This window comes from Arachis ipaensis, chromosome B1 (assembly GCF_059453495.1).
Source record: "Arachis ipaensis isolate K30076 ecotype BB chromosome B1, ASM5945349v1, whole genome shotgun sequence".
In the NCBI taxonomy this organism is placed as follows: Eukaryota; Viridiplantae; Streptophyta; class Magnoliopsida; order Fabales; family Fabaceae; genus Arachis; species Arachis ipaensis.
In genome coordinates, this window is record NC_142436.1 from 138,932,271 (window position 1) to 139,004,359 (window position 72,089).

At 32.6% G+C, this 72,089-nt stretch overlaps 1 protein-coding gene, 3 long non-coding RNA genes and 1 pseudogene across 5 annotated transcripts; 1 reads left to right on the forward strand and 4 right to left on the reverse strand.

Annotated features, from left to right (window-relative positions):
* Positions 1-12,393: 12,393 nt before the first annotated feature.
* LOC107636883 (nuclear transcription factor Y subunit B-6-like) lies at positions 12,394-14,885 on the reverse strand. The gene is made up of 2 exons (XM_016340357.3): positions 14,743-14,885; positions 12,394-13,216 (listed from the first exon to the last, which is right to left on the reverse strand). Exons 1-2 carry the CDS (start codon positions 14,795-14,797, stop codon positions 12,591-12,593), a joined length of 681 nt encoding a protein of 226 aa, XP_016195843.1. The 5' UTR covers positions 14,798-14,885; the 3' UTR covers positions 12,394-12,590.
* An 11,371-nt stretch (positions 14,886-26,256) lies between these two features.
* Positions 26,257-27,812, reverse strand: LOC107619800 (uncharacterized). Its single transcript, XR_001615804.3, has 3 exons — positions 27,460-27,812; positions 27,314-27,367; positions 26,257-27,236 (listed from the first exon to the last, which is right to left on the reverse strand). It is a non-coding gene; the product is annotated as an uncharacterized LOC107619800 (long non-coding RNA).
* A 5-nt stretch (positions 27,813-27,817) lies between these two features.
* On the reverse strand, positions 27,818-31,565 carry LOC148578582 (uncharacterized; annotated as a pseudogene).
* Positions 31,566-31,745: 180 nt separating this feature from the next.
* LOC107619793 (uncharacterized) lies at positions 31,746-34,704 on the reverse strand. Of its 2 annotated transcripts, XR_015899812.1 has the most exons (4): positions 34,554-34,704; positions 34,413-34,461; positions 34,160-34,316; positions 31,746-32,017 (listed from the first exon to the last, which is right to left on the reverse strand). It is a non-coding gene; the product is annotated as an uncharacterized LOC107619793 (long non-coding RNA). The 2 variants fall into 2 exon arrangements; XR_015899810.1 differs by having other exon boundaries at positions 34,160-34,461.
* Positions 34,705-57,076: 22,372 nt separating this feature from the next.
* On the forward strand, positions 57,077-60,205 carry LOC107636874 (uncharacterized). The gene is made up of 2 exons (XR_001619364.3): positions 57,077-57,811; positions 57,947-60,205. It is a non-coding gene; the product is annotated as an uncharacterized LOC107636874 (long non-coding RNA).
* Positions 60,206-72,089: the final 11,884 nt, after the last annotated feature.

Sequence of the window (72,089 nt, forward strand, 5' to 3'; positions counted from 1 at the left end):
TTGATTGTTAATTATGAGCCAAATTTAATTTTCATGAATCAATTTTAAATTTGAGTTAGTTCAACTCAACTCAGAACACTTCAAATTTAACTGACAAATACAAATACAACTTTGGTTGTAACTCAAAACCATTCAGAAGTTACCTCTGGATCAGTTTTGTTACGGTGGGTAACCAGAGATTGGTGGGCCGGATGGCGTTGGTTGGCCCAAACGTGTGAGGGAGGTGACTATCGAGTGAACCTGAAACTCGGTGTTCCTCCGTCCGACTTGTACGTGTGAAAGAATGGGGTGGTACCTGCAAAGACACTCCGATGCCTAAGTTAGCAAGAGTGTGAGCAAGTTTAGAATGTATTGGACTTAGTGATACCTGAGGGAAGTCAGGGTATTTATAGTGGTGAACCAATAACCACCGCTGAAGTAGTGCCACCTTTTTAGGCGGATAACCGTTCCCATATCTTAGGGAGGTTAAGATATGGCTCTATGAAGTGGTTAGAGAGTTTCTAGGGGCAGTTACTCATTCGAATGAGTGTTATCTGCCAGCTAACCCTCGTATCCGACTTCTTTGGAGCAGGTCGTGTTTAGCACCGACTTCTGGGACGAAGGCTGGTACGGGAGGAGGGCCAACCCTTTGGGTTGGGCTTCTTTGCTTAGATCTTGGGCCCTATTTATTGGGCCAGGGTATGAACAGTGCCCCTACTCGAGCCCAATTTCTTTTTAAGAGTTGGGTTCGAGTATTCAACTCGGGGTTTTGGCCGATTTGCAGGAGGACCGACGTGATGGTTTAGGAACCGACGTGATCTTTCTTGACCTTTCGGTTCTGACAGTTACGTCTAATCAAGCGTCGTGTCCGTTAGGGGTGTGTGTAGAGATTTAATGGCCTTGGTAACGGTGCATCTTTATTAATGACTGCCCCCATTTTACCAGTATGCCCCTAACGTTTTTATAAATACTTTCCCTCTCTTTCGTTGTTTCGTTTCTGCAATCTTTCAAATTTTCCTTGCATTTGTTCGTGCTGTATTGTTGCGTTTCGAAGGTTCTTACTTCCTCCTGTCTTGATTTCAGACTCAAAGGTTAGTTTTTTCCCTTCTGTGACATGTTTTCTATTTGCGTGCCTTTATCTTGTAGGTAGATTTGGTTTGTAGGCTTTAGTTCCGTGCCCCTTCCCTTAGAGACCGTGTGTTGATTTTTCTTTTCTTTTGTAGGTTTCTTGTCACCCCCTTTTTTAAGAAAAGAAAATGGCTTCCGTAGATGCTCTCTCCCAGTGGGTAGACGTTACGGTTCTAGGGGAGGAGCCCTCCGTTGACACTGAATTTATCACCCACCTTCGTACTCACTATAGAATTTGTACTTCTGAAGAAGATGAGCCCAAGTACGAGTTGGTAGTCCCGGGTCCAGAAGACCGGGTTTGTTTCGGGAGGGCTGACGAGACGGCCCCTCATTTCTTTTTTATGTATGAGAGTATGGTCACTCGTTTGGGCGTTTTCCTCCCTTTTTCAGAGTTTGAAATGTCTGTATTGCGTCATTGCCGAGTGGCTCCCACCCAGCTTCACCCCAACTCTTGGGGTTTTCTAAAAATTTATCAATTTATCAGCCAGGCTCTAGAGTTTCCGACTTCTCTAAGGATTTTCTTTTACCTTTTCCATATGACCAAACCCTTCAGTGGGCTAAATAATAAGCAACAGTGGGTGTCCTTTCGAGCCATTCAAGGTCGGAGGCTTTTTACCCTTTTTGACGAGTCCTTTCACGACTTCAAGAACTATTTTTTCAAAGTGCAAGCTGTAGAGGGTCACCACCCCTTTTTCCTGGATGAGCATTCCTCTCCCCGATTTCCTTTATATTGGCTGGAGGCCTCCCCCTGCGAGAAATATGGTCTAGATGACCTAAATGAGGTCGAGGTAGCCATTGTGGGGTTCCTCCGAGAAGTGTGGGGGAGGGCCCCATACTTGGATACTAAAAAATTTCTCCAGGGGTCGCCGGCCTTTGTCCAGCCACAATTAGGTAGCTTTTTGCACTTCTTGCTTATTTCCGACTTGCGATTTCTTTTTCCGACTTTATCTGATTTTAGCTATCATTTTGTTTTTGTAGAGATGGCAAAGAAAAATGCTCAAGAGTCTTACCAGAGGGTTCAGGAAGCCAAGGCAAAGTCTCGAGCCAGGTCTGGAGGTGTTAGAATGGTTGTCTCTCCCCCTCCTCCTCCTCGGAACGTCGGGACTTCCTCTCAACCTATTGTAATTTCTTCCTCTGCTTCTTCTCTGCCGCCCCCTCCCGTCCGACCTACTCCTGAACCAGAGCCAAAGAAGCGCAAGACCTTAGAGTCTGGCGCTACTGGTGAGGCGGACGCTCTTGCGTTCGTCCGAAAGAACATCTATCCTCATGCTCGTATGAGTATGGATGATGTCTCTGTTCGGCACTACCTCACTACTGTGGTTGAGGAGAGTCTCAAGACGGCGGGGGTTTGTGGCAAACTCTTGGATATATTTGAGAAGACTCCCATCAGCTCTTTAGGGACGACCTCGAGGGTCGAGGAGCTGGAGGGTAGGCTTCGTATATATCAGGAGCATGAGAAGGAGTTGGAGGGGAAAGTCGCCAAACTGACGGAGGAGAGGGACAGCCTCAGAGAGAAGGGGAAGAAGTTGCAAGCCCAGTGCAACATGGAGATGGATTTGAGGAAAGCAGCGCAAGCCAGCTACAACAGTTTGTTTGCTGATCTTGTGTCTGTAAAGAATGACTTGCTGAACGCTCGGAAGGCCTATACCGAGTTGGAGGACTCTATTGCGGATGGTGCTGACGAGGCTTGGAGGATTTTCAAGGAACAGGTCGGAGTTATTGCTCCTGACTTGGACCTTTCTCCTTTGGACCCTGATAAGATTGTAGTTGATGGTGCCATCGTGGATCCTCCTGTCCCCGTGGTGGAGTCTGAGTCTGATTTAAAGACTCGGGGTCAGAGGATCATAGAGTCCCCTCCTCGTTCCAAGGATGCTCCGAGTTCCTCTACCGCTCCTCTGACTTCCTCTTCGACTCCTGCTTCTGGTGTTCCCCCTGACTCTGCTGGTGGTGATCCTCTTGAGAAGTGATTTTGGCTATTGGGGCCCGGCCTGTGGGCCCCTCTTTTTTAAACTCTTTATTTATTTTGGTAGCGTTTGAACAATTTTTTGGCCTTTTAGGGCCGTAAACAAAACACTTTATGATACCCCTTTTTTATAAGGGTTATTGTAAGTTAAAAAAAATAAGTACCCCTTTTTTTTGGATAAAGGTTTTGAGTTACCTTATGTGCGCATGCTTTTTCTGTTCGTGGTTCTTTTGACTCCTTGATCTTTTCTAGGAAAAAAAACCTTTTCTTTGGGGCTTGCCTGCTTTTCTGAATTTTCTTAAGGCAGCCTTGCTATTCTTTCATAGTTTTTCCTTATCTCTTTTTGTTATTCCTAGTACTCAATTTTGTTTTATTGAGTTTTTCGTCACTTAGGCTACTTTTGCGATTCATTTTAGCTTTACTCGGCTTCGTTTTCCGACCTATGAGTTGGATTGCTTCCGAGTTTATCATGATCGACTTCTATAGCCTCTTTACGCCGACTTGTACCTCGTCGTTTTATCCTGACGACCATCTAGGTCGGTTCATGGGATTTTCACGTTTTGTCGAGCTTAAATCGGCGCGTTTCGTAGAAGGAAAAATAAAAAAAGGGAATTTAAAAGAGATATTTAAAATGAAAAAGATCTTTACTAATTGAGGAGGTACCTTATTGCTACTAAGGGCTTTTGATAATTTATTTCCCTTAGCCCCTACTATGATGCCTCGTTAAAAACCCTTCTCCAGAAAAAACCCTTTGATTCTGGGAAAAAATCATGAAGCTGGGAAAAGAGTACATCAGGGAGTAGAGTTCGCTTCTTAGCTGTAGTACCTTTTCATATTACAAGCATGCCATGACCTTGGTAACTCGGTGCCGCCTAAGTCGGTCACCTTATAATAGCCCTTTCCTAAGACCTCCTCGATCTTGTATGGTCCTTTCCAATTAGCAGCGAGCTTTCCCTCCCCAGATTTGTTGACTCCAATGTCGTTTCTGATTAAGACTAAGTCGTCAGGGGTGAAATTCCTTCGAATGACTTTTTTGTTGTATCTTGTAGTCATCCTTTGTTTTAGCGCTGCTTCTCTTATTTGAGCTTCTTCTCGGACTTCAGGGAGCAGGTCGAGCTCTTCTTTGTGCCCCTGTATATTCCTGATCTCGTCGTGGAAAATCACTCTTGGGCTTCGCTCATTGATCTCTATTGGGATCATTGCTTCTACGCCATAGACTAGTCGGAAGGGCGTTTCTCCAGTGGCGGATTGGGGTGTTGTTCTGTAAGCCCATAGTACTTGTTGGAGCTCTTCAGCCCAAGCTCCTTTTGCATCTTGTAATCTTTTCTTCAGTCCTGCCAGTATGACTTTGTTGGCCGCTTCGGCTTGCCCGTTGGCTTGTGGGTGTTCCACCGAGGTGAACTGGTGTTTTATTTTCATACTGGCTACCAGGCTTCTAAAGGTGGAGTCAGTGAACTGGGTCCCATTATCTGTAGTGATGGAGTAAGGTATCCCATACCTTGTGATGATATTTTTGTAGAGGAACCTTCGACTTCTTTGTGCAGTGATGGTGGCCAGTGGTTCTGCTTCTATCCACTTTGTGAAGTAATCTATTCCCACTATTAGGTATTTAACTTGTCCTGGCGCCTGGGGAAAAGGACCTAACAGATCCATTCCCCATTTTGCAAAGGGCCATGGAGAAGTGATACTAATGAGCTCTTCTGGGGGAGCCACGTGGAAATTTGCATGCATTTGACATGGCTGGCACTTTTTCACAAATTCTGTGGCATCTTTCTGCAAGGTTGACCAGTAGAATCCTGCTCGGATCACTTTCCTGGCCAATGACCTGGCTCCGAGATGATTCCCGCAGATTCCACTGTGTACCTCCTCCAACACCTCGGTGGTTTTTGAGGTCGGCACACACTTTAGCAATGGTGTTGATATCCCCCTTCTATAGAGAACATTTTTCACCAAGGTATAGTGTTGTGCTTCCCTTCGGATTTTTTGGGCTTCTTTTTCCTCCTTAGGGAGGATGTCGAATTTTAGGTATTCGACTAAGGGGTTCATCCATCCGAGGTTCAATCCGACCACTTCAAGGACTTCTAGTGTGTCTTCCATTTTTACCACTGAAGGTTCCTGGAGAGTCTCTTGAATCAGGCTTTTGTTATTTCCTCCTGGCTTGGTGCTTGCTAGCTTGGATAGGGCGTCTGCTCTGCTGTTTAGATCCCGAGTTATGTGCTTCACCTCGGTTTCTGCAAAGCGCCCCAAGAGTTCCGAGGCTTTCTCCAAGTACCTTTTCATAGTTGGGTCTTTTGCCTGGTACTCCCCACTTATTTGAGAGGTCACCACTTGGGAGTCGCTGTATACCATCACTTTCGTAGCACCGACTTCTTCAGCCAGCTTCAATCCTGCGATCAAGGCTTCGTATTCTGCCTGATTATTTGAAGCTGGGAATTCGAACTTGAGGGAAACTTCTATCTGGGTTCCCCTTTCATCTACCAATATTATGCCTGCGCCGCTTCCTGTTTTATTGGAGGATCCATCCACATAGAGTTCCCAAGTAGTCGGTTTGTCCTCTTGATCCCCTGCATATTCGGCAACGAAGTCGGCGAGGCACTGGGCTTTAATCGCCGTCCGAGTTTCATACTTTAAGTCGAACTCGGAGAGCTCTATTGCCCATTGTACCATTCTTCCTGCAATATCCGTTTTTTGGAGAATTTGCTTCATGGGTTGATTCGTGCGGACTCTTATTGTGTGAGCCTGAAAGTAAGGCCGTAGCCTTCGAGAGGCTATTACTAAGGAGTAGGCGAACTTTTCTAATTTGTGGTACCTTAGCTCAGGGCCCTGTAGAACTTTACTGATGAAGTAGATTGGGTGTTGCCTGACCTCCTCTTCTCTTATCAAGGCTGCTGAGACAGCCCTGTCTGCCACGGAGAGGTATATGATGAGGTCTTTTCCGGGTATAGGTCGGGTCAAGATAGGAGGCTGGCTCAAAAACTTTTTGAACTCCTGGAACGCCTCCTCGCATTCGGGAGTCCACTCAAACTGGTGCCCCTTTCTCAGTAGGGAGAACAGCGGAAGGGATCTTAGTGCTGATCCTGCCAAAAATCTGGAGAGAGCTGCTAGTCGGCCATTCAGCTGTTGGACCTCTCTCAAACAAGTCGGGCTTTTCATCTCTAGGATAGCTCTACACTTGTCGGGATTGGCTTCAATCCCTCTTTGTGTTAGCATGAATCCTAGAAATTTTCCTGCCTCCACTGCGAAGGCGCACTTTGCAGGATTTAGTCTCATCCCGTGCAACCTTATGGTGTCGAAGACTTGTGAGAGGTCAGACAAGAGGTCGACTTCCTTCTTGGTCTTTACCAACATATCGTCGACGTATACTTCCATTAAGTTTCCTAAGTGAGGGGAAAACACCTTGTTCATCAGCCTCTGATATGTGGCCCCTGCATTTTTCAATCCAAATGGCATGACCACGTAGCAAAAGTTAGCTCTGGGCGTGATGAATGATGTTTTTTCCTGGTCTGGTTCGTACATCGGGATTTGGTTATATCCCGAGTAGGCGTCCATAAACGACAAGTATTGATAACCCGAGCTAGAGTCTACTAGGGCATCAATGCTTGGTAGTGGATAAGGGTCCTTGGGACATGCCTTATTTAAGTCGGTGTAGTCGACGCACATTCTCCATTTGCCATTTTGTTTTTTGACTAGCACTACATTGGCTAGCCATGTTGGGTATTTGACTTCTTTGATGAAGCCGGCTTCTAGGAGCGCCTGCACTTGTTCTTCTACTACTAGGGCTCGTTCTGGGCCGAGCTTGCGTCTTCTCTGTTGCACAGGTCGGGACCCTGAGTAGACCGAGAGCTTGTGAGACATGAGCTTGGGGTCTATCCCAGGCATGTCGGAGGCCTTCCAGGCGAAGAGATCGGAGTTATCTTTTAGGAGCTTAGTCAATCCTTGTCTTAAGGTTTCCCTTAGGTTGGCTCCTATGTGAGTATTTTTTCCTTCCTCTTCGCCGACCTGAATCTCCTCGGTTTTTCCCCCGGGCTGGGGTCGCAACTCTTCTTTAATCCTTGCTCCACCGAGCTCTATTGTGTGAACCTCTTTGCCTTTTCCTCTCAGGTTTAGGCTTTCGTTGTAGCATTTTCTTGCTAGCTTCTGATCTCCCTTCACCGTTGCTATCCCTGCTGGGGTCGGGAATTTCATGCAAAGGTGGGGTGTCGATACCACCGCTCCGAGTCGATTAAGGGTAGCTCTGCCGATTAGAGCATTATAGGCCGACCCCACGTCGATGACTATGAAGTCTATACTCAGAGTCTTTGATTTCTCCCCCTTTCCAAAGGTGGTGTGGAGGGGCAAAAATCCTAGTGGTTTTATTGGCGTGTCACCTAGTCCGTACAAGGTGTCGGGGTAGGCTCTCAACTCTTTCTCCTCTAAACCTAGCTTGTCGAAGGCGGGCTTGAATAGGATGTCCGCCGAGCTTCCTTGGTCTACTAGTGTTCTGTGTAGATGGGCATTTGCCAGGATCATGGTGATTACCACTGGGTCGTCGTGCCCAGGGATTATTCCTCGCCCATCTTCCTTTGTGAATGAAATGGTGGGGAGGTCGGAGGACCCCTCTTCAATCTGGTACACTCTCTTGAGGTGTCTCTTACGAGAGGATTTCGTGAGTCCCCCTCCTGCAAACCCTCCTGAGATCATATGGATATGTCTTTCCGGAGTTTGCGGTGGTGGGTCTCTTTTGTCCATATCATCTCGCTTTCTTTTTCCATGACTGTCCGACCTTTCTATGAGATATCTGTCAAGCCGACCTTCTCTGGCCAGTTTTTCTATCACATTTTTAAGGTCGTAACAGTCGTTTGTAGAGTGCCCATATATCTTATGGTACTCACAGTAATCCCCGCGACTTCCCCCTTTTTTATTCTTAATAGGTCTGGGGGGAGGCAGCTTTTCGGTGTTACAAATTTCTCTGTATACATCCACTACAGGGACTTTCAATGGAGTATAAGAGTGATATTTTCTTGGCCTATCAAGGCCGAGCTCTTCCTTCTTCTTCGCTTCCCTCTCCCTCTCTTTCGTTGAGGGAGGGTGCCCGAGTCGCAAACTTGGGTCTCTTAGCCTAGCGTTTTCTTCCATATTGATGTATTTTTCGGCTCTTTCCTGTACATCATTTAAAGAGGCGGGGTGTCTTTTTGATATGGACTGTGAGAAGGGACCTTCTCTAAGACCATTGACTAGCCCCATGATGACTGCTTCGGTGGGCAGGTCTTGAATCTCCAAACATGCTTTGTTGAACCTTTCCATATAGGCCCGTAAGGACTCTCCGACCTCCTGTTTTATTCCCAGGAGACTTGGTGCATGCTTTACTTTATCCTTCTGGATGGAGAACCTCATCAAGAACTTTCTTGAGAGGTCTTCAAAACTGGTAATTGACCTCGGAGGGAGGCTGTCGAACCACTTCATCGCTGCTTTTGACAAGGTTGTCGGAAAAGCTTTACATCGCGTAGCGTCAGAAGCGTCGGTCAGATACATCCGACTTTTAAAGTTGCTCAGATGATGCTTTGGATCGGTGGTTCCATCGTAGAGGTCCATATCGGGGATTCTAAAGTTTCTCGGAACTTTTGCCCTCATTATGTCCTCGCTAAACGGATCTTTCTCTCCTAAGGGAGAATCTTCTCTATCGCCGTGGGAATTCCGACTTTTGAGGGAGGATTCTAATTTTAAGAGTTTTCTTTCTAACTCTTTTCGTCGCTCCATCTCCTCTTTTAGGTTCTTTTCAGCTTCCCTTTGTCGTTCCCGCTCCTGTTCTAGCTGCTCGAGGCGGCTATGGATTAATCCCATAAGCTCACTAGTGTGGGAGGGTCCTTCTTTTTCTGATTCGCGCCCCTCCGAGGAGTTCACCTTCGGATTTTTGATTCCGGAGGTGCCTTCCCTATGTTGATCATTAGCTTCCTGGTGGAGGTTCTGATCTGCTTCATTGTTTCCGGTGTTCAAATTCTCTTGATCAGAATCTGTCTCCACATGACCTTCTTCAGGGGATCTTTCCGCCATCACTGGTTGATCTCTCGGGTCCCCGGCAACGGTGCCAATGTTACGGTGGGTAACCAGAGATTGGTGGGCCGGATGGCGTTGGTTGGCCCAAACGTGTGAGGGAGGTGACTATCGAGTGAACCTGAAACTCGGTGTTCCTCCGTCCGACTTGTACGTGTGAAAGAATGGGGGTGGTACCTGCAAAGACACTCCGATGCCTAAGTTAGCAAGAGTGTGAGCAAGTTTAGAATGTATTGGACTTAGTGATACCTGAGGGAAGTCAGGGTATTTATAGTGGTGAACCAATAACCACCGCTGAAGTAGTGCCACCTTTTTAGGCGGATAACCGTTCCCATATCTTAGGGAGGTTAAGATATGGCTCTATGAAGTGGTTAGAGAGTTTCTAGGGGCAGTTACTTATTCGAATGAGTGTTATCTGCCAGCTAACCCTCGTATCCGACTTCTTTGGAGCAGGTCGTGTTTAGCACCGACTTCTGGGACGAAGGCTGGTACGGGAGGAGGGCCAACCCTTTGGGTTGGGCTTCTTTGCTTAGATCTTGGGCCCTATTTATTGGGCCAGGGTATGAACAAGTTTATTATTGATTCTTCATCAAGAGAGTTACATACCTAGCACGCAATTTATTTAATAACAGCTAAGAAGATATGTTTTCTTAAATTCTACTGTATATGGTGTACTCTAGGGAAGATCAGGTCAAAGTCAAACTAAATAAAAGGAAGTCAAGAAATTTAATGCAGGACTTATATCCAAGTAGCCGGGGGTGTTTCTACTTTCTTTCAATAATTTTTTTATTACAAGAATTGGTCATTTATTTTGTTATTTAACTTTTTCATAAATTATACACCAAAAAACTACTATTTTTAACTTTTGACTTATAAAAAGTTACATTAATGTGTTTGGTACAATATTTTAGATACACTTTTAACTTTTTAAAAAGTTATTTAAGAGCTTTTGAAAAAGTTATAAAATGTGATTTCTCCTATTTTCAAAAGCTATTTTATTACTCTTATTTAATGCACAACTTTAAAACAAGGACTTTTATAATAATTATCCAAACTCAAAATAACTTATTTAAAAGTTATTATTAATAAAAGTCCTTATATTTTAAACTCATTTTTCAAAAGAACTTATTTAAAAAGTTTATCTTCTCTAGTAAAGATTCAATTTAATCAGTATACATTATGAAAATGTTGATGATAAAAAGAAAAAAAAAGAAAACGCATGTATGCGGTCATCGCTTCTTTTCTGTGGTTTTTTAGCTCAAAAATTTTGATTAAAGAACACAAAACTCTATTGGCATAATATATAAATTTTGATATATAGTATATAAATTTTTATATATAGTACACAATTTTTTATATATAATATATAAATTTAAATTTTTATTATAAATATATTTTATTAATTAAATGAGTTAATTCTAATCTTTAAAAAAAAGTTTACTATTGTGTATTAAATTTTTTTATATTATATATATTTTATTAATTGTATATCAATATTTTAAATTTATAATCCTTTAAAAATTTTTATATTGCACTAGCCACTATGAATGAATCCAAAAAAAAACCAAATAGTGACCTTAGCCGGCCAAAATTTTGATATATATATATATATATATATATATATATATAAAATAAAAAATATTTAATAATTTTATATGTAATTATTTTTAATAATGTAATGGATTTAAGTTTCAATTATTTCTTTCATTAATATTTTTACTTAACCAATTTTGTATCATAAATTTTATACCTTTTTAAATTAATTTCTATATCGGTACTTATCTCTATGAATATTTTTATAATGATTTATAAAATTTTTTTTTAATAATCATATGGTCTATTTTAGATATTTTTTTCTTGTAAAAAATACTATTTTTTTTTAATTTTTATTATTGAAAAGAAAATTTTTTTCCTGGCTTTTTCATAATAATTTATTTTGATTATAATTTTATTTTGAGAGTTGTATTTTGCATTCTATAAGAATACCAGTATTTTGAAATAATTAATAATGTATAATTTATTTTTAAGTTTGTGAAACTTTTAAAAGAACTAATCTTAATTAAAAAGATATATAATAACTTCTTAATTAAATATACTATAAAAATATTGGTATCTTGTAATTTTATAGAGTATTATTGATATTGTTAGGTTTCTTTTATGTAATTTTCATATAAAAAATAAAATTACTGAATTTTTTTATATATATTGATAAAACTTTTAAAAAGGAGCAATTCAGTAATTATATAACATGCATAAATTACTTTTATGTAAAAAAAAAATAACAAAAAAAATTGAAAATTTTGTGTAAAATTCAACCCCCATATATCAATTTTTTTATTGGTTGGATTAATATTTCAAGCATATGATCATTTCAAAAGATTGTGTTGAACATTAAAATTTTTGTGTTGCAAAATATGTTGTACTGTAATTTAAAATTTTTTATTATAATTTTTTAAATTTATATAAAAGAAAATGATGACAAATGAAAAAAAAAATAAAAATAAAAAATAAAAAAAACACACACAAAAAAAGGTGAAGAAGGAGGAAGTGAAAGTTATTGAAAAAAAAAAAAGAGATTGAGGAGGAAGACCATGATAACAACAACATTGTTTAAGAAGGATGTGTAAAAGAAGAAGATCGTGTTCAACAAAATTTTTATTGGATGTTTCCAAAATAATAAAGTACTTAGCACATTTCAACAAAAATCAAAAGTATAATAGTTTTTTAAGAAAAATGATCATTGCACTTTTTTTCGATATACTTGTTTGATGCATTTTTATGATATGAAAGACCATTTTTTCTCTTTAATTAATTATTTTTAATATTAAAAATAAAAAAATCTTAAAAAATGCATATATCAATTTTTTATTAGATTAGATTCACATTTTAAAACAATGTAAAAAAATCCATCTGTGCATGTTTTATTTTAGTACTAAAGCACGTACATGGCATAAAAATACTAGGAGATAAATATGATGTATTGTAAGTCGTTATTTTAGAAATTTACAAAATATCAAAAATTATAATTAAATTTATGAAAAAAAAAGTGTATTATACATTTTTATTTTATCTCTTCTCTATACATAAATTATTAATTTTTTCTGATTGGAGAGTTAAAAGTTAAAACCAAATAATTCTGAATTTTTGTTGTGTACTGTAGGAATTATTGATTCCTCCTTGTCAAGGTCAAAAAGTTTTGGAAAACCACAAATTCAGCTTCATAGTAAAGTGAGAACAGAAGATAAATAAGATAGAATAGAATCATTTAACGAATAAGAAAGTTAAGATTCACGTTTTTCTCAAACACACAAACTACAAAATCAAATTAAAACCACTGATCAAAGAGTTCAGATTCACATTTCTCACACACACAAACAAGAAAATTAAATTAAACCACCAGTCCTAGTTAAATTAAGCAACTAGATTATTATATGATAATAAAACCTTAATTATTAGTAGCCACCCGTGCTATTATTATTGCATGATAGTATCATTTGTATTGAGTATTTGGTTCAGCATAAGCGAGTGAAGGAGGTTGAAGAGACGAGCCAGCATTGGATGCATCTCTAATGTAATTCCCCATGGGTGTACCATAGTAGCCACTGGGACGAGGATGATGATGGTGATGTCCAATGTGAAACTGTGGAACAAAAGCAGAAGTAGCAGCAACACCAAGAGTTCCATAGTCAACAGTCCTCTTTCCAAGTGGCTCTCCTCTCATGGAGGTACGGTCACCTTCAAGCTCACGGTACCTATGAAGGTACATCGTCAGAGGCTCAATGTAATCGTCAAAGCCAAGCTTACTCATTGCCCAAAGAACGTCCTCCGCTGTGATGGTCTTCCGTTGCTCCCTCTGACACCGCTCGTTGGCTTCTCCGGTGATAAAGCTGATGTACTCCGATACGCACTCTTGTATTGTTTCTTTTGCGTCGTCGGAGATTTTAGCGTGCGGTGGCAGGATCTTGCGCATTATCCTAATCACATTTGCTATTGGCATGAACCGATCTTGCTCCCTCACAGTGCATTCGTTATCATCTGTATGAGTATTATTATTGCTTCCTGTGTTGTTGTTTTCTACTGCTCTCATGTTCATCTCTGACACAGATAGCTTCAACCCTGTGTATGAATATACATATATCAAACTAACTGTGATTCGTGCATATAACTTTGCTACCAAGTTAATTGAAAAAAAAAAGTACAAATGTATAGAGAGGAAATTAAATAGCATTCTTGGATGTGGCGCCCAAATTTATATGGTCAAAGAAGCTACACATTGGGGAGGGGAGTTACTTAAAACATGTTTGCTTGTGAGTGGTTATTGGGGGCTGCACATGCAGAAACTTTTTGTCTTTCGAGATGGAGATGAAAATAAAGTATACAGTCATACGTGTAAAGGGAACAAGTTGTAGAAGAAAACGGTTACCATTAATTAGTAACTTTTGTTTCGTGTGATTCAGATGAAAAATAAAATAAAATAAATTAGTATTTGTTAAATTTTGTACTTTATGCAATATGAATGTATATCATTATAGTTGATATTTCAAAGAAAATTGGTGTGTTTATTTAGTTTGTTATTAATGGATAATTTAAATAAATATAGAAATATCATATTAATGATCAAAATTTTTATAATTAATTATAGATACATTATTTTTTGAGTACTCTTTTATAATAATAATAATAATAATAATAATAATAATAATAATAAAGTGAAAACTCAGGTGAAGTCGAGTTCACGTAACTAACTCTAAATATCACCTTCACGTGAAGTCGACACTAACTCTAAATATCACCTTCACGTGAAGTCGACAGTACCTGAATTTCTACCTAATATAATAATAATGTATAAGAGAATACTATATCTATATTTATCTAAACTATCTATTTAATACTAGTGCATGCAATAATAATAATGGACCACGAATATTAGTATGAAGATCGAGTAGCAGTATGTGTGTCTTTCTAAGTAAGAATGCTTGGATGGGAAATGAGAGAAGGAAGAAGACAAGATAAGATAATGAAAATGAGCAAAAGTTGGCAGAGAAAATTAAAGAAGGGAGATGTGTTTGTGATGTTAATTATTTGGAAGAATGCATGTATGCCACCTGTAACTCTCCAGTCAGCACCACCCCTGCATGCACCATCTAGGCATGCTTGCCACTTGTACATTCCAATCTAGAAACATATCAATCGTATATAAACATAAAATAAATGCATCATTATAGTGTCACCATTATTACTGTCCTATATTACTAGTGTTTCAAATGCCTGTTAATTCATTCTAACAATGAATAAATATTTTATTGTTAAGAAGGGGAAAAAATTAAATATAAACCTTATTCCATGTAACTTAAACAACGACGATAAAACAGGAAGTAGTGTCATTACCCATCGATTAGACCCGTTACCATGGTGGGGATGGATAGAGAAACCAACGAGAAAAATGAGAGATGGATCAGAAAAATGAAAATGACTGGCTAAAGAAAATTCGATAACCTTACATGCATGTGGCAAAATAATAGAACAAGTAGTTACAGACATATATGTATACTATTCCTGCATGCCAAATGAAAACCAAAAAACAGAGAACATATAACATTAAATAATAGAATATATGTAGCTATACATGTGTATATATATACCAGAGGTAGTGGTAGGAAGGTTGTGATAACCGTGAAAGCCTCCTCCAGTTTCCATGTGTGAAGAAAGATGCAGTGAGAGAGAGCAGGTAAGTAGCTGCTAATCTAGTTAGCAGTGATGATGAAATGAAGTGAAGTTTGGGCAATGAAGTAGTTGGCAAGTGGCAAGATATATAGTGAACAAAGGGGCGATGCAACCGAGGAAACAGCCAATAACCAGTCATTACACTCTTTTGACCCTAATGCACCCACACTTGTACGTTTTTTTTTTTCACAAGTATTCCAAATTATTTTACCGTATGTCTATCCAATGTTATTATTTTAAGCTCCTACTTAATCAAAAATCATTTATATTTATATTTATATTTATATTCATCAGAATTTATGTATATAAATCAATTAAATTTATTTATTAAAAATAATTTTATTTTTATACTGATTAATTATTTAACAAAATTGCTAAAATTTATTAATCCCAACATTTATTGCCAAGATAATATTTTATCATTATTGTGGAAGAAAAAAATCATAACTAAATATTTATCTTTTTTTTATATAATTAGTGATTTTAAGAATAATTTCAAACACTTGTTTTATATATAACTATTTACAGAGTCATTAATAGTAATGATACAAAATGTTTTTTGATAACTAATATATATTAAAATATTCCAATAAAATATAATTATATTTAGAGACTTTAAAATTATTAACTTTAATTTTTTGTAGTTACATTCTTATTATTTTTTTTAACGGGTTTAATTCTAATTAGTGTCTATTTTTTTATTTTTGTAAATTAGACAGATCACTTGAGCCGCACTATACAGTTAAATTTACTTCAACAAGCTATCCAAAAATTACAAGATGGTGTTTTTGAAATACAAGTGATATAAATTTACTTTTTTTTCCTTGGGAATTACAAGAGTACATGTACTTAGGTGTAACTGATAAACTTGAACAGAAGTAATGCTCTTACAATAACGGGTAATAAAATTGCAGTGGGCCAGTGACCAGTATTGGCAGGAAATCCTTTTGAGTTATGATAAAGTGATAATAGATATGAGGCGTGCCATGTATTTTAAGAGATTGGAATTTAAATTGAGATTTAATATTGTATTTGATAAGTAAAGATTATAAATAATTTTTTTTTAAAAATATAAAATTTTAGTTTTTTTAATATTTTTAAAAAGTGAGATTACAAAATATTAAAATTTTTGAAAATAAAAACTAAATGTTTAATATATTTTTTTAATAATTAAAAATATTTTAATAAATATTTTTATTTTATTTTTATATTTATCTTAAACTAAATAAAATACTGAAATATAATTTAATTTTATATATTTTATATCAAATATAATATAAAAAATTTAAAACTTAAATTAGTTTCGATCTTTAAATATCAATCACTCAGTTTTAATTTTTATTTTAAATACAGTTTAATAATTCATTAATTTATTTACACGAGTGTTGAACGTTTAAATATTATAGGCAGTAACCCATTTAAATATCAACTCAAAGTTTAGTGTGTATTTAGATTAAAATTTACAAATTTTTTTTATATAAATTGATTTTACAAACTTGATTTTAATAAAAAAGCGTGTTAATACGATATATGTTTAGTAATTTATATATAAAAATGAATTATAATAAAATAATGTTATTTAAATTATATTATTTAAAATCAAAATTACTAACAAAATATATGAATTTATATTATTCAAAGCCACATTTTTTTCAAACACTTCTTTGTCATAATTTTTTTAAAAGAACTTAAATTTATGTGCTGACATTTAATACTCTTAATAATAACTTTTCAATACTCATTTTTTTAATATTTTTTATTTAATATGGCCTTTCTAAGATCAATAATTTATATTATAAAATATTAATCACAATAAACAGAGTACATTTTAATTCAAGAATTCACGATAAGAATTATACAAAACCAAACGAAAAAATAACAAAAAAAATTCATAAAAAGAAATTTGTATTAGTAAAAATATTAGAAATTTTATATAAATAATGAGTATTAAGAATTTCATAAAGAAAAGATAACAATATACATTATATAAGACTGAAGGATAACATTGACAAAAAAAATAAAATTTTTGATTATTTTTTCAATTATAATTATTGATGGCAAAAACTACAATTTCTTAAAATATAGAATTGCATTTGTCTTTAAAAGGAAAAAAAAAAAAAAGCTAAACAAAAAAAAGGAGACATCTCAAACCATTGAACGCCTTGTAACTCAAATACTCAACTAAATACACCTTCAATTGACACTTCATGGTCATAGTTAATTAAGAAACACTTTATTTTTCTTAAATAAATTTGTGGTCTATATAAAATGTTCAACTTTTTAAGCTTTATAAAATCTTATGTTTAATTTTGGTTTCAAACATAATTTTGTCATATGACTAATAGATCAAAACTAAAATATAAATTTTAAATTTTATTGAACCAAAATTAAAAAGATTATAGAAATCAAAATTTTATTTAAGTTTTTTTTTTTACTTTTTATTATATATCTACTTAATATACTAAAATTGAGTTTTTTCCAAGTTAATGGAAATGAGGTGTCAATTCCTCATGAATCCATTTTTCCGTCAAAATAAATGCACTATTTTATTTTCTAAGTTTATTTTATAAAAATATCTTTATTATAATTATACTAATTTAGAAAAATATCTTTATTTTTAGAAAGTACTATTCTCATGTAATTAAAGCGCTATTCTCTCTTTTAAAATTATTTTTAGAAAGATATCTTTATTATAATTATATTACAATTAGCATTTAATGAATAATGCATGATTACCTAATTTAAAAATTATATTACTCGATTGTAGAATAAAAAATAATCATATGTATAATTAATATATATATATATATATATATATATATATATATATAGATATAAAGAAATTATTATAATTTATGAAAATTATACATACGATGACATTAATAATAAAAAATAAAAAAATTATTGAATGATTGTAGGCTTAAAAAAAATTAATCATGATAAAAAATAATTAATATATGCGATTTAAATATATTTACATACAATTAATATATATATATATATATATATATATTATATAAAGAAGTATTTAGAATTATTTAACAAAATAACTATATTCTAAAAATAAAAAAATTATTAACTAAACAATTAATATATATACATATAAATAACTACGAAAATTAGTATGATTTATGAATATTATTACGCGTATGATAGTATTAATGGAATAACAAAATTATTGAATTATTGTAGGCTAAAAAAATATTTATAATAAAAAAATTAAAAAATAATTAATATATGTGACTTAATATATATGTATACTTAAATAAGGAAAGATTTAAAATTATTTAAATAAAATAAATAAATATATCCTAGGAATAAAAAAACCATTGACTAATCGATTAATATATACTGGTAGTATAAATAAAAAATTATTAAATAAAAAAATAGTATATTTTTAATTTTGGGAATAAAACGTAAATAATTATAATATAATAATTTGTTTAATTATTAATATTTATAATTGTTATTTTAAATCATAAATTTAGAAAAAAAAGTAGATTAACAAAAACGATTTAGTTAATATACTAAAATTATATTTTTTCCCAATTAATGAAAGTGAGGTGTCAATTTTTCGTGAATCTATTTTTCCTTCAAAATGAATGCATTTAATGAATAATGCATAATTATACTAATTTAGAAAAATATCTTTATTATAATTATATAAAATTAATATTTAATACATTATTGAACTACTTATCAATTATCAATCAAAAATATTTTTAATGATGATGATGATGATGATGATATACTTCTACTTAATATACTAAAATTAGAATTTTTTTCCCTAACTAATGAAAGTGTGGTATCAATTCTTTATACATTCATTTTTCCTCCAAAATGAAAGCACTATTTTCTCTTCTAAATTTATTTTAGAAAAATATTTTTATTATAATTATATTACAATTAGCATTTAATGAATAATGCATGATTATACTAATTTAGAAAAATATCTTTATTATAATTATATAAAATCAATATTTAATACATTATCGCCAATGAGCTATAGCTCAAATGACATAGTCTCTCCATATTCATTTAGAGGTCGCGGGTTTGAGTCTCCCTATCTTTGATAGTAAATTAATTATATCAACTAATTGATTTGATAAGATATTTAAATATCACACGATTTATTATAATTTATATCAATCAATTAATTGTAATTTATTATATCAATTATTTCAATTCATTAATTTATAAGGTACATAATAGCATAGATGATTTGTTACTTATACTGATTAAATATAATAAATACAGATTAATTTAGTTAAAAAAATTATTGTCTCCTATATTTTCCTATTTATTTTTTTAATTCATTAAATTCAATCAATTAAAATAAATTAATTATATCAATTATTTCTTAATTTATTTTTTTAATTCAATAAATCAAATAAAATCAATTATACTAATTATTTGTATCAACTAATTGATTTGATTAATTCTTAAAAATATTTTTATTTAATTCATTTTATTTATTTAAATACATGAATTATAACTAATTAGTTATTTAATTTTATTAGAATAAATATCAAATTCTATTCCTAATATAAAAATACAAAATTTTATTCCTTCTATTTTTATTTTACCACTATAAAAGACTACATATGCTAAAAGAAAATATTATTTATTTACCAATTACTCTTTCATTGGGTAGCTTTTACAACTATTCTTTTTCTTCCTATGAGGCGTCGTTGCAATAAGGCAACTATATGAACACAAATCACCACACACTCTCAAACTCCCGTGCTCATCATTCAAAGCAATATATAATATGTTATCCATAAAGCATTTATAAACGATGATGTTATCATGTATGCATAAAAAAAATTCTGTATTTAAACTCAAGTCATTTACCTGTTTGTGTGGCATATTGTAATGTGAAATTACTTTCAATTTGTGTTGTGCAATGATATTATGGTCTAATTTAAGCTTTTATTTTAGAACTGTGTTATGATTTTATTTCATCATTTTCTTTTAGATATCAAGTTGACGTATTTTTATATTATTTGTTATGATTGAAATAGATGTGATATAAAATTTACAAAAAAAAAAACTTTCACACTCAATTTATTTTATTGTAGTCTTCTATCTTTTCTATTTTTTTATTTTCTTCTTATTCATTTTATTTTCTTTTTAAATATTATATAATTTATTATAATTTATACCAATTAATTAATTATAATTCATTATATCAGTTAGTTTAATTCATTAATTTATAATATGCATGATAAAATAGATCATTTTTTTTGGGTGACTAAATAGATCGTTTGTTACTTATAACGTTAATTCTTCTAAAATCTAAATCTGAATAATTATATTTTTATTTTTTGTTATGAATAAAATATTATTAATAATGAATAATAATTAACCACTCATACTTTTAATCAAAGTGTTTGGATGATTTTTATATTTATTAATATTAATTATTGATTATTTTATGAAGATTACACATGAACTCTTTTTTTCTCCCAAATAAATTTATTCTAATTATATTACAATTAGCTCATGAATAATGCATACTTATATTAATTTAAGAAAATATTTTCATTATAATTATATCAAATCAATACTCAATGCATTATTAAACTAATTATCAATCATCAATATTTTTAATCATTCTAATTATATTAATTAATATAGTTCTAATTCTTATTCATGTGTAATAATTTTATTAGTAGATAGTTGATGCACACATTAATGGTGACTCATTTAATTTGATATAATAATAATAATAATAATAATAATAATAATAATAATAATAATAATAATAATAATAATAATAGAAAAGGTCTAGACGGGTACATGCATTATATTTTAAAAAAGTAAAATATATTTTAAAAAAGATTAAGATATCAATAATAAATTGTGATCGATATCAATATCAGTAATTAATTTTTATAATTATTTTTATACTACTAAAAACTACATATAGTGTTTCTTTTGTGGTATAAAAAGGTTGTGATTTATAACATTTTTGTGAAATTATATTGTATGGATACAAGATTAATTATTTAACAAATTAAATTTTAATTAATATATTTTATTTTCTACTCCTATTTTTATTCATTAATTGCTTTTTTTATATTTACAGTAAATATTGAATGTAAAAAAATATTGATTGTTATATATTTTATTTATTTAGAGTCATAATTAAATTTGATATAATTGTAGCAAGTATCTACAATTAATAGTAATATGATACTATAATTTTAAGTTGTATAATATAATAAAAAAGAATGTAGTAATTTATATCTGCTACAATAATATTATATATATTTATATATCTCTTCTTTTAGCTCTTTCCTAAAAATATTATCATATAATTAATGTAGATAATATATATACTGAGCAAGTATCTCCATTGAATTAATTATAAAGGTTAATAAAACATAATGGCATAATTTTCACCTGATTATAACAAGTATCTCCATTAAAAATATTAGCTAATTATTACCGTGTATAATTAATGTGTATGTGTGCATAATAGTGAATGTTTATAATTATTTATCATTTAGAGAATTCATAATTCAGACATTGTTCTTCTTCTATTTTTTATTTTTCATACCTAATGGCTACTAGCTACGATTCTATCAATAATATTATCTATGGTAGATTATGTGATGAAAAAGTTGGAAAATAAAGGCAAGAATTATAAGGTTATGGACAGTCTCATCCAAATTTGACAAGAGCAGGACGACTTACATAGAAATGGTTCTAATAGATGTTAAAGTTAGTTTATTATTTTTCATGATTCTTTCAAGTGATGCTAGGTTCAATTTATAAATATTTTTTATTCGTATTTTAAATTTATTTGATAAGTAAACCCTTGCAATCAAAACAGTACCATTTAATAGCTTTATAAATGCTAATAGCTTTTATATTTAATTTGTTTTGCAGTCTGATAAAATTCATTGTTCAATCAAAAATTATTTGACAAAGATGTTTGAGAATGAACTGATTGAGAGGAAGGTCAATGTCTTCTTAGATTTTGTAATTGAGGAATCAAGCAAAATTTATCTTCCGACTGCACACATATGTAGAATAACTTTTAAGAAGGAGTCACGAATAATAAATACAGTAGATAATCATAAAATTCCTGACAATCATTTCAATTTTCTTGCTCGTACTGATATATTGAAAATTTGAAACAAACAAATGAGCAATCCAACTTATTTGGTATGTAGTTAATTTGTATTAATCTACACAAAATTGTTTTTTATTTTATTTTAATTTTTGCCAAGAAATTATATGATAGCATCATTTTATCGATAACATAAATTTTAATAGTTTATTTATACAAATGTTTAAAATTGTTGCGACTTTTTTAAAAGTATATCCTTTTATTAATATATTGTTCGTTTTATCGTTTAATATAAAATAAATTGGTAAAAAATTTTTAATTTATAAATTTATTATGTTATTCATTTATTTGTCTTTAATTTGATACCTTTAATTTTTTTTTCAATTAAATGTTATTGGACTCTTGATTGGAAAAGAAGAGTTTATATATCATGATCAAAAATAAGAAGAAGTGACCATTACATTGTGGTTGGTCTTCATGATTTGGAGTACGTGAAATTTTAATATTTCACAATAAGATTTTATTTTGTAACAATTATCTATACATATGCAAAATATTTTATCTTTTTCATTATATATTACTACTTATTTCACTTAATTTTTGCTTTTATTTAGAGATGAGAAAAAATAAGGTGTACACTGTGAAATCAATTTACAACTCAATTATTCAATTATCTATGTGATCATCACCAAACAATTAAATACATACTTATTCTCTAATTTACAAAATTTAATAAAGATATTGGTAAGCATATTGATTTAACTTTTTATTTAACATATTTGTTTGTGTTATATTTATAATTATATTATATCTATTTTTACGAATATATCTTTTTAGAAAATATTCTTAATATTAGCATATGGTGTATTAAATAAATGTTAGTGGTTTTAAATTATTTATTATTTATTAGAGAACTTTGTGTATTAGAATACTCTAATAATTTGTTGTTCTTTTTAAACTGATTTTGATATGTTCTTACTTTACGGTAAAACAACATATAAAAATTTGTCGGTGGACAGTATTACTAGATTATTTATGGTCACATTGAGTATATATGTCTGATTTATTGAAAAAAGTAGATTACTAAATCCGATTAATAACTACTTTAGAGTTGATATACTTAATATTAGATTAAGAAAAAAAACAAACAATGCATAACATATTACTTTTTTATTAATCAAATTATTATAATTCAAATTAATTTTAACAAAACAAATTAAAATTATAATTTCAATCTTATCACGTACATGATACATGTTATTACACTTGTTTCTCTTTCAAAAATAAACCTTTAAAATGTATTTCATTTGACTTTTTCTCTTGCATAATTAATACATTTTTTCTTTTTTTATTTAACTATTTTTCTCTTTTCTAACTTATGCTATAAAGAGTAAAATACAATATATAATCCATTACTTATAGTTCAATCTTTATTATACATTAGGAGTGATAACTCGATTTTATATACAATAACAAGTGTAATAACCCGTGCCATGCAAAAATTATAATTTTAAGTTATTTTATTAAAATTAATTTGAATTATAATAATTTGACTAATACAAAAGTAACATGTTATGTATTATTCGTTTTTTCTTAATCTAGTGTTAAGTATATCAACTCTAAAATAATTATTAATCCGTTTTAGTAATTTACTTTTTTTAATAAATCAAACATATATACTTAATGTGACCATAAATAACCTAGTAATACTTTCTACCAACAAATTTTTATATGGTATTTTACCGTGAAGTAAGAACATATCAAAATCATCTTAAAATAAACAACAAATTATTAGAGAATTCTAATGCACAAAATTCTCTAATAAATAATAAATAATTTAAAACTACTAATATTTATTTAATACATCATATGCTAATACTAAGAGTATTTTTTAAAAAGATATATTCGTAACAATAGATATAATATGATTACAAATATAACATAAATAAATATGTTAAATAAAAAGTTAAACCAATATGCTTACCAATGCCTTTATTAAATTTTGCAAATTGGAGAATAAGTATGTAGTCGGTTGTTTGGTAATCACATAGATAATTGAATAATTGAGTTGTAAATTGATCTCACAGTGTGCACTTTATTTTTTTTCATTTCTAAATAAAAGCAAGAATTAAGTGAAATAAGTAGTAATATATAATGAAAAAGATAAAATATTTTGCATATGTATAGATAATTGTTACAAAATAAAATCTTATTGTAAAATATTAAAATTTCACATACTCCAAATCATGAAGATCAACCACAATGTAATGGTCACTTCTTCGTATTTTTTATCATGATATAAACTCTTCTTTTTCGGTCAAGAGTCCAATAACATCTAATTGAAAAAAAAATGAATTAAAAGTATTAAATTAAAGACAAATAAATGAATAACATAATAAATTACTTATAAATTAAAGAAATTTTACCAATTTATTTTATATTAAACGATAAAACTAACAATATATTAATAAAAAAGATATACCTTTAAAAAAATCGCAATACAATTTTAAACATTTGTATAAATAAACTATTAAAATTTATGTTATCGATAAAATGATGCTATTATATGATTTCTTTGCAAAAATTAAAATTAAAAAGAAAACACTTTTGTGTAGATTAATACAAATTAACTACGTACCAAATAAGTTGGATTGTTCATTTGTTTGTTTTAATATATCAGGAGCAAGAAAATTAAAATAATTGTCAAAAATTTTACGATCATCGACCGTATTTATTATATGTGACTCCTTCTTAAAAGTTATTCTATATACGTGTGCAGTCGGAATATAAATTTTGCTTGATTCCTCAATCAGTTCATTCTCAAACATCTTTGCCAAATAATTCTTGATTGAAGAATGAATTTTATCACACTGTAAAACAAATAAAATATAAAAACTATTAGCACTTATAAAGGTATTAAACGGCACTGTCTTTGATTGCAATGGTTTACTTATCAAATAAATTTAAAATACGAACAAAAAATATCTATAAATTGGACCTAACATCACTTGAAAGAATCATGAAAAATAATCAACTAACTTTAACATCCATTAGAACCATTTCTATATGTAAGCCGTCTTGCTCTTGTCAAAATTTGGATGAGACTTTTCATAACCTTATAATTCTTGCCTTTATTTTCCAAATTTTTTATCACATAATCTACCATAAGTAATACTATTGATAGAATCGTAGCTAGTGTAACACCCTACCATACTTAGTATTATGCTTAAGTCATAAGACTGAGATAGTGAGGTATTACGACCTCTATGAATAGTAATATATATATATATATATATATATATATAATAATAATAAAGAAAAAGTTATTTAACTAGAAGCCTTGAAAAACGGTTTAAACAAAATCGCAAAATAAAAAGCGCAACGCTCAGGAAAGGATTACTTGCGTGCTAAGAAACCTAATAGGAACATGATAAAATAATAAATGAAAAGATAAAGAAAAGCCAAGGAACAGCATAACTAGCCCCTGACTCAGCCGGCGAAGCTACGACTGGCCAGAGGATACATATATACATATAAACATACATAGAGTTCACATTCAATCATCATATAAATCACTCAATGGGGGTTATCCATACCCGGGAATTTATACGTGCCCGGTCACCCTTACGACGTAGGGTTAACAGAGTATCGAGAATCAACCTGGAACACGTGGTGGCGAGCCACGGTTTTTACCCAGGGAAACTCGTATCTCAGATATCATCATTCATAAGCCATTTCATATTCATAATCATTATTTAATCATTCATCAAGCCATGGCATATTAACTCCTTTTATTAACAACCTCCCTTTCACATTTTTCATCGTCATTCCCTTATAATTCATCTTGATTACCCTTTCCGGGTCCTGACCAAACTTTTTATCAAACTCTTCTCATCCTTCTTAATATCGAATAATCTTAAAATCAACCCAACTCTAACATTAAATCAATCACATCACACGAGGATTGAACTTTAACTTCTCGAACTCATGACTATCACTAAGACATCCTCGACACTCTATTTTCTTTTCTGTTTCTAATATAGCAAATGAACTCGGAATTGCACAAACTTTATGTCCAGGCGTTCATATTGAAATAAGCTTTCTAAAAAACAAAATATCATAATTTTCTGATTTTTCTAGCCTCAGGAATAAAGGAAAAACCGTGACTGCTCTGCAGTGCATAAAACCAGAAAAACAGCAGCAGCATGTGATATTCAAAATTCAATATAAAATCCAAGTTAAATCCAATGACTTTGAAAATTAATGTAGTTAAACTTTAATCATCCAGGTTTCTTTCTCAATTAGTTCTGAGTTAATACCATTTTTAATGAAAAAGTTACAGTACCTGGAAGTTAAGTAAAAATGAGACAAAATCTGTTTTAAAAACCAACAAGCTTAGTACCTTTCAATTGGAATAACTTTTATTACAAAACTCCAATTAAGCTAAATTTTGATTTGAGAACCCCTAGCTCATCCAAAAACAAGTGTGTCTTGGTTGCAACCCAATTTCTATTTAATTCTAAGAGTTACAAGCATTGAAAGTTGATGCATAGCTTGCTGAAATCTGTTTCTTTTCAGTTTTGACCACCAATATTCAAAAATTCACAGCTCCAAATCCTCAACTCTTAAAATTCTGAATTTTTAGAGAAATAAAGAAAGTTAATCAAATTTTATGACAAAATTGATTTCGCTCCAAAACTCAATTCATAGAAGTCGCAGCAAGACAAACAAGTTGCTGCCCTGTTTGATCTTTTCTGCTGCTGGACAGATTTAACAACCTAACTTTAAAAATTTGCCATAAATTGTATATTTAAAAAAAAGGTCCCAAATTTTCTAGTTTAGTTCCTTATATTCCCAAGTTTAGCCCAAACTTAGTCTCATATAATTCCGATCATTACATAATTAGTTACAGCATATACAATACCACCACAACACAACTCTACATCCTTATTAACAAACACCAATTCTAATCCATCATAAATAAATATAAGAGTACACCATTAATAACTTTCACACCTTATAATTCTAATATATAAATTCACTAACAAATCTATTCTAACAACATTACAAGGCTAATCATTAAATACAACAAACAATCCAACTTATTCTATGGTTCCTCTAACCTAAGTTTTCAAAACATCGTAAATATTAAACGTGCGAAACTTAAACCATACCTTGGCCGATCACTTAATTCACCCAAGACAGCTTCTCAACATAAAATCACAGCCCCTCCAAGCTCAATCAAACAGCCCCAAAGCAAGCCTTGTCACCAACAAAGCTCCAAGTAATCCAAATTCAAGTTCAATGCATAAACACCCTCTTAAACTACACCTAATACACATATATATGTTCCAATTCAGTTTTCTATTACCAAAAACAAGATTGAGCTAGGGTTAGGGTGTTCTTACCATACCCATATGCTCAATAGCTTGAGCCCACAAGTTCCGGAAGCTAACTTGAACCTAGAACATAGAAATTGGACAAGATTCACCATAGGTTTTCAAGTTTACCAAAGAAAGAGGGATAGGGATTCTGAACTTAATAGGAGGCTTACCAATGAAATTGTTCAGATAAAAAGGTAGAGCTCGACGCGCTGAGCGCGTGGCCGCGAACGGTGTGACGATCGGAGCCCGGACGGAGGAGTTATGGTGGATCAAAGGGTTAGGGTTTGAGAGCTTCTCTCCCTTTCCTCCAATTCTGTTTTGGCGTTGCAGCAACTAATGAGGAAGAAGAAGGCTACTGTTTCCTTTATATTATGGGTCCGGTTGGACCCACAGGCTCGGTTTGGGCCCCGGTTCAACCGGTTCGGCCCCTCCGGTCCGATTTTGAGCCAAATTTTCGAAATTGATATTAAAATTCTCGTTTTGACGAGCTCTATCCTATTTTAATATTAGTTTTGTATTTTTAGCTTTCCTAATTAAAATGAAATTTATTAACTAATTAATTACCGATTTTAGCGGGGTTTACATCCTACCCACCTAATTAGGAATTTTGCCCTCAAAATTCAGATTCAGTTATCTGAAAAGAGGTGTGGGTAGTCTTTCGGCATATTCGGAGTTTCTTGAGTACGTTACCCACTTCCAGCTTCACTTTTTACATCCTCTAGTACATAAATTATGCTCTGCCTGGCTGCTTGGCCATGGTATATTATTATATATCCTAACCGAGGTTACTCGAAGCGTGAGATCCTTCCTCAGTTGCATTAATTCAAGTTCTAATACGTGATTGATATTAGAAGTGTACTCCTGAAGTTGAGATGTGTTACATGGTACCATTTTGGAAGATATAGGATATGGTTATCTAATATGCCACTGGTCTAATTCTCTTCAGAATCTGACAAGTCCATCCTTGCCATTACCCTAGATCCCAAAACACTTTGGTTTTAATACCTTCATCTTGACTCACTCACTGATCTCAACTTGTTAAAGTAACCTTCTCAAGTTTAGGACTTCCTTGGTTCATGTAATCCTTTTGTCGGCTTTTTATAGTAAGATTGTTAACTCGAATTTGCGTAACTCTTCTCTGCTGTCTCGGCTATTAAATTCGGGAACTAAGATATTCGATGCTCTAGTTTTTATCCATGCGGTAGTATTTAGCGCTCTGTGAAGCTCCATCTTCTCCTCTAGTCCTCGACAATCTAATACGAAACCGATAATTACTCTTCCTTACTTCCGATGTAAAATCTTCAATGGTTGCAGCATTCCGAATAGTTTCTAATGGTCCTCCTTTACTTCTTCATGCTTTTAAAACGCCATTAAATGCATTGCCACTTTATTCTTTATTTCTAATAACCCAAAAACATCTTCTTTGATTCATGGTACGTCGTGGCAGCTTCATGGTAACTTCGAAAATCCTTTCTCATGAGTTTCAGACAATAATTCCTCGTCTTAACTTCTGATTTAAACACTTAACTCCTTCTCGGTATCTTCTTGATTCAACAGGTTTTAGTACTTCTAGTAGCTCCTTATCACTACTATTGCGCTCCCTAAGCCCTTAATCCTACGATCTCTATTTCGGCGTTTGCGTTAGGCATATAAATCTCTTTTTAATTCTCCTTTGGTTACCGAGCCTTGATATCTTTAGCGGTTCCTTATTGTCTCGCTATGCGTCCCGCATCTCGTCGATACCATGTTGTAAACTGGTAATGGACTTAGTCCGATATTTTCACTCTACACTCTCATTCTCCAACTTAGAACTTCAACTCATCTAACATTTCCTCATTTGAAATTAACGTCCAAGAATCCCTTATAAACTTCTTGCTTAGGGCGTCTGCTACAACCTCATGATGTCGCATCAGCACGCTTCTCAAGTCCCCCAATAATGCATGGTAGTAATTTCTTAAATGGTCCTTTAGGCTTAAGTGATACAAGCATTGGCATAAAGATCAATCTTCTTTCCATGGCTTGAAGACTTCTAGCATATCCTGGTATTTCATTCACATGGTGCACCTCGTTGCATCTATTTAGTCACGAGCGATACGATCGGTGAGGATTAGGGTTTTAAATTCCCTCATAATGTCGCTGGTTTACTTTCATGTTCCAAAGTCTTGCTTTAAAGGATTGACACTCCAATAATTGCATCTAAGGGTTATGCGTGACGCAAAATTCTAGTACGAGTTTATTTTTCAAAGAAAAGTTATGTTCAAAGGAATGAACGAATAGCATGAACGGTGTTCGTAATGAGTCAGAAAGGAAATCTTGTACACGGTTGATCAGGATTATACCGAAATAATGGAATACACAAGGAGAAGAACCTGGGTGCATCTCAAGAAAAGAGTTCAAATTAGAGACCTTTTGTAGGAAGAACAGAGCGTACAGAGTCAAAGAAGTCTCAGCTGATTCTGAAGAACATGGTTTGCGAATAGGGGCAACTCTAGTCATAGCGAGCATACAAGATTCAAGGATTACGCGCTTATACCAAGACAAGCTTAGACTCATCTTGGAAAAAAACAATATTCATGCGCACAAGGAGTAAAGTTAGAAAGGTAGTCAAGCTATTTAGGAAGAGCTCCGGATCGAATGTCAATGCAGGTTTCAAAAGAAGAATTAGATCGGGTCGCGAAGGTTCGTTAGCACACTCTCTCTGCATAAGGTTTCCTACCGTTCTCTTCCTTCTTCTCCAGCATAACCGATGCTTCCCACAAAGAAATAGTTGGTTAGGTGATTCCCTCTTCTAGTACTCCCTTCCACTCAATCCTAAATTCTACCGATTATAATGATGTCTTCGCTTGTGGTGCGATTGAAGTTAATCCGGTTTCCGGTACTAAGCCTATCGCAAACTCGCTTTCTCTCTGGAATGGAAGTTTTGACACACCTTCAAGAATTGTCTTAGAAACTCTCTCGTATAGAGATTTGATTTCATCTCCACTTACCTCTTAACAATTAACATCTAAAGGCTGTGTTCGCTCTATTCCTCTTCCTCAAAGTTTCACCGTCACTGAATTCCAAATAATAACTCCGTGTAACCCTCAACACTCCTGATTTCTTAGATATGGTCCAACCTGCTTCCACTACATTACTTAATCCTTAACCTTCAAAAGTCTAACCACCCCTCTAAGGTAGCTAAGTGTCACTCCGTCTCAATAACCAATAGTTTTTGACTAATCATCGACTTGGACCTCATGATTACTGAAACTTGTCATACATCACGAATGAGTATTACATATTAACGGTATGCAAGGAAATTAGAAATTCAACTGATGGTTTAAAATTACCTCGGCTATGAGAATTAAATTCAGTTGCATCCCGATTTTCTTTGTATGGACAATTCCAAGACATATGCCCTGGTCTCCCGCACTTGTAACATACGCCTAATCCGGCCCTGCACGGTCTGTTTGGATGGTACTTCTTACACCTTGGGCACCTTAAATTATCCAGTTGAGTACTAGTTTTCCTTCAGCATTCGGATCTAGACGGTTATCGTTCCTTCGGTCATTGCTCCAGCGCTGAGAATGTGAAGCGACAAAGCGATTCTTTTTGAAAGTTTGGCTCCTTTGTGTAATCTTTCCCTTTTTCTTTGTGAAGGGTTCTCGGTGATCACTTCTTGCTACCTCAGCCCTCCTTGAGCTTTCTCCCGTTGCCTGACCCACGTTAACCTGCTCCAGATAACTCAGTGGTACCCCTGTATTCGGAGCATTATGTCCACCTTCATATTCATTATCATCATTGTTGCCAGTTCCAGCTTGTGGTTCCATCCTATCCATTACTCGGATGGTCACGGCAGCAACAGTACCAATGGCAGCAGCAACATTCGTCATTGCGGTCACGATATCGGTCAAACTATCTATTGGTATGGTTACCTCATTATCTCTCCGTCCTTGACCTCGATTACGCTCACGACCGCGCCCACGAGACGCCATTTAGTTCCTGTTCACACCAAACAAGTGATATCAAGGTGATCAGTCTCAATATCTCTAGTTTAGTATTTCAAAGTCCCAAATGCATGCTCATGAGCATTCATGCCTCATATATCAGTTAGATACCCTAAATAGCATGTTTAGACACCCAGAGTATGCCCAGAGGCATAATCAGTCCGTCCCTCAGGCTCTATAGGAACGAACTGCTCTGATACCATAATGTAACACCCTACCATACTTAGTATTATGCTTAAGTCATAAGACTGAGATAGTAAGGTATTACGACCTCTATGAATAGTAATATATATATATATAATAATAATAATAATAATAAAGAAAAAGTTATTTAACTAGAAGCCTTGAAAAACGGTTTAAACAAAATCGCAAAATAAAAAGCGCAACGCTCAAGAAAGGATTACTTGCGTGCTAATAAACCTAATAGGAACATGATAAAATAATAAATGAAAAGATAAAGAAAAGCCAAGGAACAGCATAACTAGCCCCTGACTCAGCCGGCGAAGCTACGACTGGCCAGAGGATACATATATACATATAAACATACATAAGTGTCCCCAAAATATACCAAAATACCAAAGTAAACTCCTATCTCTCCCTCAACCTCTAAGAGGAGCAGCATACATAAGTTACTTGGAGAGTAAGCTAAATACATATATACAAATAGAAAACCAAAATACACCCAAGGACTACTTCGCTTCCCAGGATCCAGACGCCTAGCGAGGAGCCTCTCGACCTGCATCTGAAAAACAACAATACAATATGGAATGAGAACCGGAGGTTCTTAGCATGGTAAAAGTGCCACGCGCATAAGAAATACGGTCCTGAGAACGCCATAGGCAGTCCTAGAACTCCGTTATTCAATTATCCAACTTAATTACTAATTAGAAGCTATAAATAGGGGTAGGTATTCTAAATCTACCTAACTTACTCAATTTCAATCCTAATCTAATACCCAACCATTTCTCCATTTCCTCCATTTCCTCCATCAATCATAATGCAACAGAAACAAGCAACCAAACAAGTTCACGCACAAGTAATGAGCAGATAGTACAAATAGCAAGTATAACAGATAACAGGTGATATATATCAATTAGACATACCCATGAAATGCATAGCAATCAAAACAAACAAATGCATATGATGCATGCCTGTCCTATGGCTGATGGGGCCCATCTGTCGGTTATCCAGCCAACCCGATAAGTCCGAAAATCTTAGACTGTTCCCCGTCGCGCATCCCCAAGAGTCTATGCATAGAGTTCACATTCAATCATCATATAAATCACTCAATGGGGTTTATCCATACCCGGGAATTTATACGTGCCCGGTCACCCTTACGACGTAGGGTTAACAGAGTATCGAGAATCAACCTGGAACACGTGGTGGCGAGCCACGGTTTTTACCCAGGGAAACTTGTATCTCAGATATCATCATTCATAAGCCATTTCATATTCATAATCATTATTTAATCATTCATCAAGCCATGGCATATTAACTCCTTTTATTAACAACCTCCCTTTCACATTTTTCATCGTCATTCCCTTATAATTCATCTTGATTACCCTTTCCGGGTCCTGACCAAACTTTTTATCAAACTCTTCTCATCCTTCTTAATATCGAATAATCTTAAAATCAACCCAACTCTAACATTAAATCAATCACATCACACGAGGATTGAACTTTAACTTCTCGAACTCATGACTATCACTAAGACATCCTCGACACTCTATTTTCTTTTCTGTTTCTAATATAGCAAATGAACTCGGAATTGCACAAACTTTATGTCCAGGCGTTCATATTGAAATAAGCTTTCTAAAAAACAAAATATCATAATTTTTTGATTTTTCTAGCCTCAGGAATAAAGGAAAAACCGTGACTGTTCTGCAGTGCATAAAACCAGAAAAACAGCAGCAGCATGTGATATTCAAAATTCAATATAAAATCCAAGTTAAATCCAATGACTTTGAAAATTAATGTAGTTAAACTTTACTCATCCAGGTTTCTTTCTCAATTAGTTCTGAGTTAATACCATTTTTAATGAAAAAGTTACAGTACCTGGAAGTTAAGTAAAAATGAGACAAAATCTGTTTTAAAAACCAACAAGCTTAGTACCTTTCAATTGGAATAACTTTTATTACAAAACTCCAATTAAGCTAAATTTTGATTTGAGAACCCCTAGCTCATCCAAAAACAAGTGTGTCTTGGTTGCAACCCAATTTCTATTTAATTCTAAGAGTTACAAGCATTGGAAGTTGATGCATAGCTTGCTGAAATCTGTTTCTTTTCAGTTTTGACCACCAATATTCAAAAATTCACAGCTCCAAATCCTCAACTCTTAAAATTTTGAAATTTTAGAGAAATAAAGCAAGTTAATCAAATTTTATGACAAAATTGGTTTCGCTCCAAAACTCAACTCATAGAAGTCGCAGCAAGACAAACAAGTTGCTGCCCTGTTTGATCTTTTCTGCTGCTGGACAGATTTAACAACCTAACTTTAAAAATTTGCCATAAATTGTATATTTAACAAAAAGGTCCCAAATTTTCCAGTTTAGTTCCTTATATTCCCAAGTTTAGCCCAAACTCGGTCTCATGCAATTCCGATCATTACATAATTAGTTACAGTATATACAATACCACCACAACACAACTCTACATCCTTATTAACAAACACCAATTCTAATCCATCATAAATAAATATAAGAGCACACCATTAATAACTTTCACACCTCATAATTCTAATATATAAATTCACTAACAAATCTATTCTAACAATATTACAAGGCTAATCATTAAATACAACAAACAATCCAACTTATTCTATGGTTCCTCTAACCTAAGTTTTCACAACACCGTAAATATTAAACGTGCGAAATTTAAACCATACCTTGGCCGATCACTTAATTCACCCAAGGCAGCTTCTCAACATAAAATCACAGCCCCTCCAAGCTCAATCAAACAGCCCCAAAGCAAGCCTTGTCACCAACAAAGCTCCAAGTAATCCAAATTCAAGTTCAATGCATAAACACCCTCTTAAACTACACCTAATACACACATATATATATATATATATATATTCCAATTCAGTTTTCTATTACCAAAAACAAGATTGAGCTAGGGTTAGGGTGTTCTTATCATACTCATATGCTCAATAGCTTGAGCCCACAAGTTCCGGAAGCTAACTTGAACCTAGAACATAGAAATTGGACAAGATTCACCATAGGTTTCTAAGTTTACCAAAGAAAGAGGGATAGAAATTCTGAACTTAATAGGAGGCTTACCAATGAAATTGTTCAGATAAAAAGGTAGAGCTCGACGCGCTGAGCGCGTGGCCGCGAACGGTGCGGCGATCGGAGCCCGGACGGAGGAGTTATGGTGGATCAAAGGGTTAGGGTTTGAGAGCTTCTCTCCCTTTCCTCCAATTCTGTTTTGGCGTTGCAGCAACTAATGAGGAAGAAGAAGGCTGCTGTTTCCTTTATATTATGGGTCCGGTTGGACCCACAGGCTCGGTTTGGGCTCCGGTTCAACCGGTTCGGCCCCTCCGGTCCGATTTTGAGCCAAATTTTCGAAATTGATATTAAAATTCTCATTTTGACGAGCTCTATCCTATTTTAATATTAGTTTTGCATTTTTAGCTTTCCTAATTAAAATGCAATTTATTAACTAATTAATTACCGATTTTAGCGGGGTTTACAGCTAGCAGCCATTAGGTATGAAAAATAAAAAATAGAAAAAGAACAATGTCTGAATTTTGAATTCTCTAAATAATAAATCATTGTAAAAATTTTCTACATTAATTATATGCCAATATTTTTAGGAAAGAGCTAAAAGAGGAGATATATAAATATATAATATTATTACTATATAGGAAGTGGATATAAATTGCTACGTTCTTTTTTATTATATTATACAACTTAAAATTATAGTATCATGTTATTATTAATTGTAGATACTTGCTACAATTATATCAAATTTAATTATGACTCTAAATAAATAAAATATATAACAATCAATATTATTTTTTTTACATTCAATATTTACTGTAAATATAAAAACTAAAATAATTAATGAATAAAAATAGGAGTAAAAAATAAAACATATTAATTAAAATTTAATTTGTTAAATAATTAATTTTGTGTCCATGCAATATAATTTCACAAAAATGTTATAAATCAAAATCTTTTTATACCACAAAAGAAATATTATATGTAGTTTTTAGTAGATAAAAGTAATTATAAAAATTAATTATTAACATTGATATCAATCACAATTTATTATTGATACTTTAATCCTTTTTAAAATATGTTTTACTTTTTAAAATACAATGCATGTACCGTCTATACCTTTAACCTTTTCTATTATTATTATTATTATTATTATTATTATTATTATTATTATTATTATTATTATTATTATTATTATTATTATCTAATTGATATCAAATTAAATGAGTCATTATTAATGTGTGCATCAACTATTTACTAATAAAATTATTGCACATGAATGAGAATTAGAACTATATCAATTAATACAATTAGAATGATTAAAAATATTGATGATTGATAATTAGTTTAATAATGCATTGATACCTCACTTTTATTAGTTGATAATGTATTAAATATTAATTTTATATAATTATAATAAAAATATTTTCCTAAATTAGTATAATCATACATTATGCATTAAATATTAATTGTAATATAATTATAATAAAGATATTTTTATAAAATAAATTTAGAAGAGAGAATAATACTTTCATTTTGGAGGAAAAATAAATTCATGAGGAATTGACATCTCACTTTTATTAATTGGAAAAAAAATTTAATTTTAGTATATTAAGTAGATTTTTTATGTATTAATTTTATATTTAATATTAAAATATGACAATTTACTATGTTATTTTACTATTACTTATGTAGTATTACATTATAAAATATAAAAATTGATGTGCTTATTATATAGCTTAGATGGATTGGACTAAATATAAAAATATAAAACAGAATTGTACTATTAAATTTTAATAATTTTAATTAGTCAATAATTTAAAATAAGATAAAAGTGACTATTTATAATTGAATAATATTGGCTGATTAGACTAAAAAAATCAAAAAACACTCTAAATAAAAAGTCAAGTTAACTTTAATATTAAATTTATTAATACGATTTTAATTTTATATAATAGTTAGATAATAGATTAGTAAAAGCATATGGAAGGATGACTTTAATTAGTATTCGATAAAATATTCATTTAGAAAAATAAAAAAAAAAGTAAAAATATGATATTATTAAAAATAATATATTTTTATGTTTAAAAAATTACATTTAAATAAAATATTTGTAAAATATAAAATTTAGAGTAACATAGTTTCATGAACATCAATCGTTAATCAATTATGAACTAACATAAAATTATAATACAATTTATTTACGAAAAAATAATCAACAATTAATATTAATAAATATAAAAATCATCCAAACACTTTGATTAAAAGTATGAGTGGTTAATTATTAATAATATTTTGTTCATAACAAAAAGTAAAAATATAATTATTTAGATTTAGATTTTAGAAGAATTAACGTTATAAGTAACAAATGATCTATTTTATCATGCATATTATAAATTAATGAATCAAACTAACTGATATAATGAATTATAATTAATTAATTAGTATAAATTATAATAAATTATATGATATTTAAAAAAAATAAAATGAATAAGAAGAAAATAAAATGAAATAGAAGAGATAGAAGACTACAATAAAATAAATTCAGCGTGAGAGTTTTTTTTTTATAAATTTCATATCATATCCGTTTCAATAATAATAAATAAAAATACGTCAATTTGATATCTAAGAGAAAATGATGAAATAAAATCATAACATAGTTCTAAAGTAAAAGCTTAAATTAGACCATAATATTATTGCACAACACAAATTAAAAGTAATTTTACTACAATATATCACACAAATAGGTAAATGACTTAAGTTTAAATACGAATTTTTTTTTATGCATACATGATAACACCATGGTTTATAAATGCCTCATGGATAACGTATCATATATTGCTTTGAATGATGAGCACGGGTGTTGGAGAGTGTGTGGTGGTTTGTGTCTACGATAGTTGCCTTCTTGCGACGACGCCTCATAAGAAGAAAAAGAATTGTTGTAAAAACTATCGAATGAAATAATGGTAATTGGTAAACAAATGATATTTTCTTCTAGCATATGCCATATATGGTCTTTTATAGTGGTAAAATAAAAATGGAAGGAATAAAATTTTGTATTTTTATATTAGGAATAGAATTTGATATTTATCCTAATAAAATTAAATAATTAATTAGTTATAATTCATGTATTTAAATAAATAAAATAAAAATATTTTTAAGAATTAATCAAATCAATTAGTTGATAAAAACAATTAGTATAATTGATTTCATTTGATTTATTGAATTCAAAAAAATAAACTAAGAAATAATTGATTGAATTAATTAGTTGAAATAATTGATTGAATTAATAATAATACACGGGTAATTGAAATAGTTTATATACGGATTTTTTTAATTATTATTATTATTATTATTATTATTATTATTATTATTATTGGATAATGAATAAGAATTAGAATTATATAAATATTTTTAAAATTAATATAATTAAAATGACTAAAAATATTTAAAATCAATGTGTGTTATTAGTATCGTAAGATTTGATCATTTTATTATTAGAATCAAATATTCTTATCATGATTACCACGATCGGTGCCATTATTATTATTATTATTATTATTATTATTATTATTATTAAAATTATTTTCAATTGATATATAATTGATAAGTAGTTTAATAATGCATTAAATATTGATTTGATATAATTATAATGAAGATATGTTTCTAAATTAGTATAATTATGTATTATTCACTAAATATTAATTATAATATAATTATAATAAAGATTTTTTTTATAAAATAATTTAGAATAGAGAAAAGTGCATTTATTTTGGAGGGAAAACGGAATCACGAGATCGACACTTCAGCTTCATTAGTTGGAAAAAAACCCAATTTTAGTATATTAAGTAGATTATTATTACCGGCTTAATAAACAAACGGTTATGACATCAGTGTCATTCCCCTAATGTCTATATATAAACATTTTCTATTTCTCAAAATTTTAAGGTATAAATTATCTTTACTGTTGTGATATACTTTTCATACTTACTTGAACATGAAAATACTTTTTACAGGTATTTATCAATTTTTTTCGAAAGATTAAATTATACCTCATCCTCATATATATAAGAGAAACAAAACTTAAACCATTCAAGAATCGAGATATACATCAGACAAAATTACCACGCAATAACATATATATGCTTCTATAGTATATAAAAGAATGAAATATTTAATGTACAAATTTTTGTTTCTAAGTGTAATTCATAAAAATAATTTTTTTATTTTTAAAAGTTAACTCAATATTACTTCACCAATGCGTGGATATTGTTCGCTTTAATATTTTGAGTTTGCAGTTTTATTCTCAATAATAGGAATTATGGTAATAAAATCTGTTATATTCACCTAACAAAATATGTACAAAAGATATTCATATTTTTATAAGTATGTTTTATTTCCTTTTTTGATGTGGAATTTTATATTATACATATTTAGTAAATAAAATAATGGATTAATAATTCAAAACTTTAAATCAATACGAGCGAAAACTTAATGAGATGCTTCGAAAAGCTACTCCCAAGAGAATTTTAGCTATGTCGCTTCTATCCCCTTGTAAAGAGTAAGGGTGATAGCACTATCAGAATTTGTGGGTACTCATCTCGCACCAGACGGATTTTTAACGAGGCAGGTTTTTGGGTAGGGTTGGATTTATGTTAAACCCGCCTCTACCTGTAACACCCTAACTTTTAACACTTCATGATTGTACTAAAAGTTTGAGCGCTACTTACCTCTATTCCTTTAATTATATACTATGTTTATTTAATATTGAGCCTGAATATGAACAGAAACTCTTATTAAGAAAACGAAAAGTCAGTACTTTAAATCATTTAATCACAAAATTATATATATCCACGTAGCATTATATACATAGACTTACTCAAAAATCCTCAAATACAATTCTTACCCCTCTAAAAACTAAAACAATAAATGACGAGGGGAAAATAAAATCTAACAACTCAACTTGTAAACAGAATCTTCTATACTCTTGTAGTTCCGCACAAAACCTTCGCACCTGTAGCTAAAAAAGGGTGGAGATAGGGGGTAAGAATTAGGGAGTTCTTAGTAGGGTCGGGGTTAGGAGTTAAGTTTATTTTATATATACTTAGTCAGCAATAACAATCAACAAGGTACCATCTAATTCAACAATTAAAGAGCACAGAATTCAAACAATCATTTAGCACACCCACTGTAAGAACCCGTATTTTCTCGTAAAACCGTTTTAATAAAACAATTTTAGTGCCGGAATATATTCAAAATTAGAAGTTTTAATTTGAAAATAAAAATGTGAAATTTGATTTCAGTGATTTTTTATGAGTTGGAAAATGTATTTTCTTCGAAAAGTTTTTGTAAAAATGCGTACTGGCGTTTAAGCTGGCAGTACCGGCTTTAGACTGTACAGTACCACGTATTTTGGAAATAATATTTTGAAATTGATTTATTGTTTTGAAAGGAGAAAAATAATTTAGAATAAAAAACCGGACACTAATCTTAAAGGTTTTGGTCCAAAGTGGACCAAACGGACCAAAAACGCTAACTGATTAGACCAGGTCCAAACCGGGCCCAATGCCCAACATATATAAGCTCATTTAATGAGTTTTGAGCTTATTTTCCAGCCCTAAGGGGGAGGGGCCGCGGTTTTTAGAGGGGAGAGGAGAAGAGGGATGACACTTTTCACCTCCACCTTCCGGAAGCCATAACTTTTAATTCGGAGCTCCGATTGACGAGCTGTTTGCGGTCACACGAAACTCTCGTCGAGCTCTACGTTTCTATCCAAAGAAATTTGGTAAGATCCCTCTCTTCACACTCCAGTTTCGTGCCCTAGGTTCTGTTCATTTTTGGTTTAGTTTTTGAGTAGATTTTGTGGTTTTACTTGTTTAGGTAATCTCTAGTAGTGGGTAATTGATAGATTTTACCCCTAATCACGATGGTTAAGGTAAGGTTTCACTAAACCCTTGTGTTTAGTTGTTTTATGTATCTTAGGTTTTGATTTTGATGATATATGTGTTGTTAGTGTGAGCCTTGGTGTTTGTTGGTGTTGGTTGAGGCTTTGAATCAAGCTTAGTGGCTTCGTTTTTATGTTTGGTGTGTTTGGGAATCGGCCAAGGTATGGTTTTAGTTTCCTTTATGTAATATGTAATGTTCATGGACACTTAGGCTAGTGGCCCATAGGATAGGATTGAATTGGATATGTGGTTGTTGTGTTATATATATGATGATGGTAATTGTTGAGAGTTATTGGTGTTAATGATGTATTATAATGTAGAATGATGTGGGTGAGTGTGCATGTTGATATGGGTAGTATGAATGTTGATTTTTGATGGTTATTATTTGGAAGATGTTAGTTTTATAAAATTAATATAAAGAGTTGTAGTAATTGATATTGTTAATGATTCATGGGAATGCCATTTTTGAATGAAGAGAATTATGCTTGTTTATGATATCTTGAATGTTGAGGAATAAGGAATTTGATGGTTCATGATGGTGTTGATGAGTTATGATGTTAATTGTGTGAGAAGGGTGAAGTTGAGGTTTAAATGTGTGAATTATGAGTTATGGTTGGGTCATGGTGAAAAGATTGAGTTAGAGAGGTTTGATGGTTGAGAATGGTATAATATGTTGTAAAGGGTAGATTGTGATGGGAATTGGAGTCTGAAGTGGTTTTGGTTGGAATTGTTGGAAAGTTGAGGTTTTGAGACCTTTGATAAAAGTTGGTTTTTGGTAAATTTTGTCTGATCATAACTTTTGCCTCAATTTTTAAAATTGGGTGAAATTTGAATTTTGTAGAGGGAGTTATGATTATTCAAAGTTTGTGTTAAAAATCTGAAATTCTGCAAAGTTGTAGAATTTCATGATTTTTGATATGTGTGAGCGCACACTCTCGTGCGGATGCACACCCTGCGGAAATTTTGACCTGTGCGGACGCACACACACTTGTGTGCACGCACAGGCAGGGAAGTGCGTTCTGTTGGCAGCGCTAACACAGCTTGTGCGTGCGTATATCTAAGGGAGAATTTCAACCTGTGTGGACGCACAGGCTTGTGCGGACGCACACGTTGGGGAGAACTGTCTGTTGGGGCGCTGGCACAGGTTGTGCGAGTGAACAGACCTTTTGTGTTTTGGCACCTGTGCGTACGGACACCCCTGTGCGTACGCACACCTTTAAAAATTTCCTGGGCGTGCGCACGAACACTCCTGTGCGGACGCACACGCTCTGTTTTTCAAATTTTGCTTTGTTTTCAACTATTCTACTTCCGCAACAAGGTTTTAAGCTTCTTTAACACCATTTTAAGACTTTTGGGCCTAATTTTGAGTATTAGAACATATGATATAACTTAAGGGTTCTAGTACATGATTTTATGATAGATTAGAAAACGGAGGTCTAGGTTTCTGGTGTGCTGAGAATGGTTTGACGTTAGGTGAAGGATGATTGATACCTGAGATGAGGAATGATGAACTTTGATATTTGGAAACTGAGTTATGAATGGACAGTGGTTGAGATGAGTCGAGGACTCGGATTGAGATGATGGATCTATGTGTACTGAAAGTATTTTCTAAAACCACTGATATGTTATTTTTACTGTGATTATGAAACGTTATGCGCCCGGCAGGGACGGTAGTTAATCCCGCTTGTGCTTAGATGTGAGGATGGAGGCAAGAGATCCCGCTCGCATCCCTTCGGATCTATAGGGCGTGCAGGCGCCGGTACCTAGACAGTGATCCGAGCACTATATCTCGGGGATTTCCATATGAGAAAATTCGAAGGATAACGTCTCCATGGAGATGTGTCGGGTTGGCAGTTGAACCGACAATGTGATATCACAGCTAGTAGGGCAGGCATTCATCATATGCATTTTCTATCTGTTTGTATGCTGTGTTTGCTTGTAATGGCTTGCCTAATTGAATAACATGCCTATCTGCTTCTTGAACTACTTGTTGTATATGAATATTATTTGTGTTTTACTTGTTTGTATTAATTGTGATTGTCTGGTGCTGAGGAGGTTAGGTAGGCGGTGGCGATGGGATCGCACGGAGGTTAGGTTGGTGAAGGCTGTGGGATACAGCGGTGTGATTAGTATTAGTTAGAAATTCCTAAGTTAGATAACCCTGATTATGGTTTATGGTTTAAGTTCTGTATATATTTATTTATAATTGTCCTAAGCTTGAATATCAGTATGTGATGTGGAGTTCTAGGATTACCTTCGGCGTCCCGGAGCCTTACATCTTACATCATTGGGCACTGTTACCATATTGAGAACCTTCGGTTCTCATTCCATACTTTGTTGTTGTTTTTCAGATGTAGGTCGTAATCTACTTCAGTGAGATTGCGGATATGGTGACAGAGCGGAGTATGGTTCGTTCCTTATTTATTTCTGTTTTACTCTCGTCATAGTATTCTCTCACCTTTTGTGTATTTATCTTTATGGCCTTAGAGGCTTATTTGAGAGATAGGTTGTATAAGCTATTTTAATTCTAAACCTCTGTATCTTTTTATTTGTAACTAATCGGCTTAAACTCCACAACCTGCGGCTAGTTCTCTATGATTATAATAATATTGTATCTATATATATGTTTTATTCTTTTATCTAAATCTTGAGTCTTGTGCGTTAGTTTCGTGTGAACGTTTCGCGCTTCTGAAACTCAGTTTTTGAGCTTAATCCTTCATCAAGCTTCTAGAATATATTATTTCCTTCTATATATAAATATGTAAAAGCCTTAGGACTGTCGTAATCTCTAATTAACCTATGCTTTACGGCTAGAGGTAAGGCTTATGGTAATTGGGGTGTTACACCCACAATCACAGAAAATACACTCACAACAAATATGCGCAAACAAGTATGATGCATGTCTATCTCTAGTGCAGGTAATGAGCTTATATGTCGGTTTCGACCCACTCACGACGTAACTCAGCAACCTTTGTTTGAGTTTGGTTTCCAGTGTCATAACCTCTGTAAGCAACATCTGTCTTACAGGTGAGGGTCTCTCTAGCCAATGTATGTAGCGATAACCTCTGTAAGTAATCTCTGTCTTACAGTTGCGACTATCCCCTGAATTGGCCGATGTATCTCTGGAAAGCAAATTTCGGTGGACTCACCACCATGTCTTTACTTATTTCATTTTCTTTTCGTTCTTTTTTTTTCTTTTCTTTCTTATCATTTCACAATATAATTTATCTTCGCATTATTCCCTCGCCTTTCCCTAAGTATCTTCTGGAAAAGAATTATAAAGTACTTTAATTAAGTCTGTATTCTCTAAAGCTTTTAATATCACTTTGTTTGCTCTTCTCTGACTTATAATAATATTAATAATATCTCTACTAATTAATATTCGTAATAAAATATTAACAATAATATAAATAGAATAATTTAAATGGTAAATAAGTAATATATATATTTTCTTAAAACTTAATTTATAAAACCTTATTTTTAAACTTTTATTAATTACTTTCTAAATCAAAAATTTTTTAATATTCTATTTTTAACCTTAACAAGTGTAATAACCCGTGCCATGCACGTGATAAAACTGAAATTATAATTTTAAATTATTCTATTAAAATTAATTTGAATTGTAATAATTTAATTAATAAATAAATAATATGATGTGCATTGTTTGTGTTTTTTTAAATATAGTATTAAATGTATTAACTCGAATGTAGCTATTAAGTGTATAAAAATTATGTTTGAATTATAAATTCTCTAAATGAAATTATCTCGTTTAAAATATTTAAATTATGATTTTAATCATAAATTACAATTATGATTTAAAAAATTTCATATAATATTATATTTTTTCTTTATTTTACTATTAATATGTTGATATTGCAAGTCTAAATTACAGTATTTTACTTAATCTTGACTGAAAAAGAAAATAGTTACATGTTTCTATCATTTAATTTATTTAATACACAATGTACTAATACTAAATATATTTTTTAAAAGAATATATTGATAAAAATAGATATAATATAATTACAAATATAACATAAATAAATAAAATATATAAATAAATGCGAAACCAATATGTTTACCAATGTCTTTGTTAAATTTTATAAATTAGAGAATAAATTATGTATTCGGTTGCTTGGTGATCACATAGATGATCAAGTAATTGGATTGTAAATTGATCTCATAGTGTACATCTTTTTTTTTTCTCATTTCTGAATGAAAGAGAGAATTAAGAGAGTAAGTAGTAATATATAAAAAAAAAATTACACCACAACACATAATTATAACCTAAAGAAATATTCATATTAAAATTTTACATACTGCAAGTCATGAAGATCAATCACAATGTACTGGTCACTTCTCTCTATTTTTGACCACCATATGAGTTTTTCTTTTCTAGTCAAGAATCTAATAACATCTAATTGAACAAAAAAATTGAATTAAAAGTAGCAAATTAAGGACAAATGAGTGAATAATATAAAAAATTATAACTTCGAACGTGTATAAAATAAAAAGAGTTTACTGATTTATTTTATATTAAACGATAAAACTAACAATAGTATATTAATAAAAGGATATACCTTTAAAAAAAGTCACAATACAATTTCAAATATTTTCATAAATAAACTGTTAAAATTTTTGTTATCGATAAAGTGATGCTATTATACAATTTTTTGGCAAAACTTAAAATCAAAAGGAAAATAATTTTGTGTGGGTTAATATAAATTAATTACGTACCAAATAAGTAGAATCGTTCATTTGTTTGTTTCAATATATCAGCACGAGCAAGCAAATTAAAATGATTATCCAGAATTTTACGATCATCGACCAAATGTACTATACCTGACTCCATCTTAAAAGATATTTTGCACGTGTGTACAGTCAGAAGATATATTCCGCATGATTTCTCAATCTCAAAATTTGAGAAGACATAGACTTTCCTTTCTACCAATTCATTCTCAAATATTTTTGTCAAATAATTCTTGATTGAACAATGAATTTTATCGTATTGCAAAATAAATTAAATATAAAAGCTATTAGTATTTACAAAGCTATTAAAAAGAATTGTCTTTGACTTGTAAAATGGTGTACTTATAAAATTAACTTAAAATATGAACTACAAATATTTATAAGAATTTAATTTTGATGCTTGTAAAGTAGTTTTACACGTGTATCCAATTAGGTAATGACACATCAATAAAAAAAATACATTTCACATTGACCGCATGAATGGTCATCCAAAAGAACGGATGTGATTGCACGACTATGTAAAACGCTTTACACTGTTAGTGCATCAAAATTAAACTCTATTTATAAATTGAACTTAACATTACTTGAAAAAATTTAGTAAATAAATCAATTAATCTTATCATCTATTAGAACTATTTCTATGTAAACTGTCTTGCTCTTGTCAAACTTGAATATAACTTTTTATAGCTTTATAATTCTTGTCTTTATTTTTCATACTTTCTCTTCGTATAATATACTATAGGTGATACTATTAATAGGATCGTAGTCAATAGTCATTAGGTATGGAAAAGAATAGAATAAAAACTATGTGAAAATTATAAATTTTTTAAATAATAAACATGAAAGGAAATTTACTTCTTATTATATATACTAATAACATGTCAATAATTTTAAAAAATTTACTAATAATACTAATAGTTTAAAGATAATTTTACTATAGTTATAATAAATTTAGTTATTACTCTAAATAAATAAAATAAATAATATATTTGAAAACTAAAGAAAAAAGGATTAGCGGTAATCATGTTTAGAATGTTCCCATGTTTTTATTTTTTATTTTTTTTGCTTGCTATTTTTCACTGCAATGTTAGATAAAGAAATTCTAAATTTGAAATCTAATAATAAATATATCATGTAATAGAAAAATAAGAATATATATATATATATATATATATATATATATATATATATATATATATATATATATATATATTATTGCTATATAGGGAGTCAATGCACAAAGATATGTTATCGTAATAAAATATCACACTATGAATAATTATATTTGTCAAGTAAATTTATTTATACTATATATCTATTATATTATTTTATGTAAAATTAAAATCTACTCTTATATATATATATATATATATATATATATATATATATATATATTTGCTTCTTACATTGTCTAAAATTAAATTGCTATTATGTCTAAAGGCTTCACATGGTAAACATAATATAATTAATATCTAATATTTTAATAATTAAATACCTAAAATAAATTAATAAGTAATAATAATTAATACTTAAAATATCATATATATATAGTTTTTGATATTGTCCAAAATTAAATTGAAATTATGTTCAAAGTCTTAATATCGTAATTGAGGTATAATTAATACCTAAAATTTTAATAAGTAAATACCTAAAATAAGTTAATTAAATAACAACAATTAATACCTAAATTATTGAAAAAATTTTTTTAATAAATGTGAGGAATAAAAATAAAAAAATAATAAATAATATTAGTGTTTAAATGAAAGAGTCGATAAAGTATAATAATTATAAGTAAAAATAGTATTTTTATTTTGGACAAAAAAAAAAACACATGAGAAATTGTTTAATAATCCGTGCCATGTATATGATAATAAATTGTTCAATAATTCGTATTATGTAGGTGATAAGTTTGAAATTATAATTTTAAATTATTTTATTAAAATTAATTTAAATTGTAGTAATTGCCTTTATTTTTTCTTAATCTAGTATTATGTGTATCAACTCTAATATAGTTATTAATCGTTTTTGTTAATCTAATTTTTTTCTCTAAATTTATAATTTAGAATAACAATTATAAATATTAATAATTAAACAAATTATTATATTATAATTATTTACGTTTTATTCCCAAAATTGAAAACATACTATTTTTTTATTTAATGGTTTTTTATTTATACTACCAGTATATATTAATCAATTAGTCAATAGTTTTTTTATTCGTAGGATATATTTATTTATTTTATTTAAATAATTTTAAATCTTTCCATATTTAAGTACACATATATATTAAGTCACATATATTAATTATTTTTTGATTTTTTGATTATAAATAATGTTTTTAGCCTACAATAATTATACTGATTTTGTTATTTCATTAATACCATCATATGCGTAATAATATTCATAAATCATACTAATTTCCGTATTTATTTATAGGTATATATATATAATTGTTTAGTTAATAATTTTTTTATTTTTAGAATATATTTATTTTGTTAAATAATTCTAAATACTTCTTTTATATATATATATATATATATATATATATATATATATATATATATATATATATAAATATATTTAAATCGTATATATTAGTTAATTTTTTTATCATAATTAATTTTTTTTGAGTCTCCAATCATTCAATAATTTTGTTATTCTTGATTATTAATGTCATTGTGTAATTTTTATAAATGATAATAATTTCTATATTTATCTGTACATATATATTAATTTTGTTAAATAATTCTAAATATTATAAAAATTTAAGTCACATATATTAATTATTTTTTTGTTATGATTATTTTTGTATATATATGATTATTTTTTATTCTACAATTGAGTAATAATTTTTTATTTTTTATATTCATGCATATTTTCCAATCCTTTTTCATATGTATGATTAACAATTTTTTTTAAATGGTGATATTTTAATTTTTTTTTCACGTATTTTTATATATTAGCAAGAAAGCAAAATCATGTATTGTGACTTTTTTTCCTTTTTCACGCCTTAATCTTAATTAATCAATCTTGTGTCCAAAATAGATGTTAGTTAATCTTAATTAAACTTTTAATCATTCTAATTTATTGATGAATTACATTTCTCTTAATAATTGCATTACTAATTTGAAATACAAAAAAAAGGTGATACATATATAAAAAAAACAAACTTAAAAAAAATCATATAAAAAGTTTAAAAATAACATATCCATAAAGAATAGTCATAATATATAAATTGAGACAACAATTTAAATTTCTCTAAAATTAATTTAATCAACTACCAATATTAGAACTAAATTATTTAAATAATATTTAATCTATTCTAATTCTTAGATACGTATAGATTAGAGTCATTCTCGTAACAACCAACTGAAATAACATCATAAGATCGAATACTTAGAATCGGTACAAATTAAGACTATCTTCTTGTTAAAATTGTCAAATTAAATTGACTTTTATTCTCTTCAATGGCATTGCATTAATGCACCAAAAGACCGGTAGTTTCTGAAAAAAATACAATATGTTATAAAATTATTTTTAATACAAAAAGCTTAAGAGAAAAAAATTTAAATATAGTACCAATCTTTGAATTGCATCTTCAAGGTTGGCACGAATTTTTCAAAATTGAACCTAAATTGAGAAAATTCAATCTCATTATATGCTCCACTTCGAATATTTTTGGACAAACATAGAAAACGTAGAGGGGATGTGATTAAGTAGATATTTTATAAAATTATATTTAAAATCCTCACTTATTTTTATAATTACAAAAATAACCCTGAACTTTTATAAAATATTCATTTTTACCCTATACTTTACTTATTACCCAAAATACCCGAAAACTTATATAATTACAACAATAAATTCAATCTTTTCATAAAAATACAAGTATATTTCCTCAAAAATAATTCTTCTGGGCTAATTCTTCTCTTCACCAAGAACTGAAACCCTCCTTATTATTTTTTTAAAATATACATTTAAATCTTAATCCGTTTTTGAGTTTTACGGTTACCGATTTTTCACAACTTTTAATTTAATTTCTCGGCCGTTAAACCTCACCCACACTACTAGAAAACTAGTTATTACAGATGGATATTTTCGACGGATTTTATCCCACGGAAATACAGACGAAATTTCAGAGGGATTTTTTGTCGGAAAATAAAAAATGAATTAGCATAAATTATAGACGGAAAAGAGAATCCATCGATAATTCTGTCGGAAAAATTAATTTTTTTCATGGAAAATGATTATAGACATATTTTTCGTCTGTAATTAAAGGGACAAAAACGCTACGTTTTATTAAATCATTATAGACGGAAAATTCGTCTGTAATTTAAAATTTTCCGTCGAAAATATTGAATTAAATCCAACTCTCCCTCTATCCTCTCGAGCTCCACACTCCAAAGGAGAACTTCATAGTCATCTTCCTCTCCATTCACATTCCAAAACTTTCTCCTCAGCGTCTTCATCCACCGAATTCTTCCATCATCAACACCTTTGAGACTTCTATCACTCTCGTCGTCGTCAATCATCGCTATTCCCGTACTGTCCCTTCTCTTCCCCTCTTTTACGAGGACAAACCCTAATCCTTCTTCAACGATTTTTTCTTCCCTTTAAACCTAACACCGATTTGTTTATGCTTTCACTTGATGGTTTCTCTTCTCATCGCTTCTTCAGGTATTTTTTACATGAGTGAGAAACAGGAAGCAAAGCATCGGGATCATTCTATCTTTTGGTTGTTGCTTGCGTGGTTACTTTTTATTATTTTTTTAATATCTCTTGCTTTGGATTGTGGGTGTCCATGGAATTCGCGTTGGTGGTCCCGCCCTGTACCCGAATTCGCGTTGAGTTCTAAGTTTGTTGATCTTTCTTTGGGTTCCTTTGATTGCGAATCCACTTGATTTAAAAACTCCAAAATTTTTTTAATTGTTGTTTATCTTGGAAGATTTACTATACAGAGGTGCTCCCCTTGAAAAATATTGTTAGTATCTTTGATAGAAATCTAAGAATCGCTGGTTAAATTATTTGGTGTGGTTTATTTGGTTTGGAGTTTGTGCTGTGATAATTAGGAATTGGTAACTGATTAATGTTGGTGCATCTGTTTTTTTGGATTTTCTGAAATTGTATGATAAAATCATTGTCCACTATTTATCATTTATTTTGAATTCATCGTGCTTGATTTGTGATATGTAATTTAGAATTTTTCTTGCATTTTGCTTGGTTTCACAGATGCTGTGAAACAATTAGCTGCTGTTATTTGTTGGCTGTTATTTTGGTGCTATGAATTTTCTATTTTATCTTGAGATTATGTTTAGGTGATGAACTTAATTCCAGGGAGAGGTGAGAAAGTATTTAAAAAATTGGAATAGTTTCTCTAGTTAAAATTTAGGTGTTGCTACTTTGTTGATTGAATCCGTGCACAGGTCAATTCAACTAATTGACTTATTGTTCTTTCTTATAATTGAACTAATCTGTCATGTCAGAGTTGTTTGCATCAGTTGACCTATTCTGTTAGTTACATATTAGAATGGAACCAAATAAAAATGGCACATTATAAAGGTTTAGGTGGAAGGTTCAAATCAGTGGTGTGTTGCAACATGGGTTAAAGAAATTTATCTAAAATTTATAGAGGGAAAATTCGTCGGTAACTGGTAAAAATCCGTCTGTAATTTTTCGACGGAAAAAATCCGTCGGTAAATAATTTTCGACGGGACTTTTACAGAGGGACAAAATCCGTCGGTAATTTTGTCGGTAACCAAAAATTCGTCTGTAATAAAGACTAAATCCGTCTGTAAATCTGTCTGTATTAATTCATTTTCTAGTTGTGCCATTTTATTCAAAAACTAACACAATGACAGCCCCAAATCAGCCTCATTATCACAGTTTGGACAGCATAAACATGACCAAATCACAAGTTTAATCACATATAATAATATATCAACAAAATTCAATATAGAGTCAATCAATAATCAATCATAACAACTATTCACTTATCCAACACAAATTTAATTGGTGAGAATTTATTGAAACCCTATCTCCGTATGAAATTAAAATACTCGAGGCTACGGAGAAGCTTTCTGACCGAGCGGCCAAAGAAAAAAATGTCAGAAATCGTTTGTGCCTCCTAAAACTCCAATTGACCGTGAACTCGAGGAAAAGAGGGTCTACGTCACCATCAATTTCTACTAGACAAAAATAACACTAACATGTAAAAAAAAAGGATACAAATACTTTTATTGAATTATATTTTTTATTGAAATTACGAATTGCAGAAAATTGAAGCCGAAATTTTAGTGAGAGTTACTATTTTCTTGCATGCAAGCTTCGGACTTTCTCTTTCTTATTTCCTTTCTTTTGTTTCGGTGGTGACAATAAAGAAGTGAAGAATGATGAAAGGTGATCAATGGAATAAAAGATATATGTGTCACATTATGTAGGAAAAATAGACAAAAGTACACTCAAATTTTCACACGGTGGATAGATGTACTTCTTAATTTTTTAATGAGTCATTTGCACACACGAATATAAAATTTCATTGTCAATTGTACCTTTCCATGACCTGAGTAATTTTTTCGGCAGTGGTGGAGGCCAGGTGGCACCGTATTGTTTGATGTGGCCAATTTGGGGTGACATAGTGAAAAATAAAAATATTACATTCTAAAATTTGTTGAAATATTTATAAGAAAATGGCATAATGGAACCACTGTTCATCCTTTTCCTTCTACAATTCCTTTGAACCCTAACACAGGTGGAAAAAACCAACCAAAATTATAATCAAACTCATAAGCCAACATCTCCCAATCCTGCTCCAACAACCCAATCAATGCCACAACCTGAAATCCCAAACGTCAACCGAAATACGACCCAGCAGCAAAGGGAAGCAGAAGTCCCACCTCCTAATGGTTCCAACAAGAAGGTCAGAATGAAGTGCCCACCCAACAATCTTAGAACAGTCAGAAAAACAGAAGAGTATCGTATAAGAAGCCAGCACCGACTGGTCAAAGGTTTGGGCAAGGAGGAAGGAATGAGGCACCAAAGATCTTTGTTTCTCGTGTGGAGCCTGATTCCTCTGATTCAACAACAAAATTAGAATTCACATACCTCAACGAATCTTCCAGAGTTCCACTCTTTAGCAGATTCAAGCACCAATGCGTCAAGTCCATGTAGACACTTGCCATTATTGTAGTTAAACTTTTTTTTCTTCCTATTTTTTAAGGCAGAAGTTGAGCCACCACAACTACTGGCACAAGCATGAGGTGTATTCTTCCTTTGTTGAGAGGTGTGACATTTTGATACATTAGAGTTTACAAACTCCTATTACGATAGACAGGAAGAAGATGTACAGAGAAAAATGAAGAGAACGAAGGAAGAATTTTGTTCCACCCTGTGTTAGGGTTTGAAGAAATTGGAGAAGGAAGAGGATGAACAATGGTTCCATTGTGCCCTTTTCTTATATTTATTTCAATAAATTTAATAATGTAAGAATTCTATTTTCCATTCAAATTGGCCACATCACACAATACCGTGTCACGTGGCCTCCACTACCACCAAAAAAATTACTTAGACCACAAAAGGGTAGAATTGACAACGAAATTTTATATTCATGTATGCAAATGACTCATTAAAAAATTCAAGAGTACATCTATCCACCGTATAAAATTTCGGGTGTACTTTTATCTATTTTTCCCATTATGTATATATGCTTATACATAATCAAGCCACGTTTGACTTTTCTTTGATTTTTTTTCCTTTATGGCTTCGGCCATTAATAATAATAATAATAATAATAATAATAATAATAATAATAATAATAATAATAATAATAATAATAAGTTTAATTTTGCTTATTAAAATAGATTTTAATAAATAATTTAAATTAATAAAATAAATCATAATTAATTTAAACTTTAATAATTATAAAATTAATTTAATTATTTTTAGTAAATTAGTTTCTAAAAATAAGAGGTTTCAATTAATAAAATAAATTATAATTTATTTATGTTTATATTTTAAAAAATGTGGGTCGTTATACTACCCGTCCTAATAATAATAATAATAATAATAATAATAATAATAATAATAATAATTAGTAAAATGATTAATAATATTGTATCATATTTAAATTTTTATTTTAATTTATATTATGTATGTAATGATGATTATATAAATTTTAAAATTTAATTTTATTTGTTGGATTTTAATAATTATAGAGACAGGTAGGGGCGAGGTGGATATCCACAAGAGCGGGTTAGGTTTTAACATTTTACTTTCCGCGGGTAGAAGCGGGGCGGATTCGATGTGAATTATTGTAGGGTGGAACGGGGTTGGATAGGGTAAAAACCCGCCCAGACCCGCCCTATTGCCACCCCTAGAAAAGGGTCTGACCAGGTGGCTTGGAGCCAAACATAAGATGAGACTTTTAGCCTTAAAACCAAGGTTCTAAAAATTGGTTCGATGTGAACTACTGAAAAAATTGATTTGGATAGAAGGCAAAATCGGAAGTTTGCAAAATCGGCATTAGATCGCCAAACTGATCGAGAACCGGTCAATCGAATCCAACTGTGAACCGGCCAATTTTTAGGATTTTTCCCGAAACGGTGCCGTTTTCATTGTGGAACCCTAACCATTACTCAACTCTTTACTCCACAGTCCACAAATGCGCAGCTCCCAGTCCCAGCACTCCCTCGAGCTTCTCCAGTTCTTCTTCCTCTCATCGTCATCGAAGCCACTGGTGCAACTTTCGTTCAGCCACCGCCGCCGTTGCAACTTTGAGCGTGAAGTCATCGGCGCAACTTCCATCCAGCCACCACCGTTGGAGCTTCAAAAATCGAAGCCACCATCGTCAGTCTAGCCTCCTGCCTCCATCGTGCAGCCACTTCTCGCCGACGCCAGCTTTATTCCATTGCATCAGCCACTGTCCTCCCCTGCTCTGCTCTGTTCTAGCTTCTAGCCCTATGTATGCATGTTGGTTGTTGCATGTCGTCCGTGGTTATCTCTACATCTTAGTTTCACTTGAGTCTCATCTCAGTCACATTGCTGGCATCTCGTGGTTCATTTGTCTCGTCGTCGATGGCAGAAGCAACTCGTGGGGTTGTCTCTTGCTTCATCACCTTTCGTAGGGTGGCCGCCGACTCACCGTCGACCGTTGGTGAGTCCCTACACTATCGCTTCCTGTACTCTCTTTTTCAGATTTTTCTTCTCTCTGTATTTTTGCATGTTGCTAAGTTTCTCATCAATAAATTTGCCTTATTACTGATCAAAATATTACTATAAATTAGACTATAAGTAGGATTTGTTAAATTTGTAGTTTTTTGAATTTGTACTGCTGATGTTACTGATTCATTGTTCCTTCAGTGTTTTTTTTTGTTGTTTATCGTTGTGATGAACTTTGTTAAATTAGGTTGAAAACTGTTAATCTTTTTTCATTTTTTGTTATTCTAACTTTTGTTCTTATTAAAAAATTTGCAAACTCAGAAGATGCAATTTAGTATTATGGCTGATTTGGATTTGCTGAGAAAGATTCAAGATTTATTGTCCCTCTCTTGGGTTGAATGAAGTTTTGTTAAAATTAAAAGATTGTCTCTGAGCAATTACAACGTGCATTATTATTATTACACACAGAAACTAATTCAACATTGCCATTACATTTTGGCGAATGTATCTTTGCTGTAAAGAAAAAATACTGTCCAGGTTTTAACGTTGTCATTCTTAGTTAATTATGCTTAGATTGTAATTGTCTTGATGATTTATTAATTTGTTACGGATAATAGTATCAGTCACAAGTTTCATGTTATTTTGAATAATTTGTCATTTCATATTTGGATATTTTTTTGTTATTTAATTTTTGAATTTGTACTTTTATCAGAATATAAGACTTTGATTGATATTTCATGTAATGCTTTAAATTTGGAAGATATTTTAAGGTTTATGTTATACTATTATTATGTTTTATGATGTTTATTTATAATCTATTTATTATTTTATTATAAAATGATTTTTTCAGTTGAATTACGGTTAGACCTGTTGAATCAATAAACTAGTAAATCAATGACTAGAACGGTTTGATGACCGGTCTGATTTTCAGAACCTTGCTTAAAACAACCTACCAATCCGTGCTTGGTAATTTTGAACCTCCTAGCCAAGACATGGAGGTGGAGAGGCTCAAAAAATATCAAATCTTTCATTTGGCTTGTTGCGCATGAAGCCATTCTTACAAATATCGAGAGAAGAAGAAGACATCTATCAAATTTAGCTACCTTCCCAAGATGCACCGAGTATAATGAAACTACTCGCCATGTCATTTGTGATTATTCATTTGCAAAATGTGTTTGGCAATTCATGAGTCTTCATGAAGCAATCCGTGACTTCTTTAAATTAGACCTAAGAGATTGGATGATAAACAATTTGTCCAGTAATTATGATTGACCAGTTTTATTTGGGCTAACAATCCCTTCTCTTTGGTACCATAGAAACTGCTTTGGTTTTTAAGGAAATATTATTTTTCCAGTTGTAGCCTCTGAATCGACTAAAGCTTATAGTATTAAAATTCTGAATGTTATAAGTTGTTTTATCGATTTTTAGTAAATTGAAAGTGGTTCGATATCTAGTGGTTTGGGAACGAAACATACTCTTTTATGATTACCAGTTTTCAAAAGTGCATCAAAGGACCTATTTTATTGAACAAAATAAAAGAAAATCTGAAAGATCAACAAAATAAATTTTAAAAATAAATTGACTGAATTTGAAATAAATTGCACTGAATTTAAATGAAACAGTAAAATGCCTTCGATTAGATCAAAGGATTTTTGAAATTGAAAATACTGAAACTTAGGATTAAACAAAAAAGATAAACGTGCTCAAAAGGTAAACTTGCAGAGAAAGTAAAGATTATAAGAAACATAAATGAAATTTAAAGACGTGGAAGGAACCCTATAGAAAAGTAACTAGAATGCAGACTCAGTAAGTGGTTGGAATATGAGTGTACTTGAGTATTTTTTCTGAAGCAAAGTTCCAATCTCTTCTTCATCGATCTTTCATCTATTTATTAAAATCTTCGACCAATCAGGTTCAAGAGAGTAACTTCTACGTGTGCTAATCTTCGAGTAACTGTTCCTGCTCTTTCTACACAACGTGAATAACCGCTAAAAAATCAACTCTAGAGAACCTTTATTCCTCAATTGAATCCATGGCTCCTGCTTCTTGTTCTTTGACAAATCTTTCTCGATACAACCCCTATACCTTGAAATAAAAATCCAAGCACAGTATTTCTCGAAATCAAATATTTTCGATCAACAAATTGTCCTCTTAGAACTAATATATTTTTTAATATCATTTAAAAATAAAACACTTAATCCTATTTCAATTTAACTTCACCACTATAATCAATAAATTTGTTTTAAATGATATTTATTAATTTTCATTTATTTGCACCTACTATGGCATGTTTCCCATTACTAATTGTTTCTCTTTCTTACCCTTCACCTTCTCAAAGAAGCATTACTTAATTCTTTTTATTTTCTTTTGGGAAAATTCCCATCATTTACAATGGTAAAAATTTTTTATATATAAATTAGATAATTTTTTATTATAATTTAAAATTTTAATAATTGAATGATAATAAAAATTTTACATGCTTCAATTTGAGTAGTTAAATTTTTAACTTTATTTTATAATTTAAAAAAAAATTAATTTAATTATCTCTAATTATTAAATTAAAATATTTACTTAAAAATAATTTATAAATTAATAATTAAATAATATTTTATAAATATTAATATTAAATTAAAATTAATTTTCAATTACTCTATCACCCTAGTTTTATTAAAATTACTAAATTACCTAAAATTCCCAACCTATACACAAAATCCTAATTCCCAAATTAAAAATTCCAACTCTCAATTACAAACAAAACCCTATCCCCTTTACTACACTGCCTCACCGCCACTCACCCACCGTCATCCCCTTTCCTTCTTTTTCCTAAATTTATACACCAGAACATAACACACACACGGTAGAGAGAGGAGAGAGCACGGAGAGGAGATCCGAGAGAGGGAGGGTACCACGCCGCCACCAGTCATCGTCGCGCCACCGTCGCCGCACGTCGCTGCCACTGTCAAGGTTGCTGTCGCCGCCGTCCTGTGTTGCAACCGCGTCGCCATTAAAGAAGAGGAGAGCGAGGGACTCGCGAAGCAAACGCCGTCGAGCCGAGTCCAGAGGAGAGGGGTGCGATTCGCAGGCGAGATGGAAAGAGACAGTCACGAAGAGAGGAGCGCCGCCGTTGTTGTCGCGGTGTGTGGGCTTCGCGAAGAAAGAGGGACGAACGCGAAGGGGGAGTCTGGTTCACGCTGTCGTGCCTCCACCGCCGCCAGGTTCGTCGCCGTTGCCGTTCGTTCTAGCCGCCGCTGCTGTCGTTGGAGTTGCCGAGAAGGGGAGCCCGATACGAGAGGAACAGTGCACAAGGAAGAGGGAGAGAGGTCCGATGCTGAGCTGGTTCCTACCACCGCTGTTCTGCCACGCTGCTGCTAGGGCCAGCCACCATCTCCGAGCTCGCCGCCATCGCTCAGGTCACCGGAATCAACTGTTGGAGCTGCGGCTGTGTTGTACTTAGTTCCTTTGGGTACAGTAAGTTATCTTTGCTCTGAAAATTCGTTAAATCGTTGATTTCGTTATACGTTTCTAAGGTTCTTGCGACAATGCCTTAGGATTGAATCCCGGTTATTGCATGTTGGTGATTTTAACTTGCTGTTGTGGCTGCAGATATAGTGGAGCTGTGGTTGCAGCTGCCGCTGAGTGCGGGCTGAGAGAAAATGGTTTCTTTGACGCGTTTGGTTTTACGAGTTTCAGCGAGCTGAGGTATGGGCGATTTCTTAAACTCATTTTACTTTCAAGAATTGTTATAAGTCTATATTAATATGAAAAATATATTTTTATGATTTCGTAAGTTTTATGAATTGAGTTGCCTTGAATGAATGTAAATGCTAGTTTGAATGGTTTATTGATTGATTAAAGATGTTTAGTCGGATTTTGTACTTGGATTAAGGCTATTATGATGATGATTGGACTGTAGCTGTTTTTGATTATTGAGTTGCAAAGTTGGTTTGATTAAATACTATGTAAAATAATTTTCTTGATTTGGGGTTTAATTTGACATTAAAAATGAATTGGCGAATGAAATGATTTGAGATATTGGAATGTGTTTTGTTGATTTATCGGAAATGAATGAGAATTTGAAAATGATTTGAATGATTGACTTGTGTTCGGTTTGGTTTGGTTTGGTTAGGACCCGAAAAGGGTGGCAAAGTTCGAATTTTATGGGAGGTGTTGCTGAAATTTTTATGAGAATTTTTGGAAGTTTTATTTTTGGTTAATTGGGATTTGAAGAATTGTTTTATTTGAACTTGATTTGACTAAAGAAAAGAGTATGGTTTGAGACATTTGGTTGAATAAAAAAATGATTATTAAATTGCTTTTCAACAGAATGAATTTGGTTTGGTTAATGACAAAGAGGATTATGTTTTCGTGTATTTGATTGAACGAAAATGAATTAATACGAATTAGAGAATCATGATTCAAGGATTTTGATGAATTTAAAGAAATGAGATTGGTTGTCTCTCTCTTAAAGCTTAGAGGTTTTCCCGTGAAATTTGATTAATTGAATCTTGACTTAAGGTAAATTAATTTGATTTAATATTTAATCTTTTGGGTTGAAGTTGATTTGAGACTTTCGTTTTGGTGAAAATGAGTTTTATAAAAGAGAAATAGATTTGAATTGTGTTTAAAGAGTGATTTTGATATTTGAAACACATGGGCAGTACGCAAGGGTTGTGGTTTAGTCCGACTTGCTCAAGGTCAAGATTTTTAAAAGAATATGGTTTTGAATGTGATTACTGACTGGCAAGGATCATGGTGGTGTACCGTTTGTCCAGTGTTGAGTATATTGATTAAGATGGATTGTGGATATAACTTATTGTATATGATTTATACGCCTGACAAGGATCGTGGTGGTGTACCGCTTGTCTAGTGTCGCGATGGACGTGGGGATCGTGGTTGTTTACCGCTCACGGGTTGTGAAACTGTTTGTAGGGGTTGTGGTTATTTACCGCCCACAGGTTTTTGTTTCTTTTTCAATTGAGAACGTCTGTAGGGATCGAGGTAGTTTATCGCCCGCAGATAGTGGGGATCGTGGTACTGTACCGCTTACCAGTTTTAAAGAGGACGATATCCGAGTTAGCTACCGGATGTGTCAGGTTCTGGCAAAGTAACCGACACGTGAACTCACGGCCAGTAGGACAGGCATGAATCATGTTGCATTGTGTGTTTTGTTTGGGTGTGCTTAAGTGTTTTGGTTTGCCTATCTGATGAATTCTGTTCAATTAGTAACTATGATACTTGCTGTAACTGTTCTTTATATGTGTTTGTCTTGAATTTGTTTTTGTGATTGATTCTGTTTGGGATTGAGTTTCGATGGTGAATTGTTTTGAATTGGGCCGGAGGCCGAGGTGATTTGATTAGGGCCAGAGGCCGAGATTTGATTATATATTTGGCCGGAGGCCATGATTGGTTGTGTTTGGGCTGGAGGCCATGAATGATTGAATTAGTGGTAAGTTTTGGTTAAAATGTTATTTTGCTTGAAATTTTTGTAAGAAAAATACGAATCTTAGATTTGAATAATAAACTGATAATCACTGCGTTTTGAAAATTGTTTTATTTAAAATATCTTCTTACGACAATTCTTAAAAACCACTTACTGATAATCCTTTTGAGGACGTCTTTTCAGGACGGACGAGGAAGTTGATGAAGTTTTTTTTTGATAAGTCCTTAGCTGTACCGTTTCTGTTTGTACATATATTCGTCATAGTTTTTCCTCGCCTTTGTCATTATAATTTTGTAAGAGGGATAAGAGTTGTATGATATGTATGTATCTAACATTTGTAAGTTACTTGTATAAGAAGTTTTGTATATATGTATATGCATATTTGTTATCAAATAAAAAGAATTTTCACTTTCTCAAAGAAATAGCGATCTGGTATTCGAGTTAAACGCTCATATTTTATTATTATTAAGTGTAGAAGTCGTCGTAATATCCGAGCTATTAGAGTGGCGTAGCCGGGAGCGTGACATTCTGATAGTGAAGGTGTTACAAAATGCACTCTCTAACTGTGCCCAAGTCGCCATGGAATTAGGTTTGAGATTTGAAAACTAAGTAAAAACATTTTTCGTCAACGAAGAAGGAAAGAACTTCATTTTCAAATTCTCATCATTGGCCAAATTGCCTATCTCAACCAAATATCAAGCAATATGCTTAGTAGTCGATTCACCAACTTCTCCAACAAATTTTGTAACTATTTTAGGATTTTTTACCCCTCGAGACACCTCTGCAATTTGAACAACAGTAGGAAAAACAGAGACAAAATAAGATCGATTCATAAAACCCACATTAAATCCAACCATATAGAGCACATCCTCAATAATTCTCATGATTTGATAACATTCACCACCTTGATTGGCTTGTAATCAAGCCAACACATCATCAACATTTTGGCCACAACGAACCATTCGAGGATTTTTCCTGCCTAAAAGTGTATCATCATTTTCATTTTTAAGCAAATTTTCAATGCCTTCATAGTTTCCTTTCATATTTTGCCTAGCAAGACGTTCAAACTTTATTTCATGATCTACTATCATAGGGTTCAAAATTGTAATCATTTGTTGGGTTAATAAGTTGACCAAATCATGATGATTTTCATTGACGTGTTGACGAAAAGCCACCATCGAATTAGAAGCATTCGATGTAGAACTCACATAATAATCTTGAAAATACTCGGGATGTTGCTGCAATGGTTGAACATTATTTGTCCCAACTTTGCTTCCAAATCAAATAGGAGGAGCAAAACCACCTATTGGCGGTGTGTAACCTGTTAGAAGGCCATAAGGAGGCCAACCAATAGTTACTGGGGGTTGAGTTTGTAATATGTTACTATGTGGGCGGATTTTATGCTCATTATTCCCTATCTGGGAACTAGTGACCACCAAACTCTCATTCAACGTATTTCCTTGTGGACGTGAAGTCGAAGATTTTGCAACTATAGGCACACTGTCATTTACAGATGAACCACCATTAATATTCAAAACTTCGTCTACCATGCGTACAATTCTTCCACTTCTTAATTGCATGGCAACACACAATCATTTGACACAGTTAAATTTTCAAACTGTCCCCCTGGGTGTGCCAATTTGTTTTATCGATTTTTAGCAAATCGAAAGTGGTTCGATATCTAGTGGCCTGGGAGCGAAACCTACTTCTTTGTGAGCACTAGTTTTCTAAAGTGAATCAAAGGACCTTTTCGATTGAACAAAATAAAAGGAAATTTGAAAGATCAACAAAATAAATTTTGAAAATAAATTGACTAAATTTAAAATAAATTGCATTGAATTTAAATGAAACAGTAAAATGCCTTCGATTAGATCAAATGACTTTTGAAATTGAAAATACTGTATTGAAACTTAGGATTAAACAAAAAAGATAAACGTGCTCAAAAGGTAAACTTGCAGAGAAAGTAAAGATTATAAGAAACATAAATGAAATTTAAAGACGTGGAAGGAACCTATAGAAAATTAACTAGAACGCAGACTCAGTAAGTCGTTGGGATATGAGTGTACTTGAGTATTTTTTGTGAAGCAAAATTCCAACCTCTTCTTCATCGATCTTTCATCTATTTATTAAAGTCTTCGACCAATCAGGTTCAAGAGAGTAACTTCTGCGTGTGCTAATCTTCGAGTAACCGTTCCTGCTCTTTCTACACAATGTGAGTAACCGCTAAAAAATCAACTCCAGAGAATCTTTATTCCTTGATTGAATCTATCAACCGGCTCCTGCTTCTTGTTCCTTGACAAACCTTTCTTGATACAACCCCATACCTTGAAATAAAAATTCATTACATTTTGAGCACGATATTTTTCGAAACCAAACATTTTTTATCAACAAAAGTAATATTCTTCCCAATAGATTCTTAAGAGAGGAAGCTCGGTAGATTTAGTGAATTTTCCCTTTAGAAGATATTACCAAGTTGAATGTTAATTATTCCCTCTTATCCCATTCTAATAGTGCTGCTTGTGGTGATTTTTTTCGAAATCATCTTAAAAGATATATGACTGGATTCTCTTATAACTTGAGGAGTTGCTCAATCTTACATGCAGAACTTTGTAAAATTGTAAAAAGACTTCAAATAACCGATGCAAACAACTTTCACCATCTTGTGGCGGAGTCAAATTCTTGGCTGGCAATACATTTTATTAAGGAGGATGTCCTACAACCTATTCACGCAAACCACTTTTAATTGACATTAAAAATCTAGTGAAGAGGTTGCAGATTATTGATTTGCACCATACCTTGCGTGAAGCAAATAGTACGACTGACGTTATTGCTAAAAGACGACAACACCTTTTAATTAGTCTTTATTTGTTCAACCGTTTCCCTTCAGACATTGTGCTAGCTTTGTCATGGGATCACTCTGGCACTTTTAGATTGACAGGAGACTAGTTTTGATTTAGTTTAATTATTACTTTATTGGTCCTTATAATTTTACTAAATTTATAATTAGGTCTTATAATTTTGTTTTTCAATTGGGTTTCTATCCACTACTTTTAATTTTATAATTATGTTCTTTTTAGTGTAAAAAAAATATTAGAGTTCACTGAATATTTCTCTGTTAGGTAGACAAAAAAACAGTCAGAATTTGCCTTATTTAGCATTAATTAATTGTCGCAACAATTAATAAATGTTAAATAAGACAAGTTATGATTATTTTTGACTGTTTTTCTTTGGTTACCAAACATTTCCAATTGAAGATATCTACAACTAAGAAACTAATTAGATCCTTAACTATATATTTTTTAAAAGAAATATTCCGTTAATTTTAATGTCTTGACATAAAAAACCTAATAATTTCAAAATTAAAAGCAATATAAACTATAAAGATCTTATTAAAAAATATAAAAATTTAATTATAAATTTAATAAAATTATAAAAATTAAAAGAATAATTAAATTTTTTGTTTTTTGTTTTCCTTTTTTCTTGTTCTTGGGTCCTTGATCCCTCCATTCCATGAAAAAAAAAGTGTACAATAAAAACGTGATTGTCATAGTTCTTTTTTTTTCTGTTTTAAATTTTAAACAAAATAATGATAGACTTATTATAAATAATACTTAATAGATATTTTCTTTAGGCAGTTTACCTGAATAAAATTATTGGCTTCTAAATTACATAAATATCTTAGACAAAAATAGGTTATTTATCTATTTTAAATAATTCTATATAAATAAAAGAGAAAATGACAAATAGGTTTCTGACCTTTTGTCCGCGGACATTTTTGTCCCTAACCATTAAAAAATACTTTTAAGTCCCTGACCTTCACAAAACTTGAACGGATCAGTCTCTGACGGAGGTATTTGGACAGATCAGTCCCTGACGGAGGCATTTAGACAGAGGGACTGATCCGTCCAAATTTTGTGAAGGTTAGGGACTTAAAAGTATTTTTTAATGGTCAGGGACGAAAATGTCCGCGCAACAAAAGGTCAAGGACCTATTTGTCCTTTTCTCTAAATAGAATAAAGTCAATTCGATAATATGTAACATAATAAATCGAAATATTAGAGGAAATCACACAAATTTAAAGCAAGGCAAAAACTATTTTTTTTTTTTTTGGTGACAAGGCAAAAACTATTTAAGAAGTCTAAGATAAATTGTAATTATTGTATGGCTCTTTTTCGTTTTGTCTTCGTATTTTTTTAGTGAATAATATTGAATCCCATCTTATGCATAGAATAAACATTTTGTAGGCCATTGTGATAATTATGGGTGTTAATAACTTTAGAGGAAGAAATATATATTATAAGAAAGATTTGCAAATAAAAACTTATATATTAAAAATTAAATTTAGATAATTGAATAATTATTAATTACATGTGTTTTTTTAATTATATTTTATCTATTTATAATAATTTAAACAAAACTTACATTTACTTTTATATATATTAATTTATTTTTTGTTTTGGACAATTATTTTAAAATAAACGGATTAAAATTATACATGTGTATATTCCATTGTTCTTTTAATGTCAATTACTTCAGATTTTTTTTATCCTGTAATATTGTTTACTCTCATTTTTCTGTATCAATTATTATGGTAAAATTAAATGGTCAAGGTGGATGCCCATTAATATAGGTGGTTGGTTTTATTCTCAATACTTAAAGTTAATAGTCAAAATCGTTTATGAAAGATACATCGATCTCCATTTTGATTTTTGAAAGACAAAATTAATCGAAATCGTTCCCAAAAGATACACGACTTGCATTGGTCACGTTAGTCCTTCCGTTACTTGAATGATGACGTATCACGTTAAGTGCCATGTTGCATGATGACGTGGTGGGTTAATGTCACGTATCACAAGATGATTGGTTGACGTGTCATGTAATACCCGGTCTAACCGAAATTAATTCAATAATAAGTTAAATAGGAGCGAATATGGTTGGAAGATTTGGCAATTGGAATTTGATAATTTAAATATGATATTTGGATTCAATGAATTTTTCCGAGTCGAAAAATATAGTTTTCTGCGTAAAAGCGCGCAGTGAAATTTTGAACCGGCAGTACCGGCTGAGATCTGTCTGGTACTACAGCTAAGGAAATTGATTATGAGTAAATAAGATTAAGAAATGAGGAATTATAATTAGGGAAGGTAGAAATATTTAAAGTGTGATTTAGAGCGCTAATCTTAAAGGTTTTGGCCCAAAATTAGGCCAATGGACAAAAATAAGTGAACCGGGCCTAAGTGGGTCCAAGACCCAACATATATATAAATATTATTTATGAGCATTTCAGCTCATTTTTATCCTAAAAGGAAGGGTTGGGGTGCTGAAATTGAGAAGAGAGAAGAGAAGAGAGAAAACCTAACTCTCTTTGATCTTCAAACCACCATAACTTGAGTTACAGAGCTCCGATTGACGAGCCGTTTGCAGCCACGCGTCGCTCTTCTCATCCTCTACAATTCTATCTAAGTTTTGTGGTGAGTATTCTATTCATATCTGCCCAGTTTTTGAAATTTCCCACTGTTATACGTTTTTAGGTAGTTAGTGTTGAAATCTTGTGATTTTGGGTGTTTAGGGATACTCCAACATGGATTCTAAGTGGGTTCTATCCCTAATTCATATGGGCTGAGGTAAAAAGTGCTCAAACCCTTGTGATTTGTCATTTTTATGAGCCCTAGGTTGATGTATGTATGTGATATTGGTTATGTTAGTGTATTTGGTGATGTTGGTGCACAATTGGGAGATTGGTATTGTTTGAGGAGCTTTGGTGAGGCTTGAAGCTAGGGTTGGTGAAGACTTCCAAAGAAGAGGCTCAATTGGTTTGGCTACAAGAGGTACGATTTAAGTTTCATTTAAGTACCGTATGTTGTGATGAGAATTCCTAGGCTAGATGCCCCTAGGATTAAGTTTGGATTGTGTAAATGGTTGGTGCTAATATGCATAGTTGGTATGTAATGTGAATTAATGATTGGGTTGAGAATTGTGTGGCCTTGTATGCTTGGTGTAATGAGAATTTGAGGTACTGGGTAATGAGTATTGATTTGTGGTTTATGCATTTAAATTGTGAAATTGGGCCGGAGGCCGTGAATTTTGGGCTGGAGGCCGGAAAGAGATAAGAAAGGTAAGTCGATGTGTGCATTGTATGATGACACAAGTGATTGGATGAATTTCAGATAATGAATATATGACTGATTGGGTTGGTTATTGAATAATAAAGTTTGAGGAGTTGAAGTGTGGAATTGGTAATTTTGGGTGAAATTATGTAGATGAGGTATGTTTGGTTTTGGTTGAGATATATTATGTGGTCATATATATGATTATGATTATTGATGCCTTGATGGTATGATGATGCATTAGAGATATGTATGTTGTGATATATGCTTGAGGAATGATTAAGGTTGATTTGTGGGTAAAACCACGTGATAGTGAGTATGATATTGATTATGTATAATGATGGTTGATTGGAAATAGTGTTGTTAAAATTTGGCATGAGGAAGAGCATATGATATGTAAATGTGTTTGAGTTTGAGCCACTTGGGTGAAGTGGGTTAAAATGGTGGGATGATGTTTTGTGAATTGTGGTAAAGTGTTAATGTGTGAGTTGAGGAGGCTTGATGTTGATTTTGGTATATTTTGATTGATTTCAAAGAAAGGGATGAAATTGGCATGTTTTGGTTGATTTCGAAAAGAGTTGAAAATGGCTTGTTTTGAAATGGCACTTTGTGGTTTTGTGTGAAAACATGGTTTTTGGGCATATTTTGACGGGACATAACTTGGACAGCGGATTTCTGTTTTGTGCCAAACTTGTTTAAAAGTGAAATTGGATCCGCGATGTCCATGCCGTTTGAAGAACGGGCGAAAAACAATTTAAAATGAGAAAGTTATGTCCGTCGGAAGATTGGGGGTTGAATCTGTGAATTCTGCAGCTTTTAACTTAGAAAATTTTTAGCAGAATGACCCTCCGCGCGTAGGCGCACTTGGCGCGTACGCGCCGTTCTTCAAGAAGGCACCATCCACGCGTGCGCATGATGTGCGCGGGCGCGTCGATGCGCTGCACCAATTGCCCAGCCATTTTCCCGAGAGTTGTGCCAGAGTTGTGTCAGTTTTGTGCCTGGGCGCAAGTGCACCCATGCGTACGCGTGGCTGACGCGTTCGCGTCGTTTGGCTAATTTTCAATCCACGCGTCCGCGTGCATGACGCATACGCGTCGATGAGTTTTGTGGCCATCCACGCGTGCGCGTGGAGTACGCGTACGCGTGGCCCTGTTTTCATGCCAAAGTTGATTTTTGAGTTTTAAAAGCCAAATCTCATACTTCTAAGCCTCCGATCTCACCCCTTATGTATTAAATCATTATGATATGCCTAGCAATGAGAAAGGAGCTAGGGGATGTGGTAACTTGCGAGTGAAGTAAGGGGAAAAGTTATGATCAATGATGATCAAAGATGATTATATGAGATATGGAGGATGACGGTGGAAGTACCGTGTATGCCATGATCCGAAGGACTATATTTATTGATAAATGGCCGGTTCTTGATTGAACCATGAGCCGGATGGCTGAGTTATTTCCGGGTTACGGCAAAGCCATTATTGTTTATGGCTAAGTATAAATGCATATATGATTAATGAATGAATGTGTTAAATGGATAATAATGAAAAATGTTGAAATGTGATGTGTGACCCTGGGTAGTAGGCAGTGGCGTTGTCCACTTGCTCCGGGTATGAGACGGGAAAGGATGTTTATGATAAATGAGTTTAATTATGGAGTTTTGAATAAATGTGTATTTGTAATACCTGGGTAGTAGTAAGGGTGGTGGTTCATCCCGCTTGCTCCAGGTTAATGTTTGAGATTTGATAACAGTGATGATTGCTTCTAAATTGAACGAATGTATGTTTTGAGATCCTGGGTAGTAGCAAGGGTTGTGGTTCGTCCCACTTGCTCCAGGTCAGAGATTGTGACGCCTAGGTAGTAGCGGCAGTAGTGGTGAATCCACTCGCTCCAGGTTGAGCTTTTAAACACCCGCCTGGGTAGTAGCCGCAGTAGTGGTTATTCCACTGGCTCTGGGTTGAGCGGGTAGTAGCAAGGGGGTTGTAGCTCAAACCTACTTGCTCCGCAATGGGTGTTTCTGTCCAATGGTTAGCTACCAGGACATGTCGGGTTGGCTATATAACCGACAGATGATATCATCAGCCATAGAGCAGGCATTCATCATTTGCATATATTTGAATTATTTGGGTTTGCCTATTTGTTTTGGATTTCTACATCATATATGCCATGTTACCTGACTATGTGCTACTTGTTCTACTTGTACCATATTTGTGTATTACTTGCCTGTATTGCTTGTGTTTGTACAACTGAGAGGCCCCTCATGTTGGTGTCGGTGGATGTTGAGGGCTGTTCTTGATAAGATGAATTGATGATGCGATTGCATGATGATGATGATTATTGAATGAGATAATTGGAGCTCCCTGGGTAGACGCAGTGATGTGGTTTCACTAGCTCCAGGCGAGGGTATGATGTATTGATATAGAATTGCTGAGGCAGAACAACTGGTGATGGTTTTGCTTATGATTCTGAGTCTGATTCGTGGAAGAGTCAGCGAGTTGGAAAACATGTGAAACATGAATTAGATTTAGCACGCCCTTATGACAGTTGCCTATTCATGGATTAGCGAGAACCTAGGATGAATAATTGGTGAAGGAGTTTAGGATGCTTAGTGAGTTTTTATTGTAGTGCATTGTATTTATTTGGCACTTTTACCATACTGGAAACCCATGGGCTCGGGGTTCTCATTCCGTATATATCTCTTGTTTTTCAGATACAGGTTCAGGTGCTTAGAAGTGAGCTGTGGGTCGTCTGAGAGACGGCGAAGATCTTTATTTTCTCTACTTTGTGTTTTGCTTAGAATGTCTCCACCTTTGTTTTGGAAAGACTATATTATGTATTGAACTCTTTTGAATTTTCCTATAGAGGCTCTCATGTTTCCTTCGTGAGAGGTTAAGATATACTGTTGTCAACTACTTTCATACTGTACCCTAGCCGGCCTAAACTTCGCGGGTCGCGACTAGTGGCTATTTACTTATATTATATATATCTATCTGTTATCTATCTCTTAATCTCCTCTACGCCTTGTCCGTATATCGTTTTCGGCTTCACGGTTTATCTTTTGTTGTCGAAACGTGAGTGATACGTCTTCGCGATTTTATTTCTACTCTTTTCAGGCTTCTCGATTAATACTCCTTTCGAAATTACCTATATTTATTTATTAAAAATCTACCTGAGAGTCGTACTACTGTAATATCATTGACTTATGACTCGAGCATAAGGATTTAAATATTAGGGTGTTACATTATGGTAGCAGAGCAGTTCGTCCTCGTGAGCCTGAGGGATGGAACTGCTTATGCTTCAATGCATACTCTGAGTCTGTGCGTGTGCTAGTTAGGGTATCTAACCGATACATCTAGCATGAAGTCCACGAGTGTACATTTGGTACTTTGAAGCACTATACTTCCGATATTGAGACTGATCAACTTGATATCGATTGTTTGGTGTGTATAGGAACCAGATGGCGCCTCGTGGACCCGGTCGGGGACGTGAAAGAGATCGTACTAATACGCAGGAACCGGAAATAAACCCGAATAACCTGGTAAACCTTATGGCGGCGTTGGAGAATATGGCTGCTGCTATGCAGGCCACTGCGGAGGCTCTTGGGCAACAGATAAACAATAATGGCAATGGCGGAAGGGAAGCTCAGGGCCCGATGACACTGACAACCTTTTTAAAGGTTAATCCACCTAAGTTCAAGGGAACCACCAATCCGACTGAAGCTGATACTTGGTTTCAGGCCATGGAGCGAGCACTGCAAGCGCAGTTGGTGTCTGAAGAGCAGTGTGTTGAATTTGCTACCTATCTGCTCACGGGGGAAGCATCGCATTGGTGGCAAGGGGCTCGACGTCTCCTGCAACAGGGGAATGATCCTATCACTTAGGATGCCTTCCAGGTGGAATTCTATAAGAAATACTTTCCGAATTCTGCCAGGACAGCCAAAGAATTGGAGTTACTGCAGCTGAAGCAAGGTGCTATGTCCGTATCTGAGTATACAGACAAATTTGAGGAGCTATTCAGGTTTTCCCGCATGTGTCAGGGAGCTCCGGGAGACTTCGAGGAATGAAAATGCATTAAGTATGAAGGAGGGCTTCGGAGCGACATCTTAAGTTCAGTAGGACCAATGGAGATCCGAACTTTTTCAGAGTTGGTGAATAAGAGCAGAATTGTTGAAGAGTGTGTGAAAAGGAGGGTTGCAGAAAAAGGAAGTCATAGAGAGCACAACCAAGGATTCGCACCAAGGGGTCAAGAGTTTAAGGAGAGAGGATACGTAAAACACTTTCCCCAAGGACAGAATAACTTTGCGACGAGTGAGGAGTCCCAAAAGAACGGTAAGGGAAAACGGGCAGCGGCTGCTTCTGATGTTTTGAGCTGTCAGAAATGTGGGAGTCATCACCCAAATAGGCCGTGCCGATTGGGGTTAGGTGTATGTTACAAGTACGGGTTACCAGGGCATGTATCAAGAAATTGCCAACAAGGAGAGAGTCAGGATGCGGGCCGATTGCGACAGTAAGATTGAGGTAATTGCAATAATCAGGCTTAAAGGACAGTGCGTGATTTTATAATACCGCCTGTACAGTAAAACTGGGAATGTCGAGCTTAATATTAGACTGAGGAGCAAACCGGATGGTCCGAGTAAGGATTTGCCTTAATACAAATGGATAAATGCCTGTGATGTAAATGATTTTTTTTTTGTTGAGAATGATGTGTTGTGTTTGTTATGTAGTTGGTTGATTTCTGGATTTTTGGTGAAACGGATTGAACCCGTGACTTTTAGTTCCTTTGATTTAAATAGATAAGGAATGATTCTAAATGAGGGATTTGGAAATGTTGATTTGAAATGCCAGTCATGCTAAGTTGTGGTTGAGTACTTGAGGAAGTAAGTGATAGAGCTCGTACTAGACGAGAGATCAGAATAAAGCAGCAGAAACTTGCGGAAGCAGTAACACAGGATAGCTACGAATAGGAGTTGTAAAAGTTTACTATAATATCTTAAGTTTGATTACTAGAAGGGTTAAGTGGGTTACTGCAAGTAATGATCCCCAAATAGTTGGAATTTATTGCGGCTGCGAGCTTTGATGGTTCTAAAGCGGATGAGGAAATTATCATTGATGCATAATTGGATTTAGATGATGAGAGAGTGCAAGTTGCGTGTTTGAGAGATGAGTACCATGATGTTTGGTCATAGTGACCTTGAAATTAGATTGAGATTTATAATGATTGGTTTTGAAAGATGAATGTGAAAACCATTAAATTGAAATGCTGATGCGGTACTGAGATTGGTTTGAGGGAACCCGTGACGGGTGGTAAACTCCAATTTTTGGGGAGGTACTGTTGAAAATTTTTCCCCAAGAATTTGAAAGAGCGTTGGTTATGGTTTTGAAGATGATTTTTGATATGAGTAACTTTAACAAAAGAGATGTGTCTCGAATGCTTTTATAGATTATTAAAGGAAAGCAGATTCTTATGATTTTGTTAAATTGTTATTTCAAACTCATTTGCTTTCTAGAAATGAAAGGGGTTTTTGATTGATGAGTCATAAACTTTATAACAGCAAGTCATGTAGAAATTCGAGGGTTTGAGAATAAGAAAGTAAGTTTGGAGGTTATGCTTGGAGTTGAGCTATGATTAGTGGTAATTGGCTTGGCAGAGAGAGATGATAGTGATGGAGTATGATTAAGGTGTGGTGATGATCTTTGATTGATTATAGTGATGTGGGACGATGGCTATGATTAACGATTATGGTAATATTATTGATGACATGATTTGAGATTTAATAGGGTGTGAGTTGATGAAATGATAAAAGTAAGGAGCGAGGTTATTGTTCGGCGTTGGACGAATGACCGAGAACCTCAGATATAGAGAAATCAGAGCGCGGCAACGGAAGCGCGCAGAGTAAAAGGACCTTGGAACTGTTATGCGTTGGATATAGAGGCAGACTACGCTCGCGTACTCGTAGTGATGGATGGAATTTTCGAGGGCGAAAATTTCTGTTAGGGGGTAGAATGTAATACCCGATCTAACCGAAATTAATTAAATAGTAAGTTAAATAGGAGCGAATATGGTTGGAAGATTTGGCAAATGGAATTTGATAATTTAAATATGATATTTGGATTCAGTGAATTTTTCCGAGTCGGAAAACATAGTTTTCTGCGTAAAAGCGCGTAGTGAAATTTTGACCGGCAGTACCGGCTGAGATCTGTCTGGT

Coding starts and splice junctions, on each gene's coding strand:
- LOC107636883 (XM_016340357.3), bottom strand. CDS start 14,797: ATGGAAACTGGAGGAGGCTTTCACGGTTATCACAACCTTCCTACCACT. Junction 13,217..14,742: donor CCTTCCTACCACTACCTCTG/GTATATATATAC, acceptor ATTCATACACAG/GGTTGAAGCTATCTGTGTCA.